The 72089-nt window shown below is 38.2% G+C and overlaps 1 protein-coding gene across 1 annotated transcript; it reads right to left on the reverse strand.

Moving 5' to 3' along the window:
- Positions 1–20737: 20737 nt before the first annotated feature.
- On the reverse strand, positions 20738–52291 carry PLPPR4 (phospholipid phosphatase related 4). Its single transcript, XM_071436188.1, has 7 exons — positions 51688–52291; positions 38442–38627; positions 34032–34161; positions 32150–32345; positions 28947–29004; positions 27472–27645; positions 20738–25511 (listed from the first exon to the last, which is right to left on the reverse strand). The coding sequence occupies exons 1-7, from the start codon at positions 51763–51765 to the stop codon at positions 24174–24176; spliced, it is 2160 nt and encodes a 719-aa protein (XP_071292289.1). The 5' UTR covers positions 51766–52291; the 3' UTR covers positions 20738–24173.
- Positions 52292–72089: the final 19798 nt, after the last annotated feature.

Below are 72089 nucleotides of genomic sequence, written 5' to 3' on the forward strand. Positions count from 1 at the left end.
GACATGAATGGACTTGGTCAGTCCCAAAAGAGAGCATGTTTGCTGTTGAAATCAAATGCAGTCAGTTGCTCTTGGATTCTGTTATTTAAGTCTGTCACTGAAGGCATGGGAGAGAAATTCTAGATAAATTATATAACTGCCTTCATCTCAGGTCTGTAATAGTAATTACATGTGGAGGTACTTGAAGCAGAATGATTAATTTCTTTTTTTATGACTTGAACTTCACTTTGAACTTGTGCTAGGGACTGTTTTCCATGAGCTATCTGCAAATAGATGTCTGATAAATAGTTATTTGGGCTGGGATGGCAAAAGTGACAAGCTGTGATGCTAAATGGAAGCATTCTTTTGGGTGGAGTTGGCTCTATAGGCTGGTGTGTCTTAGTTGTACTGGTATAGTGACCTAGCTAAGATCAGGAGGACTTTTTGCCTTTTGAATTACAGTAGAATATTTCAATTGGAGAGGACCTATAATTAGAATCTTAGCTAATTGCCTGGCCAGCTGAGGCCTGACCAAGGGTCAGAGTTTGTTATTAAGGGCATTGTCCAAATTCTTAGATGTTGACAGGCTTGGTACAGCAACCACCTCTCTAGGGAACCTGAGCCAGTGCAAGACCACCCTCTCAGTAAACCAATGCTCCTTAATGTCCAGTCTAAACCTTCCCTGGCACAGCTTTCAACCATTGCCATGTGTTCTATCACTGAATACCAGGGTGAAGAGATCAGCACATTCCCCTTCACTTCCCCTCCTCAGAAAGCTCTATAGGGCGATGAAGTTACCCCTCAGCCTCCTTTTCTCCTAACTAGACAAACACAAAGTCCTTTGCTGCTCTCATAGAACGTTCCTGCCCTTTCCCCAGCTTTGTTGCCCTCCTCTGAAACATTTGAGCACCTTCACATCCTCCTGAAATGGTGAACCCAGAGCTGCACACAGAACTCCAGGTGAGATTGTACCAAAGCTAAATACAGTTGGAGAATTGTCTCTCTTAACAGACTGAATTGTGTATGGAGAAGAAAACTTTGATCACATCTTTACAACTGCAAAAGAAGGACCTTGCCATTATAGCATCTTATTGCAATGATTAAGTTACAGGCATATCTACTCAAACCTCAAAGCCTGGTTACATATCAGCTCAGACCAAGTTGCTCAGGGCTTTTTTCAGTCTTGAAAACTTCCATGGAGGAGATGGCACAGAATCCCTGGGGTACTTGCTTTATTACCTGATGCTTCACAGAGGGAAAGTTTCTCCTCACAACCAGCCTGAACCTCTCTTGTTTCAGTTTATCCCCACCACCTCACGCTCTCCTGCTATGCACCAGTGTAAAGGTCCTGGCTCTGCCTCCTCCAGGAGCTGCTTGCTGGCCCTGGCAGTTTGCCAGGGAGCTGGAAGATGTTTGTTTATTTCACCTGTGTCTCTCCTGAATGTTACATAATAGGATGTGAAACAGCATTTACATTGAACAAGATGCATGGAAACATCCCCGAATATTTTTTATTCTTAAATCTCAAGCTTTCATAAACTCAGATTTTATGGTAGAAATAAGCATGCAATTTTTTTTTCTTTCAAGCTCCTGAGTGTGTGTGAAAGAAATGAAAAAGAAATAGGGAAAAACCTCAAACCACAACAAACAAACAAAACTGAACAGAACCAAAACAAAATCAAAAGTTAAAAGGTAAATTTTTATTTTTCTTGGGTTTGTAATTCCATTCAAACTAACATTCAATCTGGATGTGAAGTGTGTATGAGAGGATGTCGGTGAAATTATTGTCATAACAGAGATATTGTGTTCACAACCAATGAAGTCTTAATGCTTCTGCTTCACATTGGGTGTACCTGAATATAAGGGTGACTTTAAAATTAGGATTTCAAGAGCAAAGTAAGGATTGTTTTGTAGTTATTTACATTTGAACTCTCTAGATCTGTTTGTTCCTCAGTAAAAAACACACAGTCGAATAAGGAATAACACTAATTCCGGTGTTGAAGTTTTTATATCTTTGTTTATAAAGAGTGGTAGTGAAAGCAGAGTGAGAGAAATTTATTTTGACTGACTTCCTACATCTGTTATTAATTAATTGCAACTGTTTATATCAGCACTGGGTGTGGTATCATGAGGTTTTGAATTTATCTATTAAATTCAGGATTGGTTGCATGAGTTCAGTATATAGCTTAACATTAACTAAACAAAGATATGAAACTGTGGGAAAGTAAAATAGTGACATATGTATACCGTATTCTGATACATTTTAATGTGGATTTGAGTCTTAGATCTTAAGCTTACCCTGCAACAGAATCTGGCAGATTTGCTCAAAGCCTTCCCCCCCACCAAAGTGATATATGCACTGTGACCATGTTTACTCAAGAATGCTGAAGTGTGTGCAATAAGTGCAGTAGTCTTTGAACATTTGTGAGTTCAGTGGAAAAACCTTAAAACTCTAAAGTTCAACATTTAAAAAAGATGAACAAATTGTTTTCACACAAGGGCACAGCAGGTGCCTCGCTGTCCCCATCTAGTAATTCAAATGCTCATGTGTGTTACTGAACACACAGAACAGGCTGGGCTATCTTTGATTATTTGATTTGTCCACAGAAGTTCACTCATTGTAAACACACACCAAAAGACTGGAGCAATGCAAACAGAGAAGGTGTGTGTCAAACAGCTCTCACCCTCTTAATCATTTCAGTGGAAGTAAAAATGGGGGGCTGAAAGATGATCTCACTTCTTAGCAGCTGGGCTTAGACCTGGATGCTGATTGTTTAGATGTCCTTGAATTGAGGTTTTCCTTCCAGTCTTCAGCTGGCTGCAATTATATTTCTATCATCTTTATTTTTAATATATGCTGATTTTTAATTTTTTTAAAATCTTACTAAATATGAAAGCAGAGGCAAGGAAAAACATCTGCTGTAGAAAATATTCTGAATCACAGTTTAGAGAGCTTATGAATACTGTAGGCTTAACACTTGCACAAAACTGTGTGGGTGGCACACTGTCAAGTGCAGACAGTGGTGGGAGACTCCAGTATGGGAATCTTTTTTTAATGGTTGTTAAAAGATCAAAGAAAAATTATTTGGAGGAAAAAGGCTTGATTTGGAGGGAGAAAATATCATGTTGGACACAAATTAAATTACTGTATGGATTTGGACAGATATGACATGATTAAAAATCATGTAGTTAATCCACCAAGTTTTTAATAGAGCTCATTACCATCATGTGGGAAAATTCCTGCTGAGAACTTTGGGCTGGTTAAGTATTAACCTATGGATAGCAGGGATTTGGCTTTTTTTTCCTAAAATCTATATTTCTCATGCTAGTCAATGAACCAGGAAGGATTTTAAAATTCAGCCATGCTTTTTCTTCACTAATGAACCTACATGTTTTTGGATGCTGTTGTCATTTTCAGTTCTTTCATTAGTGTTTCTACCTGGCTTTAACATTGCTATGTCTACCAGCTGGGTCTCTAGCTGGGGCTCAGGATATAATAACAGAAAGTGAGAAATGGATGATTGGGCTGAACAAAATAAATATGAGTCTGACAGAATGTAAAAGATTGTACTTGTTACCAGAACATTCTTCTGATTTCCAATATAAATGCCAGCTAATACGTGTGTTCCATAGACCTGCCTGCCAAATATGTTGGACTTGGAAAAGAAATTTTCCTGCCAGTTACTGTACACTTAGCCTGCCTGTCATTATCTCTCTCAGCTTGTTTTTTTCCCCAGTGATTGTGCATTTTACAGAAGTACAAAAGACAAGCAATTTAAAAGGCTTTTTGTGTATAAGATACTCTACAGGCAACTTACCTGCTGGAAATGAAGTGATTTTGTGCGACAATTTTCTCCCCTGCATATAACATTTATGCCACAAAAGTCATGATTGTGGAGATAGAGTTCTTATCTATTTTATTCACTCTAATTAATTAGAGTGAATAAAAGCATAATTTTGTATATGGTTTAAAGAAAGCCAAGCAATTTTTAATAAAACCTGGTTTTTTTGCAGCAGGGCAGGAAATTGTTTTTTCTATCCCTATAAATATTCACTATTTAAATATCTTCTTTCCCACAATGAAATATGGACCCTTTAAAACATTAATGAATTTATATTGTGGAAAAATGCAGTCAGGGAACTTGAAACATCTAATTGAAATGACTTTGAAATACTAAATTTATTTCTTATCCTCATTTTATATGCTAAGTTTATATGTACAGACATAAAAAAGAAATTCTAACCAAAAATAGTATTTTCTGTGTTTTGAAAAAGTAGCATAAACTATTTGGATACCCATAGATATTTTTCCACTTCACTTAATCAAGAAATCAGTTAGTGTTTCTTTGTCACAAAATGTTGTAGCTCTGAAAATGCCATATTTTTAATTGAAAATATCTAGTCAAACACTTCTCATCTTCCTGCATTACAGACTTCACTCTTATATCTATTTCTGAGCCAATCAATACTAGATTTGTTAACTGCAGTTTATTAAAAAAAAAAGGAGACAATACAGGACCTTTACCATATCTTGAATTATTTCAGGAATCTGAGCAGACCCACTATTTTATTGATCTTTGCAGCAGTTTAGTCACCAAAATATGATTATGAAAACTTCTGTCACAGCTTTCACATTGACACAGTGCTGAACTGTCTTGGACAGATTGTGTCTATGCTGAATACAAAAAACACTTGACATATTCAAAGTAATAGAGGGATGATAGGTAATATTCTCTTCAGCAGACAGCAGGGGTGGCCCTACATGCCATGATTTTGCTCATATGAGTAAATGTCCTCTAAAATAACTACTGAGGCACTTCAGTTGTAATGCCAGAAGTGTCTCCAGGTCAACAATGTCCATGATCAGTGCACCTCATCAGACACACCAGCAAACAGGGGCTGAGCAACAAGGGGATGTCACCTCATGGGATTGCTGGCTGGGCTCTTGGATCTCCACAGATTTCTGGCATTGTTCAAGGGGAGAAGAACAATCTCCCATCTCTCATGTTTTAGGCTCGGGGGCTGAGAATTCCCCACTGTAAAAACGTGCATTTTCCTGTCAGCTGAGGAAGTGTAGGGTGATCTGGTAGAGATAGGACCCCAAAGGTGACACGTAGCTGTATGGATTAGCAAGCATCCTGCAGCAGGAGACCCTGACAGACTGAGAGCCCTGGGGGCCTTGTCAGCAGGTCACAGGAGAGCAGGGCCCTGTGGCAGTCCCATGCACATGAGATACAAGCTGACTGCACTTAGCAGGCAACTTGGGCAGTACAGGAGCAGTTCCTCTAGGCTTTCACTGTAGCTATTTGCTAGATGAGCTACTGCTGTATCTCTTATCTGAGGCACAGACTGGGTCCGGGAGACCTTTGACATGTACTGTGAGGCAACCCTTTTTCTCATGGTACTGCCTGCAGTGTTCTCTTCTGGGTAACTGCTGGAATTGCTAGTTTAGTTTTTAGATCCTTCCTAGTGGAAACAAAAGAGCCGGAATTATAAATGTATTCTTTGTGTGTATTGCATGCTAGATACTGTGGCCTGCAACTCACCTACTTACGGAAGGCCATCCACAAATCAGCTCTAAAGTCTCTGCTAGTTTAATTCATGAAGTTCATCAGCTGTCATAATTTTTTCATAACTTGTTTCCAAATTATGGTACTTCTAAGAAAAGTGAAGCTTCCAACTCTTGCTTAAGCATTGACTTGAGCACGTAAACATTTTATAGGGGATTGGTTGTGTGAAGTAGGACAAGAAAGCGACAAATATACCAAATGTGTTCTGCTTCAGAAATTTTTTATGTTTCTGAGGTTCAGTGCTCAGTTTATGTGGCAATGCTGAGTTCTGGCAGTCTCCTCCAGACTCATTTCTCACAGCTCCCTTGGGCACTATGCCATGCTAATGCTGCATTGGTTATGACAAGGAGATGATTTCTTCAAGAAGTGCTTTTTTGTCTTTGTGGAATAACAGAAGGTATTCTAGATCAGCAATTCATCAGGCTCCATTGGCTGTATTTTCAATAGGGTATCTTCAAAATAGACTAAACTAGTATAAGACCTTAAAGGATCCCAGACAGACTGATGTCAAATTTTCTGCCAAAGAATGCTATTTAATGAAAGTTTTGCTGTTTCACAACATAACATGGTTAATGTTTTGTAGGTGTGATGAATCCTGATCTCCAAGTGGATTAAATTTGTGTCATGGACACCATGGATCAGAAATTGTTCCTCCTGGCTTAGAATTAGAACATTAAGGAGAGGATTTCATGTAAATCCTCACTTAAGGGTGTTAAAGATTAAAGTGAGATTTTATTAGCATAAATCTCTCAGTCCCAGTTCCCTGGACCCTCACAGCTGCCCCATAGGTACCTTCTTCTAAGAAACAGCACAGAGAGATTTTCTTAATTCATCAGAACTTGTTGGGACAGCCGACTGTGAAAAGCAAATCTGCCATGACTTTAGGCTATGTGGCTCCTTGAGCAGGGAATTAGAATCATTATGCATTTGCTAAGCGCTAGGAAGGTGCTGTAATACTTAAATCTTGTAAAATAATTCTAATCTTTCTTTGTTTGATCTTTCCCAACTCATACAATCTTTTTTTTGTTGTTCTTAGCTGATGTTCTTTATTATTGAAATTAATGCAAATTCAGGTATCTAAAAAATAACTAAGTATTATTCAATGCTTTCATAAAATTCAATAGAAGATGTAAGCAACCAGTGCTCTTGAAAATTAAATTATGCTTCATGAGAATTGGTAGCTAAAATGTAATACCTTTAGTTGCACCATGAATCCAAGCTGGATATTTAAATAGAGGCTGGGTGTCTGCGTGGCATTTGTGCTTTACAATTTTGGCCTCACAGCCAAAAACCTGGGTCTGAAAATGTGGAGAGTGTTCTTTGCTGGGAAACTAGACTCAGCTTAGAAGCCCACTTCCAGATATTTAACTATGTTATCAGAGCTTTGGTACAAAGTTGTATCAGTATTTAAACAGCATTAATGATACTGAAATGTAAAAGAATATTATCATTCTACCACACAGAGAAGTGTAGTATAGTCATGGCCATTTAATGGCAAGGTAGTACACTGAAATAGGAGTGTCATTGCTACAATCCCATTTATGGTTAGTTTAAATGTGCATTTATTCCTGACTTAAGGCACCGAGGGTAATATACACCCACACCCACACCCACACCCACACCCACAGAGCATTTGCTAGTATTTGCAGAAGCCTCAAATTTTATTTTTAATTATAGACGAAAAGATAGTAATGGTTTTTCTTTTATTCTGATCAAAATCAGCATCTCCATATTAGCTTATGTATCCTAGTATGTATTAGGTGCGTCTGTTAATGAAAAATAAGGCTTCAGGACTTTTAGCTGGCCTAAATGTTGTGGAATTTCATCTTTCTGATATATCTAAATTGCCCTCTCCACTTTTTACTTATATTACATATAACATTCTTTACATATATAGCTGGTGAAACTGTGTTGAAAGATAGCAGTGGCAATTGAAATCATTGATAGATTGGTGACTTTTTAGGGCAGTATTTTTTTCCTAGAGAACTGAGATTAAAACCTTGGCTTTTAAGTGCCCAAGTACTCTCCTCTTCAACCTTGCTCCTAAGACTGGGCTTATCTTATTCATTCTGTTAATTCTCCTACTTCTTCTAAAAAGAAATGTTATTAAAATCACAATCAGAATTTTTATTCCCTTCACAGAGAGAATTTTGGAGTTGCTCCATCCATTGTGTTAAAGAGAGTGTTTTACATCCCAAACACAATTATATTTTAGGATCAGATACTTTGTCTGTGACAACTAGACTGAAGACAGCACATCTTCTTAGTTTAGAAATTTTTTTTATGTTATTAGGATGATCCTGTGCCCTTTGGCTCCTGCTGGAGGCCTCCTGTTAGTTCTTTTATGGGCAAAGAATCAGAGCAAAACCACTGTAGCTTAATACTGATGTTGAATAGCTTGGCTGTTAATTACATGTACCTTTTCACAGTGACTTTGATGGAAATAATCAAGGTTCTTTAGACAGGCCAACCTCATAAAATATTACTTTAGGTCTGATCACTCCTGTGGTTATGGAGAAGGAAAAACACATTTCAGGCTCACAAAAGCAGAAGAGAAAATGTCTGTTTTCTTGCAGATCTTGCTTTTCAAATGAATTTGAGAAAAGTTGTGTACTGTAAAGAATTCTGTTTTAATTGACTCTAAACATTAACAGTTTCTTAAAATTATGTTTCCTTCTCTGTAAGACATTTTAACAACAGCAAATGATTTTAAAAAATAATAATTTTAGGCTCTGTCATTATAGATGGGTGGATGGATGACTATCTGTCATTGCCTATGACAGGCACCTACTCTTACCGAGCTGTCAGCCTTGTGCTTTTAGATTATTGTTTGCAGGAAAGACTGCAGTTGTAAGTGAGCTCCTACTGTGGAAGGCTGAAGAGAAGGTATTAAAGATCTCTATCAGCAAAGCTCAGGTTTCATATGACTGGGTGCTAAATAACTGCATGCACAAAGTACTGGACACAATTTTGAATGCTAATTTTTGGAGAGGAAATCAAAGTACTGAAAGTTTTGATGTTCCCACAGACTTTGTATCTGGTTTTCTAACATAATTTTTGCAGTCATTTGTGAAAATTTTATACAAAATCTGTGTTAGTGACATTTGGTGGCTTTTGTGAAAGCCACAAAAGCCAGTGAAAGGACTTGTACAAAGTGTAGGAAAAAGGAGAAACACTTTCATAGCTGTTTAGTATCTGTGTATTGTAATTATTATTACTTCCTCATTTTGGCAATACATGGAACATTGGTGGCATAGAAAAAGTTATCATTGGATTTTTTAAATATGTAAATCACCTTCCAGCTGAATATTGGTTATCAGCACCTCCATCTTGGGCACTATGGTTTCTTGTCAACTGTGTAAATTCTTAATTTTAGGTGACATGCTGTAGCTTAATGACCACATGTGATTAACTCTCATGCTCTGATAAAGGAGAGTGGACAACAGACTACAGCAGTTCAAAATGCTCAAATCAGACCTGCACTTTCATTTTACAAGGCAAAAATCAGCAGGGAGATGTGTCTAAATGATGTGCAAAACTCTTCTGGTCCTGATTTTCCAGACATGCTGCTTTAACTGAAGCTACTCAGAGTTTTACTACTGATGGAAGAAAATTCTATCTATGAATCATTTTCTGGTTTATGCCTGACTACCTTTGTATATCATTTCACAGTATCCTGTTTATACCTGTATGTGGGCCCTAGCCTGTCCTTCATGGTTGAGAATTCCATATTATGGAAACTATGTGAGCTTCTGGAAGTGCTTAAACAGCTTTATAAATTGCATTTCATGCATAAATTAGCCTTCTGGTCTGCCAAAGAAATATCTCACCTTACTGCATGTTTTATTTAGAACTAAACAGAATACGTGTTATTCTAACTGTAAAGGAAGAACACAAGAAATTACCCCCAGAAAATGATAAAAAAATTCTTCAGTGAACCTCCCCATCTCTTCCCCACCTGCAATATATTAAAATTGTTGTCTTGGGAGTTTTTTGTAATACATAATGTAGGTGACCAGCATGAGTTAAAATTTATTAAATTTTTTGCAAAAAAGAGAAGTGTTTAGAATAGTATTTTCTGAAGTTTTGAGTGAATTGAGTGTGACATTAACTGTTGGAAAGCAAGAAGAAATGTAATATACTGAAGAGAAAGAGACAGAATTCTTTATTCTCACATTATGGTGTGGGAATATTTTGCTAGGAAGTGGGAACTCTAAATCATGACTGGTTCCTTGTCTTGAATGACAACCAATCTGAAAACAGTGTTCTGGAAATTATGGTTCTGACTCTTGTAATTAGCATGACCAGCATAAGCAAGGTGTTAGGATGAACCTAGTGGCCATGAAGATGGAATAGATGGACAGACAAGTAAAAGTCCAGGACAGAAACCTTTTCAGCAGTTGTAAGAGACTGATGTCTTACTTTGGTTTTTCTGCTATGTAGAGGACAAAGCAAATGTGATTTCAATCAATCCATTGTGAAAACACATCAAGTATTTTTATTGTTATCTAATTACAGTTAGAAACCATTTAATCATAAGTAAGATCAGTTAAAAGATGATAAATGTTGAGTTTTATAGTTATAACAGCAGAAATTAGTCCTATGACAGATGTGACTTCAAGGTACAAACCTATGATGAAAATTCTAAGAGTCTCATTAAATTGTTGCCATGTGCCATCAATTCTGAAACATCTTCAAAAAAATTAAAAGGAAGAAAGAGGGCATAAATAACATTGGTGCAGGACATGTTATCCCACATTAAATCAGTATTCTGCACTGACAATAGCTAATAGTGATTATGTCAGCTAGAGCAAGGTAGAAGGTTACTGGAAGGTTACTTCTGTAAGAGCATTAAATCAGCATATCTTTGTATGTTCTCTTTGTAACCCTTTTTTTTGTTTGTTTTGTACCTTCCATCCAATTTTAAGGATCTGTGGGTAACCCCAAAACTCCCATTTTCCTTTTCTGTCCCCTCCCCTTATTTCTAGGTTTACTTCATTAGGGATGTCAGAAAGGTTAAAGCTGAATCTTAGGTTGTCCTACATTGTGGTTGGGATAAGGCCTGTGGTGGGCATGCACACATCCTCCTGATGGTGAATTCACATGCATTCCCCCACAGTGCAGTCTGTGTTATTCTCTGTTATTAAGTGTAATTTTGTTGACACATTGTCATGAACAATGAAGTTATTAGTTGGTTTATTTTAGAAGGATGTTTGGAACAAGTGACATGTGCTATAAATTTGTGATTAGGATAGTTTCTCTTTGAGATTTTCAGGCACATTAATGTTTTCCTAATAGAACTGAATGGATTCCTGTCAAATCTGTCTCATTTGGAAAAAAAATCCCTAATAGGGAAATACTAGACAAGATTTAGAAAGATTTGTTTTGATTTTGTAGCAAAATTTGCTCTGTTTCTTCAATATGTATAAGTTTTATATGTTAGCAATTATAGAAATTGACAGATTATATTTGCTTTTAATCTAGTTTATGCTTTGATCAGTCTTTGCCTTTTAAACAGTAACTGGTTGTAGTAATTTTCTTGTAAATCTTTAATTTTTCAGGCACTCAGCTGCTTTTAATATTGTGTTGCTGCTTCAAATGAGTCATAAAGTCAGTCTTTCAGTGTTTTGTGCTTCCCAACTTGCCTTTTAGAGGCTTTCTGCAGGAGAATCTGTAAACAAGGTCTCATCTGGAAATATAAACGGGAAGTTAACATTAATATTTTGATGCAAACCTAAAGAAGTCTGCATTTCTAGCCATTAGGAAACAAGCAGAAATAAAATGTCTGCTTTGCTACTTTTTCTAGTTTCTCTCTTTTGGGTGCCTTGCAATTGCACTTTGAAGTGGAAGTTATTGCAAGAGTAACAAGATTCATCAGATTTATCACAAAATGTCTGTATGAATTTGTGAATCTGGAACTGACTTGGATGTAAAGAACAAAACCAGAAATATGGCTTTATGCCATACTTGTCTATGGAGAGGTGTGATGAGACATTTAAGGACAGATGTTTTATGAAGACTTAATGTATTCCTAGTGGCAGCTGCAGTTTTCTTAGAAGAGAATAGCAAAAATGGATGAGCAGCAGAGCTGTATGCTTTGAAGAAGAAAGGTTTTATCCATGACCAAATTGTAGATGATAATAAATTGCATAAAAAATGTAAGAAAATTGCAGAGTTAATGTTTTTGTGAGTTCAAATCAGACACTTGTTAAAGATGGCTCTGGTTTAGAAGTCACAGTCCTTTAACATGGCTGCACTAAACCCAGTTTGCAACAGGCCACAAAGGTGTTTGAGAATGCTCTGAACCATGAACTGTCAAGCAGTTGAGATTTTTCTTACATCATTGTGTTGATATTTCTGCTTGGTCTTCCATATCCTGAGATATTTTTTTCCATCAAGCCATTCTAGTACTGATTCTTGTAGCACTTTTTATTTTCCCTTTGAATCTCCAGTCAGTCCCAATTATAAGATACACAAGCACACAGGATTATTTAAACTAAATTATTATCAAAGAACTTGAGGGATGTCAGGAAATCTGAATATGATACATTAGATGTGTGTGGAGTGCAGCAGCCATAGCTGATGGCAAAGAAAAGAGTTTCATAGGCTTTGTTTTACTGAGTTACAAAATTGAGAATGCTGAGGAGTGGTGAGTCCTGGATTTACAGGAATGCTGTCATGCCTGTCTCTGGTAATAGCCAGCTGGTAATCACAATCACTGGGGGTGCTTTATTGCTAGGCTTACATTTCAATCAAAGCATCCAGAAAACATGTTGGTACAATTGTAGGAGGGTACATTTTATTTGCTGTTTTTGTATTGTGCTGTTGTTTGTAACTCAGAAATCCTTGGTGATATAATTATTTCAGTCTGCAGGTGGATGTGCAGCCATCTGTCTGTCCTGCCACCAGCCATGTTGCTGCTACAGTGCTACCTAGAAAGCATTTTTCAGTGAGAAACCAATGCCTTTCTCAAACTGTCCAGTTTGATTTAGAAATCAGCTCTTTTTCCTCAGATTTTGTGAACATACAAGAGATACTTTCATCATCAGGTGGGCTTGTTGGCAGAGGCAAAGCTACTCCAACTCTGACTGTACTTTTGCTTTGATCTCAGCCAGAAATCTGCTTTTATCAGGTTCAGTAAGCCTTCTTTTGCCACTATACTGCACTGTAGGATTTAAAAAAAACATTTGGAGAATAAAACCTGGGTATCATGGGATTTTCTCCTTTTTTCTCATAAGCCACCTTTCCAGAGTGGAATCTGGACAGCTGCTGCCATTTGGCTTCGTTGACATATTCAGCAGCTGCACTTGCATTTAGGGTAGTAAAAGTCTGCAAGATGCTTGAACATCATTTAAACTGAGCTCAGGTTTGAAATAATGGAGATTTTATATATAAAATAATACCTAAAAATAATAATAAATGAGTAACAAGAAAGGTAGCAAACATGTGAACTCTAAACTACAACTGGGAATGTATGCATTTTGAATCAATTCTTCTTCTCTGACCACTGCTTTTCTAAGAAGTTTTTACTAGAGAAATTAACTCAGTTCATACTGAAGCAACAAATGAGCTGTTAATGGAATCCTTCGAGCCAGAGGTTTGCTATTTTAGTCCTGATGCCATTCCAAGTGAACTTTTTAAGGTAAATGTTGCTATTCTCTGCTCTACAGCATGATAGTAGACCGCCTACTTCAACAAAATGCTTCAGAATAACTCTCAAGATTAATTCTGTTTATGTCTCATAAATAAAACATAGAAGTGTCACTGCTATACTCATTTACATGTCAAAAACCATCAAATCCAAAGGTGTGCATTTTCTTTTTTAATATGCCTTGAAGTGAAGATGGCATATTAACTTTCCTTGTGACAATGGCAGACTTTGGTGTCTGCTATCAAGGCCACTCTTTCCTTGGCTTCAGCATATAACTTAAAGGATAGAAGCCACTTGAAAGAAAGGTAGTGTGGTGGACCTATGTTGTTCAGCTGAAATCTGAACCAAGAACCAAAAATGAGTAAAATGAATAGCCATTAAAAATCACTGATTATCACCTCTATTGTGAGAATGTCCCATTTCAGAAAAAAACCCCATTAATAATATTTTAGATAAAATAATGCTCAGCTGCCAGGTAGTTGCTTTGGTGAGAATTAATCTTTTGCTCTTTTGAAGGAGGACATAATGATTAAGATTTTTTTAGTTGAGGAGCAATAGTACAAACAGGGAGCCTTCCTGCCATCACTGGGTAAGAATGGATATTGTGGCAGAGACATATTATACCAATACCACTGTGAAGTTGTGGGTGAAGTGAGGAAATAAGCTCGAGTTTGATGATAAAATTAACAAATGTAGGATGGAGATGTCAAGTCTGGAGTCATTGTACTTCTCAGTAAACAATTTAGTCCTGAAGTAATATCTTCTGTCTGAAAATAGCTATTTGGCCATTTTATAGCAGTAGACTAACATTTTCAGAAATAGAGAAGTTTGGAGTGGTAGGTGACTCCATGTTCCTTACAAATGCGTATGTCTGCTGAAATTAGAGTATCTAAACTCTTAATGAAATGTATCTTTAATAATTTTCCACCTTTTAACTTTCTCTTGTAAGAGTTTAAAAACATAAGGTGGAAGAGTTGCTGACATGTGATAGAACAAATGAAGTTTTAGTTACGTAAAGCTGACTCAAGTTATGAGCTCTTATGCTGAGGAAGAAACCAATGCAGTGCAGGCTGCAGACCCCTTCTAGGCTACTGGTGCTCAGTTGTTGTTTTGCACACACACACACACACACACACACACACAGAGCCTTGCATGAGGACAATCAGACCATTGAAAAAACCATTCTAGGAGTCTTATATTGGTTTTGGTTTAACCAGAGATAATATCAGAGTAAAGCTTTTGCTGTTGAAGAACTGCTTTACTTTTGATTTATTTTCTTCAGTGTAATTTGATCCTGTTCTCATTTTATTTCAGTGGCTTTAGATCAGGCCGTATCACTAATTTCAGTTCCATTCAGTTTCCCTGGTAACATTTTATTTTTAGCATCATTATGCTTCAGAGATCTGTCATGGAGGGTTCATTTTAATTTTATTTTATATGTTTCATTTCATGGCAAAATGGTAAAGCCCCTAAACCCTAGACTGTTCCAAAAAATGTCCATAAATATAAAAATAAATGTGACCATCTTATATGGTTAAAATTTTTATTACTTTGCAGCTACCTCTCCCCACGGATTCCGTGGAAGATTTTGAGGATGCAGGTTGTTAGACATTCATGCATTTTTAAATATTTTGAAAATCATTACCCCTTTCTGCACTAGAGATATGTTATTCTGATTTTTCAGATCTTCAACCACAGCAGGCCCCAAACTCTCAGTAGCACAGTGATTATAAAATAATTGGTCTGGCTGAAAAGGAGGAATACCTCTCTCATTCCTCTTCAGCACTTGTCACTTCCTCTCTCTGCAAATTGTCTGGAGAGAAGTAAAGAAGCTGTGGAGGTTGTATCTGTTTCCACTTCTAGGTTCTGTTTAATGGCATGTACTCATATAGTCACCTGAGTGCCTTGCCTAGGAATTTCTTCAGTCTCTGTTAGGAATGTGACTGGCTGACATTCTTGATTTGGAGTCTCCAGCAATGATTGTATAATGGTATTATAGTTGGAGGTTTCAGGGTTCTTTTTTCGTTTTTCCTTCAATATTACTTGCTTGTCCTTTTGACACAAAATGACTCTGACTTAAAGAACAAATGTAGCAGTTGGTAAGAAATTCTGTATACTCATTTAAGTAACTAATGTTTATTCCTTTTAACCCTGAGACACTGGCCAACCACCTTGACAAAAAGTATTGTTTGAGAACTTAGGCTGAATTTAGGGGAAATGAAAATAACTCTGCTAAACATTAATTGAGTGAAAAATTATTAAAACCACACAAACAAACTACAACACTCTCAGTGCAATATCAATATGATGCATAGAGTTCAGTAATACTACTTCACTGGAAAAGAAAAAAAAAGTAAAATAGTATTTTAAAACTGTCAGTGTTTTTCACAGTAGTTTGGATTTAGAATGCTATTAGCCCATTAACAGATCAAGGACTTTCTGATTATGTCTTTTACTCAAGCTGCATAGGAAAGATGATCTGTGAGAATCTATCAGCAGATAAATAATTATGTATCCTCTTGTAGAGGCTCCCATTTATAGTATTTGTCAAGCAAGTTCTCTCCTAGGGATGGATTATAATATGAGCACTCCATGGAGTGATGAAAGCCTTCCCATACTTCAGGCTTTGTCATTTCCTTTTAGCTGAAATAATTTCCATAATAAGACATAGGGTCTAAGAAGCTTTAACTGAATTCCCGTGCAATTCAGAAGATGCCTTGGCTACAAGCAGATGCCTCTAATTTCTGGCAATCCTGAAATCAGGGCTCTTCTAGAAATGAAAAAGAACCCAAAATTTTCACGGTTGCTAGGGAAAAGGGGAGAGAGAAATAATCCTTCTCTTCCTTAAAGGAATGACCAATTCATGTCATAAAGTGTGTCATTCTCAGTATTTTTAGCTCTGTATCTTCATCTGTCCAAACAATCTTGACAATCTGATCTAAAATAGTCTGACAGGACTTAGATGTTAATTGGGCCAATAAGATCTCATCACTATCTCTTGAGAGATGAGGTAAAACAATAACAAAGTTGCCAGTTATGGCCTTTGGCTCATCCCAGCTGCCATACCTAAGGGTAGTGCTAATAGTTGATGGATTCCTTTCTGCCAAATTTACTTGTTTTCTTCACACAGACACATTTTTTCACCTCTTGCAGTGAGCAGGAGTGAAAGGCTTTTTAAAGAAGGAATTACTGGAGCTTACATAGTCCAAAGGCTCATAAAAATTGCCTGTCAGTCAATTGAATTTGATAGGCAGGAAAGACAGATTGGTGAGAAATAGGGTTAGGACATTTGTGAGGTTCCAGCTAGAACATTTCTCATTTCACAGTTTTGAATTTTTACACTAAGGGGAGAGCTGAAATGCTGCTGCTTTTGTTTGTTGGCGTGGGTTAATAATTAGCATCAAATGCTTGGTTTGATGGCTTTGTTATTGCTGATTATTTGATCTGTTTTGGAAGACATTCCTGTTTTGAAAGCTAAGTGTGATGGGGTGGGAATTGGAAGCATACACAGTACCATAACTCATTGTCTTCCCCTCTTGTTCATATTCTGTCCATTTTCTTGTCCATGCTGGTGAATCACTGACCCTGCTGCTACTGCTCCTCCAGCTTTATCATTTCCCAGCCTCTTACTGCTAAAAATTTTCAAAACCCAAAGCCTCACACAGCCTACTTATGCTGGACCAAGGACAGGCAGGGCTGCACTCAGCCAATTTGAATCCACATTCTACAATATGAATTCTACACAATCATAATACGGATATTGCAATAGGTTTATTATTGGCAGTTATAAAGTAATTCTGGCAATTTCAAGGGAATATTTCTTTCTATTTTTAAAAATTGTTTAGAATTAATTTAATCTGCCTATCAATGTGTCCATGTGTAAGCCATATTCTGACATTATGATTGCTTATCTGGGCAGAGCTGTAAATTGTAGCAACAGCTAGAAGATTTCCTGCTAGTCTTCAAACATACAAGGTTATTTAATCTTGACAGTTTACATTTCCTCAAGATTGATTTGGTTCCAGTGGACTTCAGATGCTGAAAAGACTGAGTGATTATGGTAGCTAATACAGAGAGTTCCAGAAATTTTTATCATTCACTATGACAGCTAAAGCGTGGAGGGATAGAATTAAGAAAATAAAGATAGTGCATAAGGGAATCTCACACCTGAGGAGTTGCAGCTGTACTAATCACCAAAGCTTAGGAACAGGCCTGCCCTTAACAGGCCACAGCTGTGTCCAATAAGAAGACAAGTGCTACATAAGAGTGGGTTAGGTTGTTGAAAGTAGAGTTGGAGTTTGCTGGCTGTGCTGAGAAGAAGGAGTCAGTGCTGTGAGGCGCTGCACATGAGAAATCACTGAGAAGATATGGAACATTTGCAATAAGATGGCAACACTAAAGGCTCTTGTTTATTGTAACTGACTCTTGACTATCCCAAGAGCCACTAGGTTTTAATTTTTTTAAGGTGATGTACATCCCAGTTTGAAAAGAAACAATATGCAAATCTTCTGTCCTTTTGTCTCATCTTCTTAGTAAGCACTCATTACTCTGATATATATACTAAGCACTCTCAAGGAGTTAAAACAAGGCCAACCTGAATGAAAGTGTTTTTTTCTTAAGACTCCTTTTAGGCACTTGGTAGCAGAGGACATAGATTTGAACTTTGTGTTTAGTAGGGACAACGTAATCAACTAGATGCTCAGTGAAACTTCTAAAAATACATATTTGGAAAGTATATGCTAAAAAGACATAAAGCACTTTCAGCATGTTATTGCTTGAGAGATCTGTGATGTTCATATCCAGAACATTCTGCTTTCATAGGTTCCTCTGTGGTATTGGCACCAGAGACATATAAGTATTGCAAATATCTGAATTTCTGGATTCATAGCGCCTCAATTCAATTGAATTTCCTCTTCTGGAAAAAGGAAGGATCTTTTCATTAATGCAGGAGACAATTACTGCAGTTTGCATAAGGTCAATTCATACTTTTTAGTAGAAAGCACCATTACTGTGCAAGCTGCTGCCACAGAGTACCATTATGCAGTGAAAACCATGTAGGAGTGCATTTAAATGGAGCACTTTATTTTTGTCTCACGGAAGAGAGAAAAATCTGAATAAATTTCCAACATACAATTTTTTTTTCCTCTTTTGATGATAACATCAGAATTCAAACAGGAACTGGTAGCACTCAGTAAAGATTAATACAGTTGCAGGAGATTATGGCATCTACCAAATGTCATCCTTGTGCCCTAAATGTAATATACATAACAGATATTATATCTCTGCCTGTAATTTATTATACGACAACTTTGTTTTATGCAGTCCCATCTTTTAAGAAGTGAGAATCAGGTGGACTCAGAATTCAATTTATCAGCTGTATATCAGTGCTAAACTCTCTTTGGATAATCCAAAGCTCCATGTTGCTATAATTTAAAAGCAGAAATGCATTTGCACTTTTCAAGAGAATTATGAATCATGAGATACTGACTACAGAGAAACACATTTCAGCTGGTGCCATTATACTTTTTTCTAAATGTAAACTTTAAAATCGTGTTTCTGCAGTGATTTAGACAGCAGCTTATTTTTATTTGTTAAAAATGTTCACTGATTCCACATAAAGCAGTTGCACTGTAGGCGAAACAGGCTGGTTAAGTCTCTACAAGGCTGCACCAAGACAGGGTGTAATAGAAGATGGAATGGGCACTCTTGTAGTGGATGGTTCTGGCAGTTGGATTCCTTATGAAAAAGAAAGTATCAACTGGAATAGGAGAGATGGATTAGGAATATGGACTTTCAGCTTCATTTGTTAGCAAATAGGAACAAACACTGCAAAAGTAAAGCACTCTTTAACTGCTGTAGGAGCAATGTCTGCATAAGAAATGAACGATCAGGCACAATAGCTTTTTTCATTTTTCTGAGAATGCAAAGCACTATGAACATCACATTAAAGCTTTTGAATTATATTTATTCCTTAATTTTTTTAGTTTTTCATCTCCAGTTTTCCACTAGTTATTAAGTCCTGATAGAAACCATGCTAAGCCTGTGCAGCTACATTATGTTATAAAAAATAATTGATCATCATTTATCTGTTTCAGGTTTTATATTCTGATTGAACAAAGCAAGTTAGATGCAGTCTGTGGTATACTGCTGATCCATGGCTTTTCCTCAGTGTAGCAATGATGCAGCACATCTAGCAGCTACTTCTGTTTCTATGGCAGCAGATCTCTTGCTGTGTCTCTCCACACGTTTTCCTTTATAACAACAGACTGTTTATGCAGTCTAACATGGCTTTATGGCATACAACTGATACTGTCCAACTCACCAGCCTTGCTGCAACTCCACTCAGCGAGCTTCACTGGTAATATGCTCCTTCAGAGGTTCTGAAGTATTTTGGTTGTGTTAGCTGCATGTCCAGTGCTAGATTAGCAACTTTTGTTGTAATCTTCAAAAATTTTGATCTTGAATATCATAAAGTATACATGTAGTTTCTGTTTCACTTCACAGGTTAAGATATACTCTCACCAGTTCCTTTGGTCCCTCACTCTTCTCAATGACAAGAGCTCAGGACTTTGTAAACTGAGCACATTTTGTATCTTAATATGCAGGAAATTGTGTTGCAGTGTCCCAGTCTTCATTTATTTGATGAATAACTGAAGAGGAATTAAGAAAGCACTGATTTTACTAATTAGCTGCCTACACTGCTTGATAAAAATCACATGCGAATTTAAAAATTATGATTTTATTCTTTCAGTGCTGCTCACTCTTCCCTTTTGCATCTTCAAACTTGCACAAAGGCCCAGGCACACTTGGGAAAGCCTCTCAGAGTCAGTTTGCTGCGCTGCCATGCATTGCATGCTACTCCCTGTGGTCCTTAATTAGGCCATTGGCAATGTCAGTGCATGTCTCAGCTACAGCTGTGTCTTCCACCCCAGGCACCTGGGCCCTGCTGTTGCTGTTTCAGGGTGTCTCAAGACAGGCTTGGAGACAGTCTTTGCTGTTTGCTTACCACACTACCTTGCGTGCCTTCTAGGTAACACTGCTTGTCAGAGTGCGCTGGGACATCTAAGGTCTTTCATTGTTGCCAGCAAAGGGTGTATGACACCTGCTGACTCCTGCATCCTAACTTCTTCCACTGAGGAGAGCCTGTCCTCTCAGGTTTGCCTCTGACATCTGCCCTGTCCTCATTCACAAATCCAAGGCTGGCCTCACCATGTCTGGCAGCTCTACCCAAAACTAGCAAGGTGGCTTAGGGGCATTAGGGGCTTAGCAATGCAACAAGTGCTGCAGAATGATTGAGCAGACACATCCTCACATGGCTTGAAGATCCCAATTCACTTGGAGGTTTTTTTTGTAAAATGTTTTTAGGTTAGAGAAAAGTTTGTTTGGACACTGTTTCTTATAAATTCTTACCACTCTGCAAGGTCTCAAGGTTTCTCACTAATGACCACTTTTACACGTCATGAGATACCTAATGAAAAGTAAATTAATTAATTTGGGGGAGTGAGACTCTGCTTCACCACAGAGATAAACAAGCATCAATGAGGAATTTTATCTTTATTTCATGATGTTAGCACAATAAACTCACACAGTAGCATTGATCTGTACTTATTTAACAAAATACATTTATAGCAATTTACAAATTATTTTCCATTTGAAAACATGGCATAACATTTTATTAAACACAATACTTTATATAGAGAATTCTCATTTAAAAACATATTTTATTTTTAAGTATTTTCTTTTCTCAGTAAAGCACAGCCTAACAAAGAAAATCGTGCCTGTTAGCAAGTAAGAAAATCAGAACACTAAGAAGATGTCACCTGTCGATTTATTTGATTAATTTTAAATTAAGGTACCAGTGGAATGTAAACAAAGAGTAATTTTACAAAAGGCTCCTTATCAAATATACATGCAGAGGTCTGAGTTCCAATGTATATATTATTACATTTCTGCTCTCTAACGTAATAGAATTTGATAAGCCATTATTAAAAACAGTAGCCTTTGGCACTTTGAGTAAAAAAGAATATATCAATATTTATGTATAGAACATAATTTCAATGATTACACAAGAGCTTTAAAATCTTTTCTTAAGAAATAGGAAACTTTAGGAAAAATATCACACTGCACTTGAAATAGTGCAGCAAGTTTTAGAGTAATAAAAGCAACATATATGCCAATATATATCTGACTAAAACCAAGGAATAAAGAACAAACACTCCCACCAGGAATCCTGCTGTTTCCAAAACAGCTAAATTGCCAGAGGGACCGTTTTCTAATCTTTGCTTTATTGCCATTATTCTCCATTTCAATTTTCCTTTATTTCCAGTTTCATCTACTTACGTTCTTTTCCCCTGCATTTACAAACTAACAAATGATTGCATCTTATTTCCCTGCACTGATAGGCCAACAGTGTTTGTGTCTCACCCTTTCCTTTAAAGCTAATCCTACCTCCTTTACCCTGTACCTAGACTAAACTAAAGCCAAAGGATTTTGTCCATGACAGTCCAAGTGTTTTTAATTCCTAGGAATCTTGTACAAAATTTCATATTAAATACCAAGGACTAAAGATACATCCTCTTGAAAAGAAAAAAACAAATCCTGACTTGTAAATACTAGCATCTGAGAACCTATTTCTAAAAAAATTACTTTTTTTTCTTTTTCTCCTGGTATCTATGATTATTTTTCCCAGCTGATGTGCCTTAAAGTGTGTCTTCAACATACAGTGCCTTTAACATACACAATATGCTGCAACCCTACTGGGTAGCTTCTTACATGCAACCTGCAGAATAATTTCTCCCAATCATCCTAAGTGTGATGGGGTCATCTTGTATCAATAACAGAAAGAGTGTGGTCCTTAAGGACTGACACTCTTCCACAGCACTGGGTGATGGGCAGGTGAGGGAAGCATAGCTTGGCACAGTTGGCTTGACAGCAAGCATTCAGCTAAGCCTGGAGCACCTCTAAACTGGGAAGTACACATAAAGCTTTCCATTGACTCACAAACACCATCCTCATACTTGTGAAATTACTGAGGTTTGGGGTTGGGTTTGGGATTTTGTTTTGGTTTGGAGGTCTTTTTTTTGGGTTTTTGTTTTGTTGTTTGGTTTTATGTTGTTGTTGGGGATTTTTTTGGTTTTTTTTGGTCTATGTTTGTGTTGTGCTGTTTATCTTCTTGAACAGGATGATTCTTCCTTCTACCTCCCACTTGCCTGGGGTTGGGTGGGCTTTTCCTTAGAGTTCTGTGGGGTAGGGTCTGTAGACAGGTTCTGACTATAGATAATGTATCTGGTTCTCTGATGCCCTAAATGAGAAGAGGACATAGACCAAAACACTTCTCTCAAGAAGCAAGAGAACAGACCTGATCTTCTTCAGTGAGAGGACTGCTAAGCCATTCCCTTCCCCTGCTTGCAGGGGAGCTGCCAGGTGTCTGAGAGTAGCTCTCTTTAAGGTAGAATTAAGAGAGAATGAAGAGCTGCAGTGGGTGAGCACTGCCCCTGGCTTCCTTCAAGGTTTAAGTCAGAGCCAAATGAAATGAGGCATTTCTTCTAGCAGGCCCATTCTGGGACATGCTATGCTTATTCCCTTCAGAGCTTATCCTTTCAACAATTTTTGGCAATGGAGATTTTTAGCAGGCAAGTTTTTTCATTATATCCAAAGCTCAGTTTACTAAAACAATTCATGTTTTCTCAGGTGAAGAGAGCTTTTATATTCTTAAGTGGCAGTGGTGGGAAAAATATTATGCTTAAGAAGGCTCTGGAGGGTGTCTCAAGGGAGGTGAACTGTAGTAGTGGCACAATGTGACACTTGTTCAGTGATTCTGCAATACCAAGGCATTCCATTCTTTAAAGCGAAGCACAAACCCCTGTGTGATGGTGATTGGGGTGAAACTTGTGATTGTTCTTGTGGCATACTAAGCAAGTGAGGTGGATGACTGCTTCTAAGTGTGAGCTATGATAAAAATTCCTGTCTCCTTGGAAGCTGGTCAGGAAAAGTTGCCATCTATTTTTATTTACTCATGGCTTGCCTTTCACATTTGCACACCTTGCAGTTATTGGTGTCCTGCATTATTTGTTTAAAAACTAATAGAAAAATGGAAGGGTTGCTGAAGGACAGAATAAGAAGTCTAAAAATGTAACATCTGAATCACTTGTAGTACTTGATAAGACCCCTTAAAAATGTAATTTAAAACAATTCTACAAGTTAGCCCACTAAGAAGCAGCCTCTTCATTAGTAGCACCTGTTCTTAAACAAAAGTTGAGCAGTAGCAGCAAAACTATTCAAAATAGATAGTAATTCCATTCTAATGGAAAGTCACCCACACATTTTTGTTGCAGTAGACATCTTAAAGAACTACACAAAACCTTTGCAATCTTTGAATGTGACAGATCCACTATAACAAAGCTGTAAATATTTCCTACGCTAAATGAATGCAGCCAGCATCATCATAGTATTAGCAATATTACTTGTAAAGTAACTGCACATCAATATGTCATGTTTGCAGAGTCTAATAATTATGCAATTTTTCAAAACATGTAAAGTTATCATCAGCACCATCCTGTATTAAAGATTTGGTGCAAATTCTGCAAAGGTGAATATATACCACTGATACAGCCTTTGCTGTGAAAAAGTCAGTCAATTTTGGACACAAATATAAAATAAAAAGTTGGCACATTCAGGAAATACAGTGTCTGTGTTCAAGACCATTCTTTTAATTGACATCATCACCCTCAGATAAATGTTTTGAATCTGAAGAAACAAGTTGCATGAAAATGTTTCACATTAGTTCTGGCATTGTGCTTTTCCCCTCACCACATGCTTTTCACAGGCTCATGCCCATTGCACATCAGCAATGCAGGGCTGCTGGTCAATAATTTGGCACATAAAGGTAAATGTCAGCTCAAAATAAAGGGAGCAGAACCTGTGTCAAGACATGTTTACTTTGTGGTGGCATGGACCAGCTGATATGTCTCCTGTCAGTCCTTGTACGCTCGTGTGGGGGATGTGCCTTTATAGAAGATGTTTCTGGTGTTCTCTGGACTGCTCCCTCTCTCAGGGATTAAAATGATGTTACCTTTTCTTCGAAGTGTTGAGTCCCGGCTAGAAGAAATGGACAGAGTCTCTGAGCCAATCTCACTTCCCTCCACTGGTGTGACTCTTATTGTAGTGATTCCATGATGGTGATGCTCAGTGTTATCTATGTTGCTTCTTTTCCTGTCACCTGACCCATAACTGTCTTTTAAGGAGTCACAGCTCTCAGAGTCTCTGTTAAGATCATTTAGCTCATATGTTTGACGAAGAGTGACTTTTTCAGGACCTTTCCATTTCCAGGACCCGCTTCCTTCACCTTCTGATGGCATCTGAATTACAGGTCTGTTATTTTCTGGATGGGCCTCAACTCTAACAATGCTACTTGGCTCATGGTCTGTCAAGGTTTTGTATCTGATGGCTCCTGTACAGGTCACTGTGCTTCCCTCTGAACTCTTTGGACTGCCCTGAAGCACTCCTTGCTGCTTAGACATGGCTATTACTTGCATGATTCTTGGCTGGCTATTGCTCCTGCATGCAACACTCTTCTCAGCAGCTTTCAGCCATTTAGCTCTAGCTGAACTAGTTTTGGGTGATGTGTTCACATTCTCCTGAGTCTCTTCAGGAATGTGTACTAGCTGGGATGAGCCAGGACGGGACTGAATAGAGACCCTTGGCCCACCAGTAAGACCTGAGTTGTTACAACCTGGAACATTGCCAGGTTGGATTTTCAGGTATTGGCTAGGTGGGCCATGATGATCACCATTTACACCCACTCTGGAGGGTTCTGAGCTTGACCGCATTTCGATAGCCCTTGGTGGTGACTGGCCAGATTCAGTCTCTATCACTTGCAGGGACAATTTTCGACTTTCATTCTTGTTCTTCCACTGGGACAGCAGCTGTTTGGAACGGGCAGAATCCATTGATGCATGTATTGTTGCGTTGCGTCTTGCTGGATCTTCTAAGGATGGTGTGTTGACTCTTGGCAAAGTGTTGCTGAAAGTAACCATGTTTTCCTTTCCCATTGGGCTTCGTGGTGTTATTATTTCTACATCAGCATTTGCTCTCTTGAGATTGGTCAGAGAGCCTGAATCTCTGTGGTTTCTATTCAGAATACTTTCTGTACGGTGAGAGACAATGCCATCGCTGCTGCTGCCATTTTTACCTGGCAGGATTCTGTTGGCATCTTGACTGAGGTCTGTCAATGACCTTAGAGGTTCTCTGTGAAAATTTGGGTGAAACACATTCTCGTCACTTGGTAAGAAGTTCCCCACAGCATAGATGCCCTGATATTTGGACAGAAGCATCAACAGTCGGTTAAGAAAGTTAAAAAGAACACGTTTTAAGGTACTGTAATTGCATTCTTTTGCTTTTCAATAGAATTCAGTGACATAATTACTCCAGCTAAACTGACAGGTAATGCAAGTAAGCATACTAGTTTATTTCCTCACTAGTATAGCCTTAGCCCAGACTCTGTCCTCAATCTGGTACCTCTAGGTACATGTGAAGTAGTCTCACTAGGGCACATTATTCATGGCAATAAATAGTTGAGGTAAGGATTTAGCCTTCGCAAGCTTTTTTCTTTTTATCAAGCAACAGATACAGATACAGAAATAACGTTTTGCTAGAAAAATAGTAAAATAGATGTTTGTAGTCTCTTAGGCAAAGCTATTTTACAACTATACTACCATTCACCCTAATTTACTGAATCTTGTTATAGCTTGAGTTGTTCTCTGCCGTCTGCAGATTCTTTTTACTGCACAATAACCATGTAATACAATATCTACGTCATAGAAAAGTTTATCAAATTTAAATCAATTGCTTTCCAAGCTGTGCAGAACTTTAATAAGATTTACTTCTAAAACATTTTCCTAATCAGTAGACTCACTGTAAAGTGCTGTCATTTTAATCCACTGAGGGTATTCTGTGAGAGGGTCAAATATCTGATTCAATCACTTGAGTTACCCATTCTTTATACTCCTTTCAGAATTATTTGTAGTTTCACATTATTTTTCCTCCCCATCCTCCTATTGGTGTGTAGTTTTGAGGGCAGATTTACTGAGCTCTGGATATACAGGAAAACATACTCTCTGCTGTGTGATCTCACACAACAAAGTATACTTGTTTGTATATTTCAAACCTGGGGACAGCAGCTCCATTTAGGTAGATCTACAACAGAGAATCATTTGAAATAATATTCTCAACAGAGTGCCTTTCTGCTCACAGTGCAATCATGGAGGCTGACTTTAGTAGCTCATGGGGTTTCTGTTATTATACTGACTGCTGTTTCTTCTGCCACTGTGAAAGCCATTTTTCCCGGGTCACCTTTGCAGACCATCTGCAGGTAGGTCAGCTTATGTTATCACAGGAAAAAGGGGGTCAGGAAATGAACTTATTTTAGTATTATAGTAAAATTTATCATTGACTTCTTGGGGGTAAAACCATCCCACTGCCTGTTAAGCCTCTTCTGTTCACCTGCCTACACTCAAGCAGTGGTGTCAGCAGAAGCTCTGATTGCTCCCAGGCACCTGTGTTGCTCTCTGAGCAGCCAGGGCAGCAAATTCCTGCTGGAGACATACTGAGAGCAGCAAGCAAAAGCAAATGCTTGGTGAGCTTCCTACTGACAGGTATGACCTACATGCCTCCTTACAGGACCCTTCCAAGGTGCTCCATCTCTTTTGACACAGTAGATAGGAAAAGCATAGGAATAACCTGATTTGACCATCCTTTTTCCCCTGCACGGTTTCCCTGAGAACTCCAAAGAATGACAAGTGTATAATATTGCCTCTAATTCCCTGCAGATTCAGCAATTCACTCAGATGAGTTGCTCATATTAATTCAATAATTTTTTGAGATCATAAAGCAGACACTGTCAATATCAACTCAGGTAAGCAACAAATACCAATTAATCAAATATTTTTCTTGTGTTATGCTTTTAAGTGTGGATTAGAAGAGATGAGTATTTTTAAGTATTTAATAAAGTTAGAACCATTTCTGTATACAATGCCGGATGATTATATTCTGCTTTATGCACTGTTATGGAACTTTACATTGAAATACTTGTTTGCTTTTTCCTTTTTGCTTTTAAAGTCATTATCCCTAATTCATCATTTTCAACACATATTGACGTTATTTATACTTATGGCATATGAGCATGATGGTAAGTTTTCATAAAAATAACCAGTACTCTTATTCCAGCCTTATAAGTTTAATTTTTTTAAACTTAACCATGACTATTATATTTACCAAATAGAGAGCAATTCCTCCTCCTATGAGAAAGCCACAGTAAACATCAACTGGATGATTCTTATACTGGGTGATACGAGTCAGACCACATATAATTCCACAGATGATAAAGGCAAAGACCAAGAGTGGTTTAAGAAGTTTTGAGGAGTCTGTTAATGTCGAATTGAAGTACATCTTGAAAAAGAAAGAAATAAAGAAGCAGTTGAAGAAACTTAAATATACCTAAGAGGATTCTAATGTTCAATGTTTCTTTTATATATAGATCACTAGTACACAGTAATATTACAAGTAATCCATTTAGTTTTACTTTACAGCCCTGTTAAAATTTGCTCACTTTCTGCAGAAAGATCTGAAATCACAAGGAATGGATTTTCAGAAACATAAGCAGTGTTGCTAATTGACATCAATTAGGATAAGTATTTTATGCCTCAGTACTGTTCCCAATCAGCACCTAAATGTTCTATAAATGTGACTAAGGAGCCACCACTTGTGAAATACAGAAGCCAGATGTCATGCCAGATGAACGCAGTAACCTGTTCCAACAAAAGCTGCCACCAGATGCTTTAGAGAGCCATTTCTCAACTGAGAGGCATAATTTCAGGGAGGTTACAAAAATTAAGTGGAGGTGGTTCATCAGCGTTATTCCAAATTCTGGCCTTTCTCTGGGCAGAATAAATACTGACAAGCTCCCAGTACATGCACAATACTATTATCTAATGTCATTAACTGGTTGTTACTGTTGTTTGCCTCTGACTTTTACAGCACAAGTGATGGAATTACTTTTTAAACTTCAAGTAAATTGTCTATAGTGCAGACATTGTGGCATACTGAAGAAATGTTACTGCTCAGAAGTGCAAAATCATCTGTGATTGCTGCAGCATGTCCCACAATTCTCTGCTAGTGACTGATGGGTTTTATTCACTTTCTTTGCAGTAACACCTTGAAGGCCTCTGGGAGTGATTGTGCCATTTCATCCACGCTGCAAATCTCTGGAGGTGAAATCAAACTACATCACATCAAGGTATGGCCCTTAGTGCCTCAAGTTTAAAAGCAGCAAATCAAGTGAAGATAGCAACAAAGAAAAGGCAGCATACATAACAGTTAATTTGACTGGTAAGTTAAAGTATCACTCTGTGAGACAGATAAACACTGCATTTTATATGAAGATAATATGAGGCATTAAACATACTTTAACATAATACTTTTGTTTGCTTCTTAAAAAAGAATATGAAGCAGTTGAATCTTTTCCTTATTATTTAATAGCTACAATAAAACCAGCTTTATAGTGGTTTTATTTTGCTTTCAGATTAGTAGGATAAAAACATCCATCCATCCATCCATCCATCCATCCATCCATCCATCCATCCATCCATCCATCCAAGATATCCAGGCAACACATAATTTTACAATATACAGCAAATTACTTTCTGACTTTTGTCTTGTATAAATGAAACTGAACAGAGTTGGTTACTCACCGAAATGTACACTGCTGCAAAGGCTGCCAAGGTGGCATGTTGAGAAGGGAATGACTTTCTGCCAAGGAAGCACACTTAAATTAAACTTCTCAGTTCAAATGCACAGTGCAAGTGCTCATTGAAAAAAACCACTGAGCAGCACAGCCATCTTATACTTCCTAAGCAATATGTGATCTATCGGTAACATTTGTCATTGGGTAACATTTTTCTCAGAGAGAGGCAAACTACATCTTTGTTTGCTATGTCTATAGGTTTATTAAAAAAAACCGAAAACAGTACTTTACATCATGACAGAACTTAATGGAGAACAACAACATAGGGAGGGTATTTTAAGAATTACTGGGCCCCTTCTTGATGGCCAGAGAAAGAGAATAAATGAAAACATGTCCAAACTCTTGAGACAGTAGACAATATTAGGTCTGCTCTTGATATTGCTGAGGGCCTTCTGCTCCCAGTGAAAACCTGGAGATTTGAATGATGTGGACTGGACCATTTCAATTCTCTAAAAACAACTAAAGAAAAGTGATGTGAATGCGAAGGAGATTTTTACATAGTAGAGAGAGAAAAAAGCTGGGTTTGAATTCAGTAATTCCTATTCTGCAGTGGACATCGAGATCACAGAAGCCCTAAAAAAAGTCTGTGACCTCTGAGCTCTAGGAATGAGTCAGATACAGTGAAGATTTTGATGGTATAGATATGCAATGTAACATGCTGCATGTCTTGGTGAAGAAGAGCACGTCTACCTTGTAGTCACAACAGAACTTTCACCCGAGAAAGCTCAGCTTGGGATAAAAACTTCAACTATAATTTGGCTTCACAGTCTTGCCACCCTAACTGGGCTCCAGTACAGTCAATTTCCTAGCAACACCTGAGTGAGCTAGTTTAAAATAGCAGAGACTGAAACACAGTTCTTTAACTTTAGACAAACATTTGTTCTGCAAAGCAGCAGTCTGCTTTCTAAATTTCTTTCCTATGCATTTTGCCTTGTCTGTTCTACATAATTAATTGGCAGTTAAAAATGTGCACGTAGTTCAGTGTAAATGCCACTCTGCTGACCTGAATTTGAGCCTATGGCTCCAGCAGATTCATGACTCTGGCCAAGATGAAATCTGCATGGCTCCTTTTGCATTTCTAAAGACAGACCTAAATTCTTCTTCATCTTATTTTTAACCTCCCTGAACAAATCTTTCACAAATAGTATTCTTTAATGAAATAGAAATCTATTTAGCATCTCTGTGGAGCTAATGTTTATATTTGAGTCTTATGAACTTTTCTAGCACTTAACCTAAATTTGATGGCATTTTAATAGTATATCATGTGTGTCACATGGCACAGTCAATTTTCTTTTTGTTCTCTTTTCTATTCACATGCTTTCAGGGCAAACAGACTAAATGCACTCTCAGTACTCTCTAATGGTGTCATTGCTTTTGTTCCCCTATTTGTTATCTTTTAATCTCAAATTAAATAACTCCAGCTAAAAATATGTAGCCTTTTTGTATGGCTCTGTATTGAAAAGGTGAACAAAGGTCTCAAAGAAAACATGTCCTGAACTTGGATGACAGTGTATCACTCTAAATGCTCATGCATGAGGATGTGTAGTGGGGGAACAACAATGAGAGTCCTACTGAGAGAGAGAGAGAGTCACACTGAGTCAGAACATCAGAGATGACAGAGGACAGAGACCTCACTAGAGAGCTGAACAAAAGTGATTGAAAAGGCTCTGTGAAGATAATAGAGAAAAAGATGGACAAAAGGAACCATTGGATGTTGCAGAAAAATGATTTTATATATGATTTGAATATATTGGATGTTGCAGAAAAATGATTTATATATTGCAGAAAAATATTTAAAAATATTTTGGGATGTTGCAGAAAAATGATTTGATGTAATCAGTTGGATAATTATGTGCTGCTCTCTATGCTTTTCATACAGCAGTCCAGAGGCAAATTTCTGGAGCCAAAGTTTCTGGGAAGTACAAATCAAAAATGAAGGCCATTAGCAAACTCAGAACAAGTTCCTTCCAAACTGAAATTATTGAAGTCAAATTAACTTCCTGTACTGTAGAAGTTATACCATAGTTTCTACATAGGTGACTGAAGGAAATAGCACTTGCTACTGAAGAACCAGTAGCAAGTGCTGCTTGCTCTGGTAAAGTTGAGACTGGCATAAGGAAATAACAAATAAAAAAGAAAAAATGCAATAAAATTGAATTAAGGAGAAATTGTGGGTGGTGCCAGAATATTAGAGATAGCCAAATGTATCCTCTATGATGGGAATAACTTTGAGATATCAATACATGGTTGTTTTTCTAGGGAAACAGAAACACCCAAAACCCGATTGCTTAGTCTTAATATGTTTCAACTAATTTCACTGGTTTTTTAGAAGTGATGGTATTTAAACTTAGGAGTGATTGGTGATTTTGGAATGGCTACAGGCAGTCAATTCAAAGCAGTAGACATCCTATTTGAGATAATGAAATTAATGAGATGTAATTGTGAAAATTTTCCTGCCTGCTCCTATGTAATCATGTCCTGATTTAAAGGTGAATGCAATGTTCCCTGGGACACCATACAGTTGCAAGACACTGCTTGCAAGCATCAGGCTTCACTGGCAATATGCCAGTATCAGCAAATGGTTATGGGGAAAGAGAGAAAAAAACCAGTTAGAAATACCATGCAAGAAAAGATTGGTTTGGGAACACACTGCTTTGTACTATTGTGGTATTTCCTTTAAAAAAGATACTTTTTAATGCCGTTTATATAAAAAAAATAATTAGAGAAACAGAAAACAAACTTATCCAACAACTCCCAAACACCCAAGCTGCAATGTATGTTATACAGAGGTCTCAGACCAAACACTTGGGAGACTTCTTCCCCTGCCTGTTACAGGGAACTTACTCTGTTCCTATACCACTTCCAACAGCAGTAGAAGCTATACATAGTGACAAATTTATAGGAAATTGCCTCCTGTGAGGGAGCAGAACAGCTGCTAATGACTGTGCTTTGGAACCTGACAAGGTCTTCCAAAGCCCACTGCTAGACAAATACCTTTATGGAGAAAATTGAACATCACTAAAAAGACATTTATGCATTCACCTTTAAATCAGAGACTTTAACTAGATGGAAAAAAATCTTGAAACTGGGACAGAAAATAAAAAATTAAATGAATACTTAAAAATGTATACACTGAAGAATAGAACCAACCTTCCAGCGTTGATAATATTGAGATCAGCTCCTGAGCAAATATCTTCCACAACGTAAGAATTCTCTGAGCAAGATACATTTAAGGATGTATAGTTAGGCTTGCAAACAGTCAGGAAATATGGGGCCTGATATCCTGTTGATAGCTGTATAATATCAGTAACAAGAGCAGTTGCACAAAGACCAAATACATGAACACCTAGGAAAGAAATCAACAGAGCTTGTTAATTATATTATATGCATTAATTAGGTTGATTAATAGTGCAAACTACATTCAACAGAGCTCTGATGGTTTTTTTATTGGATTTGAGGGAATTTAAATGCAGAATAAGAGAATTTAAATGCAGAACAAAGGCTTATTGCAAAGTTGAATTCTTTAATATAAAAATTAGAATTGTTTATGCTTGTTTTCTTCCTGTTGATACTTAAAATTTTGTTTTAATGTCCTGATGTCCTCCAACATCTTTTCATCAAAGAGTGCTACACTGGAGCTGCTTCAGTTTGGAAAGAATTTTTCTGAAATAACTAAAGAGTAGCCAACTATTTGAGGAGAGCATATGTGCTTATCCAGTCCATGGAGTTTCCCACTGGAAGACAGGCTTTTAGGAGTATGGACAACTGCCCATTAGATCATTGCTCTGAAGACCTGTTCTCTTTTTGCTACCACAGAATCATCAGCTGGTGATAACTTTGGCTACCTTCACACCTCTGATGTTTCTTGAGTATTGTGTCCTTGTCACTAATCCAAATATTTAAGTCTATTTCAGAAGGGATCAATGCTTCAGACTGATTAATAATTCACAAGAGAATTGAAGTAATGTAATTGCTTTACTGAACATTTTCAACTGCTCTTCTCCTAAAGATTTACCTATAATTCCCTACTTTTATTCATAGAGATAAATTTACTTTTCATCCTAAAATTGAAAGAATGTTAAAGCCATTAAAATATGAAAAAAAACTTCAAAATCAGAGTGGGAATTTGGGATGAAATTCATGTGTCTTTGTTTCCTTGGTGATACCAAACAGGAGAAGTGGATGTGGGGTATGTTTACAGTCCTCCTTGCACATGGTGTAATCCATAAAGCCTCTGCTTTCTTCCTCACTGCTGCTCTTATGAAGCTTTACTGGTCATAGATTGCACAACCTCACTTGCCACTATCTCCCTGTTTACCAGACTACCAAAACCCAGGGAACAGTTGTTCTACCAGGTCTTCAGTCTGCTGTCCTGCTGGTTGTCTTTGCCTAGGCTGCCTTCTCTAATGAAAGATTTCTGAAACAGAGGAAAGCTTTTCTTTAGCCACTCATTGGGAGAGGAAAGTAACTGTAAGAAGGGGATCAAAGTCCAGTTACCTTTCAAAGTGGAGTTTTTTATAAATGACAATTAAAGTAAAATGAAAGAATGTGACATGTTCCTCCATCATTTAAGTTGCCAGATTCTAGCCCTTTTTGAGAGGCAGATAAACACATTCCAGAAAAAGAATGTCAAACCTACTGAGAGTTTCTGACAAGCTTTCACTGTCATGCTGAATACTGTGACAGGTGGGTTGAATCCTTATCATGCACTGAAGACAGGCAGGGGAAGCTATACACTGAGATCATTAAAAAGCAGCCAGCTCAAGGTGGGCAGGGAAGGAAAAAAATTACTCTTTTAGAAATACTGACAATAGTACAGGAGAGGAAAGGGGAAATGGAAAGCGTAGATGCTGCATTACTGAGTATGGGGCTGCTCTGTTGCAGTCTGAGTTTCTTCCCATGTTTTCTAGCAGATCTGTCCTAGTGACAGATCTGCACTGTTCTGAAAGGCTGTTTCAGAGAAGCAAACCTGCATGGTGAAAACTGAATGTATGTGGAAAGTTCTTTTTTGGGAGTAACAATTGAAACCCACCAACAAATCTGACAGCTCTTCTAAGAAAAGAATTGAAGTTGCATCCTCCTGCATTAATATTGGCCTCTGTTCCAATCCCATTTCTTCTTTTGGACAGGCAACAGTAGAGAATTCCTTCTCCTATCATTATCTGCAATGACAAAGGAGCCATTAAATTGAATGCAGCACTTACTCAGAAGATCCTGATTGAATTTAAAGGGCTGTAATATAACTGTAACAAAACCAATGTCATCCACTGACATGCACTCAACCTTAAAAGATTTATATCAATATGTAAACATAAAATAATGCAACTTAGCCTGAATGAGGGCAGACAAGAAGATGGCCCTGAAATTAAATGCAAATGGCATACGGTATATAGTGCTCAGTGGTATCCAGGCCTTGATCTACAGCTGAAACTTGATGCTTCCACAATAAAAAAGCAGTAATTATAAAATATCGCCTCTAAAATAATCCAGAGCCACTGCAATATCTTAGTGCTCCTGAAGTGGTTTAGCATTCAGTCTTGGCCACAGGCCTAGCAATCCTGAGCAGCTTCTAATTATGTGACAGCCTGTTCTTCTGTATTTGTTTAATTTGGCTTGGGTTTTAACCTGATCCACAGCAGCAGAAAAAGTTCTGTCCTTATGGACCCTTGCAACAGACCAAGCAAAACAGATTATGACCAAAACCCTAGACAAGAGTTTCTAAAAGGAAGAATATAAATAAAAAATGGTGTTGCTTGCTGGAAAATCCAGACACATTTATACATCTTCAGCCTCAGATTTTATTGTTTTCCTTCTTCAGTAGTGTGACTATTTTGAATTCTGTCCAGGATTTGTACAGAGTTCAGAGTAAGGGTTGGATTGAAATATTGCAATTAATGAGGCAGTTCTCACCAGCAAAAGCAGAGTCACTTTGCCTATCCACAGCTGCATTGAATATTAATCCATGCAATGCACAAAGCTTATAATGCAATGAGATGCCAAAGCATCTGAATTATGCTGAATCTGCTGTAATTGCTGGTGGTATTTGTCTATAGTAACACTTCCACCCTAGGAAAAGTCAGATAAAGGGGAAAAGCTTAGTCTAATTCTTTATTAGCTAAAGTTTTAATAAATTGAAATTTCTTGACCAGGAAGATCGAAGTAGTGAAGGTTCTCCTATGACATGGAAAAAACAGTGGTAAAGGAATTCTAATTAGCTGAAAACTATGGCCACTATTATCTGTCTATATTTGATCAAGTTTTTGCTGAAGCTTCCCAGAGAAACCAGTAGTATTCCAAACTTAAAACTCAGAAAAACTGTAACAGTTTTTAGCCAAGTTCTAGGGAATGGTCTGGTACAGGGAAAACACCAGACAGATGGATTACCTTGTGTGATAGAGCAAAAAACAACAAGGCCCATGTAAAGAAAAATTCAGAGGCTCGCATTTCCAGAGGAAAAAACTCCCAGAGTAGAATGGGCAGCAGGAGTGAAACTGCCAGCAGTGAATTTCTCTCCTTGAGAATTCATTTCCCAAATCAATGTGATCTGATGTCCTAGTGATCTCTGTTGGAAAGGACATTGTTTCTTCTAAACAGGTTTTTAGTCAGTGGCTGATAAGAGTGTGAACCTTCACTGATACGATTAAATAACTGGTCCTAACATTTCTGAATGGGTAACTAGAGAGAAAATCTATCAGAGAATCAGACTCAGAGTTCTTTGAAGCAAATTGAAATCCAGGTGAAATGCTGCAATCCAGGTGTATCTATGGTCCAGACATAAAATATCTATCTTGATAATTTCTTCAAGTCCAGGTGTTCCACACTGAAGTCTCCTGCAGTTTTTGAATACATACACAAAATTTCATCTCTGTCACAAGCTATAAGACATATGTCAATAATACAGGTAGTTATTTTCTGTAACCCTTCAGGGCTACAGAACAGACCTTTTAAAATGCATTTTCTACTTACTAATAATGAGAAAAAATGCCCAAAGAGAAAAACCAAAATGCAAAGCCCCAAAGCCAAACACAAGCCATGTGTAATAGTGGCTTGGGAAAAGAAGTCATAAAATGTTAGATTTTTGTTTTTTGTATAAAAAATTACTCTAATGTGAGTAGATTTATATATGTTCTCCAGTCTTGGGAAAAGTATTATATGAACAATAAAACCACAGAAAAAAATCCTATTCTAATATTTATATAGGGTTTTAAAGAGGGATTGACACTGGAATTTTCTTGTCTTGCTCCCCCCACACACTTTTTTTTTCCTTTTTGTTCTTATATATATACTGTTTGATAATATTTAAAATGTGGCTTAATGACACCTGTATTTTATTGAGTCTTGCTGAGCTTCTGTCTCATACTGCAGTAAGTTCCTGAAGCGTGGACAGAGGCCAGGATATGCAACATTACTGGAGATCCTCAATTCCTCACACAGCTCATGCTTTCTTTTCTGTCTTTTACAGGTTTTATGAAGTGTGTAATCAATTTAAATATTTATGAAAACTAACTTACAAAATGCTAAACTCTAAAATATGACAATGGCACAATTGTAATCTATTTACACTGAGCTTCACTGGCTTATTTTTCCAAAGAAAAGGGAAGGATTGGACAGAAATGTCTCCTAGTTCCTTAATTCCAAAGTTGTATCAAATAATAAGGAGTCAATGCCTTTGGTGCTACTGAAGGAGGTTGTGTATTTTGCACTGTCACTGCCCAGCCTGTAACCAACACAGGTACCACATTCATGCTCACACCAATACAAATGAACTATATCTTCCAAGGCTTGCAGCTTTTAGCTAGTTGTACTTTGAAGCTTTGGGATTTACTTTCTTTAGCAAACTTTCTTTTTTATAGGCATGCTCAAGTATGGGTTTGAGTTCTTCACGTTATGCTTCTGATTAATTTTCTATACTGCTGGTAGAATGATTCAAGCAAGAATAACATTTTCTATTGCAAAATTCCATGCAATGATGAAAGAATTGAATTATAATCAAAGCCCTTAACAAATAATATATCATTAAAAAGGCATATTTTATCCTGATTTAAGGTGTTTGATATTACCTAGGCTTAGCAGAAACTCTCTCAAGTAAAAGCCAGGTTTTCCCCCCTACTGGGGCCCAAGTAAGCCTAGATACATTTCTTCTATAGGTGTTTCAGAAAAGTCCAGTTTCTTCTCAGCAGAAACACTTAAGAAACCCAGCCAAACCCCAGTCCTAATGTTTTGCTTTTATCGTAGTATTTGGTGCAAAAATCATTTGCACCAGGATCACTTAGAGTCTTAGCTCCCAGTTCCTAAATGTACAATTTTTAGCCTGCTGGCTGTGCAAAATCCTTCAAAAATGGTTTCTAAAGCAACGGAAATCAAATGCAGTAAGAACTGTTCAGTTAAAAAAAAAAAAGACAAATAAAGAAAGAACATTTTGGAAAGCAAAGAGAGAACAGCACTTGATAATTTTTATACAGGCATCACATTTTATAGATTTTGTAGCTGTAAACTGGACAGTATAATTAAAAGAATTAACTGATTGAAGTTAAGGAAATTAAGAGGAGCTAGAAGCAGAGTTATATTTGCAGCTGGCCTTCGAGAAGTGCCTAACTGAGATGCATAGTCATTGCTGTCAGGGGGAAGAAGAGATCCTTTCAAAAGGTCGATCATGTTCTTTAGGTGCAGAGAATCACCCACTCAAGGTGAATTTGTCTCTCCATGTGCCAGACAGGAGTGGTGTGAGAAATAAGGCTCCTATCTGAACTACTAAAATCAGACAAAATGAATATATATATATATATAAAAAGACAATTTCTACTTTTCTTTTATGTAAAATACTGACCCAGCTGCTCATTCTGACAGGATATTTCAGTTCTGTTGAAATCATCTCCTCCCTTTGGGTGAATGATTAAACCAGCCCACTTTTGCCTGCTCTTAATGACTAGCTTATAATTTAGAGGTGTTTCAGTGCTTTTTTGGAAAATGTAATTGAGTTCACTGACAAGATTGATATACCTTCTCTCTGAATAAAGCTAGTTCTAACAAAAGTGGCAAGTTCAGGGCTGTGAAAGGCTTGCATTCAAAAAAAAAAAAAAGTCTTGCATTTTTGATGATTTTTGCTATATCTGAGATTATGGAGATGTCCTGTCTGTAAAAGTTCAAATATTTGTACAGTGTAACAGAATGATTCAAGCTATTCTCATCCAACTGTAGATGCTGTTTCTTAACATTAAAGCCCACCATCAAGACAATGAGAGTAGATGAAGTGCTACAGAGAATGTTATAAGGAGTGCATCTCCTTTTGTTACAGAAGAATGAAACATGTATTTAAAATCCTAAGGAAACTAACCTGCATCACACTCTACAGCCTAACTGAAACCAAAAGAGTTATTTTCTTTATCCCAACTGAAACTCTGTTCAAAATCTTTATTAAGTGACATTAGCACTTCAAACTTACCGTAATTGATGGTCCAGCAAAAACCAGACTAAGCAACATCAAGAAGGGAACAGACTCTTGTGTAGGTTCAATGTATGGCATACTCAGACTCTTGTCATAGCAATTAAATCCAGAGTGAACTGGCTTGAAGACATCAGTAAGTTCAAGAAAATAGAGGCTAACAACAGAAGATGCAAGTATGGGCAACTAGAAGAGAAGAAAGCAACAAATTACTGTTTGGAAATGGAATAGCAATGCTTTTGCAAAGACAACATAGTCTGTTAATAAGTCTCTTTGATGTTTGTTGTTTATAGCTCACTGCTCCTTGTCATGCCTCTTTACTATCTCTAAATAATTAATTCTCTGGAGATATGGTACTGTTCAGTTGATATCAATAACCCTGCTGTCTACCAAGCTAGTCAAAACACCCAGCCCAATCTTTAGCACATATAATTTAGCCTTTTCATCTATGAATCATTAATAGAAAAACTTTAATTTTTTTTTTTTTAGGAAAGTATCAGGACTGCAGTCTCCCATGTGGGGGCCTCAGCACTCTGCTGTTCATCAATCACCCTTTTTGGTCCTTTAGCAACTCCCTGTCATGTATGACAGTCTTTACATCAAAGCCATTTTGCATTAAGTTTCAAAGTAATAGTTAATGAAAACCAGTATCCAGTCCTTCCCTAGAATCTAAATTTGTGATAATGCACATCTATTTCACAATTCTACCAAAAAAGCAATTAACTTTGGCAAGATTCAGTCTGTTTAGAACCTTGATGACTATGGTTCACAATTCTTTTATCTTCTAGCTTTTTAGTTATCTAACCCTTTGCAATTACTTCCACTAATTTATTAAGAGCAAAGTTGGCCCTTCTTGGAGCCCAAATTCACCTCTGCTGACCATGAGCTCCTTAAAGCACAGGATCAACCACTAAATCTCTGTGGAAGGAAGTAATTTAACAGAAAATATAGCAAAAAGGTATTTTAAAGCTGTTGGTTTATAAGTGAACAAAGAGAACAGCCTTGCTGCCCTGGCAGATGGGCGTTGAGGCATTCAGAGGTGACCAGCAGGATGTGATTATTCTCTGCATCCTCCTTAGTAAACACTCAGAAACACTTTTTGTTTATTGTTTTCCAGAGTCCTTCACAAACAAGGCAATATCAAAACAACTTCCTGCTCTGCCACTGAGATGCAAGGAATCCTTCTGTCTGTCCTGCAATGAAGGTACCTATGGTTAACAGCACCTGAGATTAGGAGAAACAACAATTATCCTAAAAGAATTTTGAGCATACTTAAATTATATCATTTTTGCAATCTCCAGTTCAAATTTACAAATACAACTGATTGTTTAAAATCATCGTCATTTATCCCATTCTACAATGCAATATGAAAGCAGAGGTAAAATGGGACCCATGTGCATTTGGGGAAAATTATGAATAAAATCTGCTCTACATGGCAGAGGGACAATGGTTTCTTGTATTAACATGCAATTTTCAGTTTTTTAAGCATTGAGCTTATAAAATTCAGGCTCTTTGTGCATAAAATGTAATTCTGGGTGATTAAAGAAGGAGGGTTCCAGCTAAATTTAATTGAAACATCTTTTAATATGAGAGTTTTTTAAAAAAAGAACAGCTTATCTTTGATTTGCTGATTTGAAAAGGGTGAATTTTGTCTTCAAAGTTTACAAGCAAAATCTGAAGAGGGTGGTGAAGAATGTTGCTTGTCTGGTTAAATCTGTGTTCACCTTGATTGCCTTGTAATATCACATAGTATAGAGGCTGTGATTGTGTACGAAGGGAAGAAATATGGATGGGCATTCTTAAGTGCTGTGAGCATTACAGAAATAAGACCAGGCATCTAGGAAGTTTGCTTCAGTAAATAGTGTGCATATGTATGTATGTGTATATATATATATATATATATTTGCACTCACCCAACCACATGCCTATTTGCACTCACATACTATACCATACATACATATTATGTACAGCATATAACATACAAAATATGTAATACATATTATGTGAATACATAATATATAACTATTGTATAATCTGACAGAAATATGTATATATGTATGGAGTAATTACACACAATGTCACTAAATTAAGTTCTGCTTCTTGCCCATCACAGGAAGAAGTCCAGTTCTTTAGCAGGATGTATTATATTACATATATATATATATATATATATATATATATATATATATATATATATAAAATACATATAGTCCTCACTTTGTGCTGAATGCAGCCTGATTGACCATAATACAAACATTCATGATCTGTCAGCATGGGCTAATCTGCTTCCAGTCATTACACAGATGTGTAGGGTGAAATAGGCCTTCCCTGATATCTTCATACTCTGGGAATAATTTAGATTGTTGTGGAACTGGATGCCCTTTTCTCAACACCTGCCTGCACAGAGATCCTGCTGATTGGCAAAGAGGCTTTTGGACCCAAAGGCTGCCACAGTGTACCCTGTCCTGGTGTGCAGAGAGCTTGCACTAACTCTGTGCTGCTCTTGCTAGGACATTGAAATTCTCCACAGCATTTGAGCTCTCAACTTCCCTTTTGCACTCCATTTAACTCTTGAAACATTTGCAACGTCCTCTATTAATAACTATTTGAAAGTCATACTTAATGAATTAGTCAGGGTCCAGGTCCCATTGGGCAAAGCACCTTACAACAGGACACAAACTTATTTCAGTAGGCTAAGTGGACAAAACAAGCAGATACCTATTGTCCCTTCTTTTGAGAAATTATGCCCTTTTATCAAGATGTCCCCAAAGGTTAATTTCCCAAAACAGAAACACAGAGAAGGCCCACTCATGGAACACCTTACATTCAGAGTTTCATCTTCAATATTTTTCCATTTCTCCAATATCAGGAAGGGAAAGTCTCTCCTTGAACAATACTGTATGCTTTAGCCACAAGGCAAACTCTACTTGGATCACAGTATTTTTAGACAGACAACTGTTTTAAATGGCAGTATTCAACTATCAAAAATAGGCAATATTTGAAGTGGTATTTTATTGTGGAACACTAAAATAAAAGGTAGTGAATAACTTTTTCTTTAAAATACTGTATGTAAGCTGTAACTCTATTATTAATTTAAAAATCAAGAAATTTAAGGAATTGCATTTTACTGTCTTATGACTTCAGTACAGGACTCCTGTATTATTTCTGACTGTAATTATCTGTTCTGCTAAAGAAAATATATACTTCTAAAGGATTATGAACCTCAGACATAGCTACTTACAATACTAACGATTAAGTCTGTAGTCAATTTGCTATATACAGTATGTCATATCCCAAAGAACATTTTTATTCCCATCTTTTTAATAATACAAATATAAAATATGTCTTCTACAAGTCTCACATTTATAAAAAGAAAAAGGCAAATGTTTCTAAAGTCTTCTAAACAGTATAACTGACTATTTAATATATGAATATTTATGGAGAGTTCTGCTTAAGGCAGCAGCATTTCTGTAATTATAGACTTCGGCGCCCAACACCTTGAAAATGTCAAATATAATTAGGTGGTAGAATGTGTATTGTTTTAATTACAAAATGGAATAGGAATTTTCCTGTGCCTAATTAGAATAATAAAACCCCCAACGTCAATTCTTGACTAATCCTGACTAATAAGTCTTTATACTCTTACTTCCTTGGATGGATAAGGGAAAAAGATGCCTGTTTAGCTTTTAATTTAGACCTGTAAATTTAAAGTTTAACCCAAAGGGTCAAACCCTGTTCAGCTTAGAGCCTTAAAGTCACAAGGATAATCAGCATAGCTACTGGAAAAGTTTGATTTGTAGTCTATTTATTTTTTAAAAAGAGGTTTTCCGTCTTTTCCCTCCTTGCAATTTTCTTAAACTTTAAGTTAAAAGCCTTCATTAAACCCCAGAACTTTGCTATTAATAATAATTAACATTATTAATATTTTAAAACCTTTTACTGTATTGAGTGAGGAATAGTCCAAGCATCAGAAAAGATGTTCTCTGTTCCCAAGAGTTCAACAAGGATGCAAATACCCAGAGATGTTGTAAGGAGAAAACTTCCTGTGTTACATAGTGCAGGACAAACCAAAGCAGCATTCAGCAGCACAACAACTTCTCTGAACTGATGGGGCATGTAACAAATCTTCCTTCTGGCCAAGAGCCACAGGACAGCTATCACAGAAATCTGAATGAAGAGTGGACAGTCAAGGCTTAGTAGGGAAGTCCTATTGGAGTGGATAGAACCTGGCAATCCCTGGCTTCTATAAATTCTCTAAAATTGTATGCTGCTAGTTTTATATTTTACTCTCATATTCATCAGCACTTAACAAAGCAAAAAGTCCCTATTTATCTTCAGGAAAATAGCATCTTAAAATTCATGGCTTCGTGAGGATTCAGCTATGGAATGTCATGTACTCAGATGTCTGAATCTGTTTTGTAGGTTGCAGTTATGTGACTTCTGCTTTGCTAAATTGCACTGTCTGGGGGTTCTCTCTTACCATGAACTTATGCCCAGATCCCACGGTGATGTTGCCTGTATAAAAGGTCGGCAGAAAAGAGAAGCAGCATGGATGTAGCTTTCAGAGAGTCAAGACATGATCTGCCAGATGCAAACTAAAGAGGGTATGACTAGACCAGCTGTTGAAAGAAAGGATTATGGAATGCCTGATATGCTGTCTGGATATTTTGTATTTTGTAAATAATTTTTAGACTTGGATGGCCAGGAACTTCTCAGATTCTTAGCTTGTTCTGCAATCCCTCCACAGCAAGCAACAGGCTCCTGAGTATGGGAACTGCCTCCTGATGTTTCTCCTGATGTTTTCTGGGAACTGGGAATCTTTGTAAGCAATCAAGTAAATAAACAGGATTGCCTCAACAAGATGATAAATGAATGCCACTGGTTTCCCAGCATGAAAAAATATCAGCCAAGTCTTTCAGAGAAGGATGGTCTAATTAATAACTATGTTTAGTTCCCATGACAAGGCTGTGCATTGTGGAAGATTCTATTAAATTTATCATAAATGTCGATCCTTGTGCCAAGGAATTCATGGTCTAAATGACAAGACACAACAGATGGATGAGACAAGAAAGAGGGCTGTAGTGGGTTGGAGGAGACAAGGTGTTCCTTAGCCAACTCCTAACAGCAACTGCAGCTTTCAGCCACCCTGGCTGCTGTCCTGCGGTACCTTGCTGCAAGATTCAAATGGACAGGAGAAGAGAATGGAAAGAGGATAGAGGTTTCTCTTATCCTGACAGGGATGAATACTGAGCTCGTTACTGTGATGAACACCTTCCAGAATAGGTCACTATTAAGAAATGGCATCAGCCAAATTCTGCCATTTTCTCATTTTTGAGAACCCATGACTCTCTGAAGAGAGAGCACTAAGCATGGGATGCCTATAGAGCAGGGGACTGGCTTGACAGAAAAGTGAGATTTTTTAAATTTATTTTTATGCTCTAAACTTAATTCTTAAATGTTGCAGGCTTATAAAAGAAGGCATTCTGTCTTTTCAGAAATTTAAGGCTTCCGTCTGTATAAAGGCTTTTTTGCTTTTCTGCCTGAACTTGACTTTCTGCTGCTCCTTGTCCCTTTTCTGGATGCAAGTTTCAGCTGGCCCAAAGCTAGAAGGAATTAGTCTTTTCTCTAAACTACGTGTGCCTCACCACTCTCTAATTTTTGTGGAAATTGTGTACAGATACATGATATAAAGGTCTTTCTTCTCGTAGACAATGCTATTTGATTTAATTTCAACTTAAAGTTGAATTTCAAATCCCAGATGTCTTTGAAATCTATTATAATTACCATTTTGGAAAATTAAGTTATATAGATTTCCAGCATTGGATTTAGAATTTAACTTAATTGTTTTGTGACTGTCAATTACAGTCTAGCTTTGGAAATACAACAGCTATCTTCATGTAATTTCAAATTATCCTTATCTTTTACCAGATCTTGAAAGAAAAGTCTCAGTATGTGTAAGACCTAAAACAGAGCTGATATATCAGTGATACAATTTCTATTTATTTCAGAAATCTCAGTCATGCTGAATGCACAGTAACCCTAAAAGTGCTTTTTTTTTATATTTTTTATAAATATATGTGAAGCAGCAATTATATAGGGAGAAACAAACAAAATAAAAATTGTTCAACAAAAATATTTTTGGGGAGTCTATAAATCTATAAATATTTTACAAAATTTCTACATTATATATTTATATATATTCTATTAAATATATGTGTTTAAAGTAAATTTTCAGGCAGAAATTTAAAACACAAAACTACCAGTAATGCATTTCTTTTCAGTGTGACTTCAAACATAATTGATGACTCCTTATCTTAATTATTATTGTTTGATTATATCAATTATAATTAAATTAATAATTGTTATAATCAATTAATAACTATATACAATGAGATTTAGGATATTACACATACTGTTGATTACAAAATTTATGCTTCTGCTGCAATGTTATGGTAAATCAAGAACAGCAGTACTTCAACAAAAGGCGGTTGTTTTCAGGTCTGTCACCAAATTTCAGCTAGAAGTTTCTTCAAAAACCCCATGTCTAAGGGACAAAGCTGCCAGTCTCTACACAATGCTACAATTTATTGTACTCTCTAAGGCATGTACTCTCTAAAGCATGCTGATTTCCATACATACAAAAAAAATTAATCCTGTAGGTGCCCTTCTCCAGTGGCTTCCTCCCGTGCTGTTTAGCCACTTCTGAACTCCCTACAAACTGAACTCTTAAGTGACAGGACCATCAGACAAGATACCATGTCTGTAATAGCTCAGCTCCTGGGCATGTTAAGGTTCCACAATATGCTGGCTTTTATTAACTTTGGCTTCAGAGTAATAGATTTTGAACAACTATAAAAGAAGATCACAGATGGTAGAATTATAAATTTTTGGAAGAGGTAGTAATTTGGAAAAATGTATCTCCATTAATTTCTAACATATTCAGGCCTTTTTTTACTACTGGAAGTATTAGGTCAAGAGGACATTGCTGAACTGAAAAGGAAGCAAGGCCTTCTTTCACTGAGAAATACTCAAACTCTACACTTGCCAAGTGTAGGAAGATAGAATATAAGAAAATAAAGATAGTGTAGCAAGTAATTTTACCCCTAAGGAGTTGCAGCTGGGCCAATTATCAAAGATTAGGAGCAGGCCTGACTTTAACAGGCCACAGCTGTAACCAATGAGAAGAAGATGCTATAAAAGAGTGGGGTGGCTGGGTGAGAGGGGAACTGGAGTCAGTTGGCTGCTTTGTGAAGAAGAAAGCGTCAGTGCTCTGAGGAGCTGCCCACAAGAAACACCAAGAAGGTGTGAAACTTTTGTGATACGGAGATAACAGCATGGAACCCCTGCAATAAGATGACAGCACCCAAGCATGTAGCAAAAACCAGAAGGGACATCTACCTTGTGGCATTTGCATGTGTTTCCCAAAGACAGCCTTGGCACAGGTGTGACATCTCCCTTTTCATTCCTCTTTTATGGGCATCTTCTGCTAAAACTGGTATTGTTTAGGCTGTACAACTTTTCTACAAGCACAGAAGTGACAGGGAGAATGCAACATTGATGACTTGGCCAATGAATTATATAGCTGCTCTGAATGCATAGCAGCCTCCTCAGGTCTTGGATAGCTCCCTAATATTTTGGGGATATTGGTCTGTAATGCAGCTTTATAAACACATGTGACATCTATCTTCTGAGAGTCAGCCACATGACTAGGTCAGCTCAATGAGCAGAGAACTAAGTGTATTTCTCCTTCTCCTCCTCTCACACATGGTTGACTCTTTTGAAAGAAAAAGACATGTTTGGAAAATACTATGCTTCTTTGACAGTAGCAAAGGGATAATTTCATCTTCTGCCATTTGGGACCTTGTTGGGTGCAACCCCCAGTTAATTTAAGTATAACAGAAAACCAATCTAGAGAGGACTACACTGTGCCTCCAAGGCACAGCATTACAGTTTAATTTTTACATTGGATCCAAACATCCTATTCTTAGGAAGAAAGATTTATTCCTACAGCCTATTCTCTCTGTTATTCCAATCACTGCACTCCACTGATTTTTTTTTTTTTTTTTTGTCTTTTGCAGTCACACCTATACATGACTTGTGGGTCATTGTAATTTAAATATTGTGGGTTGTGCATGGCTGAACAGCTGAAAAGCATTCCAGATGTGACTAAGAAGTGCTACTGAGTTTCAAATGATGTTTCAAGCCCAGCTCTCTCAGCGTATGTTAGAAAAAAAAAGGAAGTAAAGCATCTGTTACTGAGACTTGGCAGCCATTCTCTACATGCACTTATTTCAAGGGGTCTCATGATCTCCTGAGTTCTGCAGCCTGGAGTTCTACAATGATAACAGATCTTTGTGCTTTCTGCTTGTGAGAATTCCAACTCCTTTGGGGAACAAGGCAAATAAGTGGTCTTCTACCACTGGAAGAAGTGTTTCCAAACTGACTAAGGCCTGGCTGAGCTCTGAAAAATGTAGAAAAAGAAGCTGTATCCATATGCATTCATAACACAAAGTCTAGAAGACAACATAAGGAAGAAAATTCAACTGCACAAGGGACAGTGTCTAAAATATCTCCAATTTTAGTCCCTGGAAGTTACACAACCAGCAGATGAAGGCTGTGCTACAGCAAAACAATTTAGCTGGAGAATAAATGCATCAAGTTATGCAGATTGACAACACCTTGGCCTTTTGTATTTCCACATATTAGGCACAGGACGAAGCTGTAATGCCACTGAAGTCAAAGGCAAAATTTATGCAACTTCCATGAGAGCAGAATTTAAACCAGGAGCTTTTGAAATGGGACAGCATGACTAAAGACAGTCTATTTCCTTCACTGAGAGAAATCTATCTGTCCTGACTCCAAAGTGTGACCACTCTGCCAGGATTGGAAACTACGTAACTCTGGAGGTTTTTTCAGATTGATATTAAAATTCAAGACATCCATATTTTTTCTCTAAGTGAATACAATAATGATATTCTCTGAATATGCTGAAAACAAAGTCAGTTAACAAAACCCAAAACTTATTCCAGGAATACTCATTTTCAAGATCTCCCAGAGGTATGTAGACTTTTTACCATGAAAAGTAATTCCCACTAGGCCAGAGGGACTATGAATTTTCAAGGAATTCTTTGTCTTTCTCAGCTATGCAAATGAAATTCAGATAACCCATAGAAGAGTCAGTCTACAGAACCCTAAAATGCTTTTAGCACAATTAGGAATAAAAGACGCCTAACTGCCTGATGGTGATGATTACCATGCCCTTCAGGTAAGTGTGCAAAAGGCAATCTAAAATTATTCAGCTCTCAAGAGTGTGCTAATCAAAGGTTCTTCTAAGCAGAACTATTACCAGCCCTTTAAAATAACCTCTAAAATATTCCTACAAGACATAGGATAAGTCATCAAGTTACTTTATTTTATGAATCATGAAACTTGATAATATGTAACTGAAAACGTGTTGAGATTTACTTCATAATGTTTATTTGCCTCTAATGCGTTTAGAGAATGACCCATACACATTTTTTCGAAGCTGTCTCTTCATTTTCTTTCCATTTCCCTGTCTTTCAAAGCTCTACCCTGATTCTCCTTTTGCCTTTCCTGTGTAAATGAAGAATAGCTCTAATGATCTTAAGAGGAGCATGTTAGTTTTATGTTTTAACTCTTTTGTTGGAAACACCTGCTGGTTTGAATTATCCATCAGTTCAGAGAATATGAGTTGGAAGGGACACACAAGGACCACTCAAGTCCAGCTCCTGGCCCTGCACAGGACCATCCCCGAGAGTCACACCATGTGCTTGACACCATTGTCCAAACACTTCTTGAACTCTGTCAGGCTTGTGCTGTGACCACTGCCCTGAGGGGCTGTTCCAGTGCTCAACCACTCTCAGGGTGAAGAATCTTTGTGTAACATCCAACCTAAACCTCCCTTGACACAATTTCCTGTCATTCTCTTGGGTCCTGTTGCTTGTCACCAGAGAAGAGAGATTGGTACCTGCCCCTCATCTTTTCCCTTGTGAAGAAGCTGTAGACAGCTGTGAGGTCTCACAGTCTCCTTTTCTCCTTTTCTCAGTCTCCTTTTCTCCAGGTCAGCTGGCCTGCCTATATTCTGTGTAATCATATTTTTATCTAAGCCTGATAGTCACTACCACTAACCACATTTGTTTATTGGAGTTAATCTCATTCATAACACATTCTTAAGGATCTTAACAGTTGAAACCCCTTAGTGTCTGAACTGTGTTTGTGTGTTTCTGTTTCTAAGTTCAGCATGCTTGCATTATATTGGTTGTTAAATTTATTACTTCACTCATTTCACTCTTTAAAATATATTTCACTTGTATAACATGAATACATCCCTTTCCTACCATGTTGAAAAAAAATTTAACTTTCAACTCAACATCTTTTTTTTCCCAAGTCTATGCTTTTGTCTAGCATTCAAGAGGAAAAAAACAAGCACATTTTTAGAAACGTATTTTATAAAAAATGTGGTTTTCCCTGGGCCTAGACCTCCTAAATAGGTCTTGCTGGAAAGTGGATGTCAGCGAGCCCTACTTTTCTTGTTTGAAGATGGAAACTTAATGGGCTATGGGTTTTTTATTTGTTGCAATTCAGAGAGGGAAGGCACTGTCTTCTATGAACAGGAGAGGGAAGATAGAAGTGGATGAGTGCCAAAAGAAAAAAAAAACATAAAAGAATTGACAGCATTCAAAGACAAGAGGTTGAAAGCCTGTTTCTTACCATCCATTTATTAAAGTAAAAGCTTTAAAATTCAGAAAGCCTTATTTAAAGTAGGTAAGTTTTGGGTCTAAGTAGTTGGCTGTTGTTGGATCGCATTAGGACCTTACCTCCTGCTTACAAAGGAAATCCTTATTACATGGTAATGTCCATCAACCACACTGGGTGACTCCTCTATCCCTTACACTTGCAAACTTCTCATTGCAATTAAATGACCTCTGAATAAATCCCTCTTTATGGAGTACAACTCAATCTAGTTCTGTTTGAGCCAATCACAACAGGAGATTTTAAGTCATGTCCTTTCCCTGATGCTGCTGTAGTGCTGGCAATTTGCTGTGCTCCAAAGCTTCAGAAAGGCATCCTCGTTAGTCTGATTAAAATTGGTGCGCATGTGTCAAATCCAGTGGGCGTTCACAGGGGACACAGGCTACATGCTCTTTCAAGAATCACATGAATTGGTGTTACCCCTTCACCCAAGTGATTTGAGTCCTCAGCTGAAAAGGGGGAAATGGTTTCAAATCCTCATGCTATGTAATTGGACATGGCTGATAAATCACAAAAAAAGTTTCCTAATCAACGTTTAGGTTCGGATGTATTGCAGTCAGTTTTTTCTCTTGGTGTTGCTTTTACCTTTCAGTTCAAGAAGGGCTCTAAGTCTGCAGTTCAGTAATTAGAAATCACTCCTGGTGGGGAAGGGCTCACACAGGCTCTTGACTGCTCCTGTGACTGAATAACATAGGAGTCTTAAAGGTTCATTAGGAGACCTTTCTGTTAATTGAAGGCTTTGACTCCCTCAGAGCAACTGGGTGTTGAAAAGATCTCTACCTGTTTTTAAATGAAGCTTGGAATGACTTGCTGAGGGACCTAACAGTCTAGACCTGAGTGGAGAACTTGCCTGCCTCATGTGGGAGCTGTAAGCAGAGCTCAGTATAGGTTCTTCGCTGCTCACAGAATCCTTTACCTTATTCCCTGTAACAGCTGCACGGAGCTTCTAGGGAAAGTATATGTTTGCAATCAGTATTACATAAGGCAACTCTCAAGAGCAGCAAGCACACACTTTGTGCTGTTGCTCTGCATTTCATCCCATCTTGCTGCAGGCCAAAGCACAGCACAAGTTCTGTTGTGTCTTGCAGGACCTCTACACCATTTCCAGCATTAGAGTCCTCCTCAGGCTGAGGTACAGCAACCTCCCTCCCTGTCTGGATTCCAAAAGCAGCAAAGAGAGCACAGAGTGAAGAACCCCTTACCTTTTCTTAGGGGCTTCTCCAAGCTTGACCTCTGCCTCCTGTGCAAAGCCAATATAAGATACATGGCACAGCAAGTGCCTTCCATTAAAGGGCTTTTTTTGAGCAGGCCTAATCACATGGATAGGATGAACTTGGTGCATCCATATAACCAGACTCTGTTAAGCTTTCCAGTTGATGCAGCTTAGTGTTAGCTGCTGACCATATCCAGGTGCTTACAGAACAGAAACACACCACTGTTACCTAAAATTCCTTCTGAGCCCAACCCCCTTCTACCTTCTAGAGAACCTCCAAAGCTCTTCAAGAGCATTTGAGAGAAAATACATTTTGTTTTATATTTCACCCTATGTTTATATTTTCATATTTTTATATATTAAGTATGCCAGGTATAGTTAACTTACATCACATTTTACCATTAAGTTCTTCACATTATTTTCACAATCTGTTTCCTCAAAGGTACTTCAAAGTGCCTCAGGCTCTCTTCCCTGTGAGTAGGGTCACATGAAACACTTCGCTCAACCCATAAAACATTTGTACCTTCCTCTTTCTGCTGTGCCGTTAAACAAATCCACATCACAACTGTTTCTTTAAGCTTGAACTGTGTCTACACATGATCTTCCAGAAGTACCTAAGTGACTGTAGTTTCCAGGGAGGCTAAGTGCCTCCAAGTGACACACCAAGCAGCCAGTGTCTCTGCAACTCCACCTGCTACCAGCTGAGCAGCCATAGCAGGTTTTGCCCTAGAAGATGTGCTGAGAACCTTGTTCTGTTATCCAAGCAGACATTTTAAGCTCTGATAGAGGAAACATACACTTCAGGGGTCAGCAAAAATATATCAGTGATTACCAATTTAAGAACATTTCTATTTTTCTAAGCATTTCCTTATGAACGTGATTTTTATTCTATCAAAGCAATGAGAGCGGTGTTTGCCTGGAAGCCAGCCCTTCTTGAAACATGTCTTCCTCCCGAGAGGTTCCTGTGCACATAGTCCGATTTATTTGAGAAACCCTTTCATGTTCTGAGTAATTCTTAGAAATAATTCCTGCTCCAAAAGGCTCGACAGATGAGATTAATTTATCCCTGCTCCTTATGGGGAGCTTCGATGCTGATTCCGGCGACATCACGTAAGGGTTTTGCATCAGACGGTGCGGAGAGAGCACCGAGGCGAGCCCGCTCCCCGCGGGCGCACCGCGTTCCCCGCGGATCGGCTCCGCTCCGCTCCCCGCGCCCGCCGCCAGCCCCCGGCCAGCCCGCTCGGCGTAGCGGCCACTCACCTCCACGAAGTAGAAGCAGGGCAGGAGAGTGACGCTGTCCTTGGTCACTTTGCCCTTCTGCCGCTCCTTCGCGGACATGCTGGCGGGGCTGCGGGCGGCGGCCCCGCGGCCAAGCGCTGCCCCGGCCGCTCGCAGCCGCCCGGCCGCCGCGGCTCTCCTCCTCCGCCGCCGCCGTGCCGAGCGCTGCGCCGTGCGCGGGGCTGACGTCAGGAGCCGGCTCGGCGGGCGGGGGTCCCGGCCAGCTTAACTCCTTCGCGCCGGCCGGGCGGGGACCGGGGAAGGGGAGCCCCGGGCGGAGCGCCCGCACCACGGGGATGCTCTGGCTGCGGCGGGAGATTAGTGCGCACACGTACGGGTTCGAGAGACCTGAACGGGATCCCTGAGGGCATCAGGGTGTTCGGGATGCTCCTTGAGGAGTCTGCGGCGTTTATCTTGTTTCTGGGAAATATTTTTTCTGAAACAGAGCAGTAGAACGTTCCAGGGAATAGCATTCCTATACAACCAATGTTCTTTTCTTGCAGGTGTACTCTTTTTGAAATCAAGACGTTAATGACAGCTCACCTCAGTCTTAGTGCCAGTCAGGGGGAGTAGTGTGACTGGGACTGAGCCAAACTGAGCTCTTCAACCCCATGTGCAATACTGAGGCATGTGATTTCTCTGATCTGTCGAGTATCTGGTGCAGTTCCTGCTACAGCCTTGAAGAGAACAGAATTAACCCGAGCAATTGTTTCCATGGTGAAATGTGCTAAGATCCTATTTATGGATCAAAGTTTGCAGCCTTTTCTCAGGCAAGATCCTGTTGATGTCAGTGAGAGGTACCCTGGATAAGGCCTGCAGGAATGCTCTGTGAAAGATAGCATTTACATTCTTTGTAGCACATTAATAAGGTCTGCAAAAGTTGTCTTGTGCCTATAAGCTCATTCCTGCATTATGATGTTCAGCTTTAATGTACAAGGAGAGAAGTGTGACTCAAGCAGTTGTTGTTTATTTCCCGTCTTTTTCCTTTTGAGGGAAAATGGAAAATTACCTGCTGTTTTTGTTCAGATGGTTGCTAGTATTTTGGCTGCTATGGCAATGGAGGTGAAGATTCTCATTAGCCCCTTTTCTAGCTGTTCTCTTTCCATATATCCAGAGTGGATATGCCAATCCATGCTCTGCACTGACTAGACAAGCTTCATGAGAGGGTAAAATCAAAAATGTACTTCGTGCCTGCAGGCAGGTGTGGAAGGCAAATCTGTAGTCTGACTCCAAATCATTGAAAAAGACTTTTCAGAGCTGCAGTACACATTGCCATACCAACACATATTCTTGTCTTAACCCTGTTAGGAAGGACTTACAGGGTTTCCGCTGGCTCAGGAGTCAGGGCAATTGTTGGTAGCCTTGTAAAAGGCAGGTCAGGGGCCTCTAGGTAGTGGAGGTAGCCGGTGGGGTTACTGGGAACAGAAGATCTGAGAGCAGAGGAGATTTGTTCCTGTCTATCAGCACTGAATTCCAGGAAATTACTGAGTTCTGTGGGGATGCCCAGTAGTGGCTCATACCCATCAGTACAAGTCTAGCCTTTAAATAGAAGTAGTCACCTTTTGTTAACTTTCCTGGTGGTTTATCCCAAGTAAAACAGCAAGAGTTGAGGAGCTGTTGTAAGATTTTGTTCTTGCCAAATATGTTATTATTGAGGAGAGTGGGTAATGAGTGATACCACTTAATAGCATTTACTGTATCAGCCTCGATTGTTGTGAAATCATTCATCTGGCTTGAAAATAATCAGCATACTCTAATAAAAATTATTCAAGAGTACTTTTTCTGCCTGTTTCACACAAAATTGCTTTATTCTGGGAGAATCAGGAGGGTCAGGTTCTTCTCTGGTAAAATGAACGAACAAGCTCACATTACGATATAACTTTAGAAACTGGAAAAATTCCTCCAATAAGTGATATTTTATAATTGGACTGCCTAAAGGCCTGTTAAGAGTGCATTTATGATAGGTACAGTGAAACAAAAGGTAGTAGCCAGCCTCTATTCTACAAACTCACTATAAATATGTGCCTGATTGGAAGGATACCATGCAAGCTGTGTGACTGCTGTAAGGGCAGGAAGAGTTGTGTTAATCCTCTGTGTTTGATTCTGATAGAGCTAGGAGTGGGGTTATATATGAGTTAGCTGAAGTGGTTGCTTTTTGTCAGTGACATATCTTGCCACAGAATCGCAGAACATGTTGAGTTGGAAGGGACCCACAAGGATCATCAAGACCAACTCCTGGCCCTGCAAAGGACCATCTCCAAGAGTCACACCATGTGCCCAAGAGCATCGTCCAAATGCTTCTTGAACTCTGTCAGGTGCTGTGAGCACTTCTCTTGGTCAGTCAAACACAGAGAAGGATGAGCCTCCCTCCTGATATGCAGTGACCCAGTTCCAGCCTTCATCTTTAACAGATCCTTGACTAACATTCCTTTGACTAATTATCCTGTAGGGTTCTGAGTCCACCTGCTTCTCCATTCCACTGGAGGTCCAAGACTCCCAAAAGCCTTGAGACTGTATTGTCTCTGAAAATAATCAGTCTATCTCTTGCTCATTCACTTGAATAGTGAGTAGCCTGTCCACTTCTTCCTATAGCTCCTTCACCTGGTGACACAGCTCCTCACCCACAGCACACCTTCTGCAAAAGATCTGTTTGTCATCCCCAGCCTCACAAAGAGGCATCAGGCACTCCTGGAAACCTGTGACCTGGACAGCTACATCCACTGTCAGCATGCTCTGGCACAGCTGGCTCAGTGACTCTTGCAGCTACATGGGATTCTAGTCAAACAGAGGAAAAGGCTCAGCAGTGCCTGCATCCCAGCATGGGACAGGTCTCTGTCTTGAACTCATCTAAAGGTGACATTGATGGACAACCATGGACATGTCTAGGGGTCCCACCCTTCTCTCTGGACTTTCACTTAGGTCCTCACTTGGGACTCAGCTAGAACAATCACTTTCTCAGGAATAAGTAACCAAGGTACAGCTAAGGTTCCACTTCACCATTTCAGCCTCGGTGTGCTGCCAGCAGCGGATTCCAGATGCCAATAGGGTTGGTAATAAATTTACTAATAAATTGATACAGAATTAAACTCATTTCCCCAAGTCTAGTCTGTTTTGCCCAAGACAGTAACTAGTGAGTGATCTCTCTCTGCTCTTGTCCTGACCCATAAGTCTTTTATCATATTTTCTGTCCTCTCTCAGGGTGAGGAGGGGAGTGATAGGCTTTGGTAGACACCTGGTGTTTGTCCAAGGGCAGTCCACCACAATGAGTGTCTCATCCATATGATCTCCTAAAGGAAAAGTGTTGGTGGTAACTAACTCAGAAACACCTCCGGTCCATTTTGATCATGATAGTCTTACAAGAAAGTGTGGTGATGTGTGACTTATGAATGCATCTATGTGCTGGATAGTCATATTTACAGAGTCTGCACTATTTCTGACAGCTTTTCTACCCACCTTCAAGCAAACTCAGACAAGTGTCATGGACCATTTATCATAAAGCATAAAACTGTTTTTGCTTTGCTTCAGCAAAACCAATCAAGTTCGTGAAAACATTTAAAGGAGTTGGGGAACTAAAAGATGAAATTCATAGATGTGGACTATAGGCCTCTTCTGACTCATCTAGAATGAGCATTTGGGAATGATTTATTTTTCCATCAACAAAAAGAAAACTTGGCAATCAGTAGGTGTCCCTGGTGACTGCAAGCTGATTTTTTAGAGCTCAGTTTGACCCAAGACCTTGGCCCCCTAAAGAAGCATTGTTGGTGAAACTTCTTTAGGTGAGGAAAGCACCTTTCTTTGCACTTCTCAGGCAGACAGTAGCTGCCACAGTTATTAGAAACCTGATTTGAAATTCTTTTCCAGTACAATCCAGTGTGTTGGCAAGGTTGCATTGCATTAAATGTGACTGCAGGTCATTGTCTCTTTGTCCAGGTCCTCTCTTCCCTCTGCAGCAAAGTCTGCCTTTGCTCCCAGGCTTTGGTACGTGCTGGACATGGGCAATGGCTGTGGTTTCACTGCTTCCATGGCAACAGAAAGCACACTGCAGAAGCAGGGACCGCTGTTACATCACTGAATAAACCCACTTGCAAAAGCAGTATGAAATAATAAGACAAAGATTTAGAGGAGCTGGTGAGTCTATGGCCATGAAGATTACCTGGTCAGAGAGTGGCTCTGGGGGTTTGTAGCAAGCAGAAGTTTGGCCAGAGGCTGCAGCAGCAGCTGCAGTTACAGTTACCATTGCTTAGTAGCCTAAGGAAACCTGCTTTCTTCTGGTCACCACACAATTTCCCCACAGAAAGGCCACTTCTGAGGCGGTGTGCATGGATCAGGGTTAAATCATATTACATAGATAGATTTTTTTTTTCCTTTGGTGCACTGAATGCAGAATAGATGATGTGAACTCAGCATATTAAAAGAGTAATCCTCTCTTGAGAAACGGTGGCATATGGGAGCTGGGCTTTGCTGTGTGGAACTGACAGATGTTTTTTGTTCTGCTTCGCTTGACATATCCAAATTCAAAAATGCAGCAGTGTGTGTTTGTACATATATTCTTCTTTCCCTCCCCACACTCCCAGCCCCTCAGGAAAATCTGTTTGGGGAAATTCTTGTGTGTGTTGAATTCACATAGGTGATATTCCATAGGTAAATCTGCCCTGAGCAAGTGAGGGGATATTGCTTGTTTTAGTCATTCATTTAAAAGATTGTTCAGGTCATAGATAAATTTTTATGAATATTTGATGAACAGGCGTTCTAATCATTGGTGCAACTACCTCACTATAGTCTGTTATTTGGAGGAAAAGTACTGCTGGCTCCCAGACAACATGGCAGCATCTTCTCTAGCATCTAAACAAGGTACCTTTCATATGAATCTGATAAATGCTATGAAAGGGAAAAATTACAGGATATAGCAAAATTTAATAGCTGAATGGTATCAAGGGCATGCCCTTAATTATCAACATTTGCATTAGCTTTCTTCAAGTGCAGGATTTTTTTTCCTTGCTTTTTCATGTTAGGGCAAAATCTTCCTCTTTGACCCATCTGTAGATCCCATGTTGGCACACATAGCACTCTTGGATAGATGGCATGTGACAGCACTGGGAGATTCATAGTGGAACAAGTTCAAAACATACAAAAGAGATGGGAGAGTTAAATTCTGCTTTGAAGTTGTAATAGCAACAAGCAATTGTTTCTCTGCTATGCCTAATAATCTCCTGTTGTTTGTAAAGCTCTGTCTTCTAATGTCTTTTCCTTGGCTGCTAGATATAGGTCACAGCTTTAAAGTAGCAGATGACTCTGAATGATTCCTGGCTCTCCTGCTGCCTTTTACACTGTAGTGTTTGGTTTGAAAAATGAATTTTCCATATTTTGCATGAGTCAAGCTAGGATCGTTTTTCTGAATCTGTGGCTTTAAATACTATTTATGAACACATCTACATAGTATTTTGCAGACTTACATGCCTGTGCTTTCTGGCCTTAGGCAAGTTATGGGTTGCAAGGCATGTGGCTGCAGAAGTGTAATGCTGGACTGTGGTTTGTATGAACTGCTTCCCCTTAAGTGAGATTTAGCAACAGGCTGAGTGGTTATGTGGCTTTTTATTGAAGCTGCCTTGTGACTGGCTGATGTCTGTGCTCACTATGGACTGTGGCCAGTGTGTGTTTATTTCTATGCTGATAATAGTAGATTCTTACCTGCACACATCTTATTTAAGATCTTAGTTACAGACATGAAGGCTTGAAAATGTCAGAATGTGAAAATCCCAGCACATTTCTGGAATATCAATGCCTCTTTAAAGCAACTTCGTGTAGATATCAGGAAAAAACAAATCTGGATTATTGTGCAGTGACCTGTCACAAATATTTTGCTTGAATCTGGGCAAGTTATCACCAGCTAATTAGATATCAGCCATTTAGTGCATGAGCTCAGGCAGAGAGAGGTTGAGTAAGAAACTACAGTCATGTAATTAACAGTAGAATCCATTTGTCTAAATGGAAATGCTGGAGTCCCAGTAGAAATTCTCTTTGCCCTGCAGTCTATATGAAATACCATGTCTGAAAAGGACTGGCACACTTGTCTGACATTTTCAGGACTAGAATAACCTGTTGATATTTATTAGTCCATCCCTTTCTAACCACTGCACATATTTGCTTCCCAACATAGTTTTGTCACATCCAAGACTCTGATGTCATGTTTTTTTCAGCTTAAATAAACACCTTCTCAAAATAGTGATTTTTTATGAAAAATGCATGTTTCAAATTCCTTGAGAATGGCAAATTTGAGAATAGCATGCATGACTTTGAGAAGGAAATTTAGCAAGTGAATTGTAACAACACAAGATGGTCTTTTTCATAGGAGGTAGCGGAAAAATATCTACAGTACTAAAAGTTGTATTTTTCAGAGTCCTCTTAGATGCTCCAAAGAGACAAAAATCTTTTATTTTTACAATATTGAAGTCCAGTATTAACTTCCCTATGAGTACATCAATTATTTTGAAAGTCTGTAATCATAGTGCTGTTCGTTGTCAAGGACACAAATGAGGTAGCCTCACAACTGAAGAAAACTCCTGCCCCACACTATTAAATACTAATTTTCACTGTTAGTAAAACCAAGGCATAAAAGCCTACCCTATGTGTACATATGCACATAAATATGGTTTTTTGTATTTACGAAGTCTTAGAGTGAAGTGACAATTGAGCGAAATCACATCGGCTTAAAAGGACTACAATTCCACAATAGCACTCAATATATATCAGGATTAATATTTATACTGTATGGCACCAGAAAACTCTGACTGAACTAACAGAAAGGAGAAAACCATGAAATACTTATTTCATTATTCGTATAACATTTTCCTTGAAAAAAATCAACATCATCAGGCAGCAGAAAACGTCATTGTCAGTCAATGTTGAATAAATGCAGAAACAGCACGGTGCAGGAATCAGTCTATCATTCTTAGAATAAAAGTCTGATTTATGAATAAGCTGAGTAGAAATACCTGGATTATAAAAAATAGTTGAATATTCCCAGCAACAGTGTTGTTTATAAAATTAGCACTTGGGCAAAAATATAATTGGTTATACAATGGTTTTGTGCTTTGGTTCTGTAGTGTGAGAGTGAAGAGCTGTCAGGTGGCTTTCAGCCTCTTTGTGATCATGCTTAGAAGGCTGTTAAAATCAACCATTGCTGAATTAAATGTGGAAAAGTCTGTTAAAAATGGAAATGTAGATGTGAACAGTCAACAAGCGTTCACCATAGAAGTATCTTGCTAAAGTTCAGAGTTTTGATGGCAACTGTAATAATAAGATCTCATGTAAGGGGGTGATTTTCCTGGTGCAGTTCTTCATCTCTCCTGATTGGAATACCTCAAACACCTTCAAGCCATTATGAATTCTCACTGAGTTTTGAAAATTGTAACTATTAGGTGTAACTTGCAGAAAAAAAATTAAGATGTGTGGAAGATACAAGATGATTTTGAAACAGTGCAAGCAGAAGTGGATGCTTGAGCTGTGTTCAAGTCATGGCATAGCGTGGCAGTAAGTTCTTGTTTTGTGTAGATGCTCCAGTAAATACAAACAGTAGGATAAAAAAGAATGGGGAAAAACAGGGAACAAGACATATCTGATGGCTTAATGACTACTTTTAGCACTGGCTTTCCCTGGTTGGTTGCTCCTGAATTTGACACATTTGACACTATAGAAAGAAAATGGTACAAAATCTTGGGAAATTAGGGCTCAAACTGTTATCTAAGATAAACCAAAGTAGCTCAAGTGTACTTTGACTTTGTTGCCTGAACAACAGGCTGTGGAAGCATTCAGGAGCACCAAATATTATAGTAAGCATAACTCCTGCAGGCCTCTACCTTGTGGACTGGCTGGTGGAGAATTCTCCTGCTGGCCTTATATTTCTGCATTGTGTCCTTCAGCCTAGTGAAATGCCTCCAAGAGATCTGACGTCTTTATGGCTTCTGAATTATTAGTATAAGAATCCCCCAAATGAGAAACTAAAGCTTTGCTCTTATAACTTAGAGGAATTAGTTTTTTATCATTAATTTTGTAGATGTACAGAGGAGAGAAGCTGTGTAGCCAAATTCAGTAAAATTCAGCTGCCATTTCCAGGGAGTTCCACCCTGAGGGGATGCTTTATGAAGAAGATGGTCAGATCTACAAAAGGAGAGAAGCTCCTTTTCAATGCTGTGAGAGTAAATGGCTTTTATGGACAGAAAAGCAGCTAGCTTGTCTGCTCAGTTAGGTGAGGGGCAAGGAGCAGGGCATTGCCTGAGGGAACAGATCATTGTAGGCTAAGGGAGCCCTTAGTGATTTGCTTTGGTAAAAACTTTATGGAGCTAAAACAGTAACTTCATCCAAACACTTGCAAGTCCATGAAAAATAAGGCATTCCTTCCTGGAGATATTACTTTAAAAGGCCTACACCATTTTACATACTAGGATTTCAAATTGCAGCTTAATTAGAGACCAGAAATTCATTAAAATCTCTTTTCCTATTGTGGATAAAGGGATGTCACTCTGACCATTTTTCAACAGTACCCCTGAATTGCACTGAAATAGAATTATTGATAGCTTTAATCTAACTCAAATTAAAAAGCAAACTGTTGAATTTTCAAAGACCCAAAACCTTACAAAAATGTTATTAAATCCAAATTAATACAAACACACAACCGTGTAGTTTTAGTCATCTTTCCCAAGAGTTCATTTATGTTCATTGAAGGATTTGATTTATTTGTTTGGAGTTTATATGTCTTTGATAGCAGGATAGCAATGTAAGTACTTATTTGGTAGAATGTAATTTTCATGTGTTTTTCATTACTATTATTTGCCTTCCTGCTCTGGTAGAATGCTTTCCAGATACAAATTCTAGTGATAAATTGGGAATTGTGACCAGTGACAAATTACATGTCTAAACCCAAGGAAAATAAATGAAGGAGGTATTATTTTTGTAACTCCTTAATACTTGATTTTACCATTCTTTGAATAGGCTCATCTGTCTCTCTAATGGCAATAATTTATTTCAACTATTTTTTCTACATTTTTACTGCTTTGGTAACACAAAAGTTTTACATTTTGTTGTAAAATTCTACATTTAATTGATAATAATTAAATAAGAGTGTGGGAATAGTTCCTTTCATTCACATTGGAATTTAGTTCAGGGAGTCTGATCTGCTGTTAAAAGATCCTAATGTTGTAAATTTCACTATAGTAGAAATAGGGCAATTAATCCACAAAACTTTCTTGTTTATGTGCATGCAACTTGATGAATATGCAGATGAACCCTGTCACCATCTTTGTTATGAGAGGAAAATTGTTTATGACTCCTGGATATCATCAGCTAGTTTATTTATAGCACAAAAGCAAAATTAAAAGCAATGAATGCCCCTATCATCTAAATTAAACAGGTTAAAATGCTAAATTTTAAATTGCTCTGATGTCAAGATTGTGATCATTGTTAAGAGGATGGAAAGTATTAACATTTTCCCAGGACTTAAGGTGTATCTATTCATCTGTTAATGGATTGGTGGCTGGAATAATAAGTATTGATTCGTCTTGGGATATAGATGTGAGGTTTGGAGATTTGATGTGATGTTGCAGAAGCAGGTATTACTGCCCATAATATGGATTACATATTTCAGTAATTCAGTTCTTGCCACACAATTTTGCATGTTTGCATTTTATTTTATGCTCTCTAGTTGCTTGTGCATCTCTTGTTCATATCTATTTCACATATTTTCCCCATTTTCCTTGCCATTTCACCATCCCAGTTCTATCAGTCAATTTTCTATAAACCTTTTCTTTTCTTCTACCTCAATATCTTTTTTGCTTCCTCCTCTACAGTTTCTTACTTCTCTTGCCTCCTTCCCATCCTCCCTTCCTTATCGTTTTCTGTCATCCAGCTCTTCCAGTCTTCCATTTTAATGTTTTCACCCTCTTCTGTTTACCTTTGACATATCTGTTTCCAAACTCCCTGTACCTTTCTCCATAGTGCTCCAATTCTTTCTTTTTCCCTATCATCCTGTCTCCTGTGTACTGGCAGCCAACCAGCTCTGCATAGGGCAGAAGTTATTTGAGACAGAAAGCAGAAACCAGGAGACTGAGCCTGGAAGTGAAGAGCAATATGACACCCTTCTCTTTACGTGGGCCATGCCCTGTGCTTACCATACCCCTCAAAATATTACCTGTACCCAGGTCGCTGCTGTCCAGTGGCACTGTCCCCTGTTCACGGGCAGAAGTGATGCTGAGGAGCTGTCCAAGGTATGGCTGGCAGTCCCATCTGTCTTGTTCCATCCTGTTTTGTCCTGTCCTTCTATCTCTTTGTTCTTCAGCATTTTAGCACGGAGCTTTTCAAGAAGGTGACTGAAGATGTAGCCAGGAAGCCTCTCTTTCTCTCATCCTAGTAACTCCACTGTTGTCTGTGGGGCGGTATCTCTCATCTGTGCCCAGCTAATAGAGTCCAGGATAGCAATCTCAGGGTGCTGGAGTCAGTAGGATGTTGCAGCGCAGGCAGCTCAAGCACCACTTTAGCTGGGGAACATAAGGAACACAGGGAAAGCTGTATCTCCTATTGCAAAGTTTGGCAGAAGATACATGCAGTCTATGCATGGAGATGGAATTCCAAACAGATCACCAGTGTCCCACTTCCCTAATCCCTTGCCTAGTTAGATTTCTCAGATATGCAGATATGTTGTTCTACATCAAATTCCTACCATCAGATTTGGTTGTTTTTAAGTGCTGGGAAAATGCATTTGAAATGTGCTTCTGTGCATCGCTATCAGTATTGTGAACTTTTCCAGTCTATTGACCCAACCTTTCATTTAGAATATATGTAATGGATATCTGGTGTATCAAAGATGTGATGAGAGATATTGACAGGTTCAGGGGATCAGCCTTCACCTCTCCTTGTTCAAAACAATTATTTGTTTTCATGGTCATTCTCAATTAAGTGATCTCAATTCCTGCCTGGAATATTTTCATCATCTGTTTGATGAAGTGACTTCTCTACACTAGAGGACTAGGTAAATTTTGCCTGGTTTTCAGTTTGCTTAATTTGTACACTTGAGAATTCCTTGTGTGTATTTAGTTTGTTCCTCAAGAGATTCAGTTTCCCACTCATTTATGTGACTCTTTTCAGGAGTGATATACCCAAAACCTAGAAAAATAGGATTATAAACTCACCTTCTACAAAGAAGAATGGTGGCATTGGCACAGAATATAAAAAGTTGTTGTTTCTGTCATTAACTTTTTTCTACCCTTTTTTTCTTGACTCTCATAAGCTCTCTGTGCTGAAGTTTGTGCCTTTGTAAAATGGAGATAATATCCTTTGCAGTGTTAGGAGATGGTATGAGTGTTATGTAAATTATAATTAATTCAGAACTGTGAGGCCATTAGAAGAAAGTCTGTTGTTACTGTGAGTTACTGTAACTCTAAAGCTACTCAGTTGGGTACAATTTCTACCAACATTGACCAAATCCTCTTCCCCGGGGAGCTAAGGGACTCCTCTACTGTCCCTAGAATTTTTCGGATCTGGTGTGGTAATGTGAGGTTCAGCTCCTCCTCTGTCTTATCTCTTCCAGTCACACTCTCACTGAATGACAACACAGCAATTCTTAGCTCCTGCTGTGTCTCCAGAAGATTTTCCAAATAATAGGTGAAGTTCTTCTAGGAAACAGTGAACCTGAGGTTGTGACTTTCAATGGGTATTTTCCATGGCTAGTGTTTCTTTTAATGCAATGACACATTTTTAATGACACAATGGGATGATTTTTCATGCAGAATTTTCACAAAACAAGAAATAGGAGTTGTTACTGTTCTATGAATTATCTTACAGATTTCCCCTTTAAATGTAGCACATAAGATTATTATATTTATGTAATAATTTGTCATCTTTTACTATACTTAAATTCTCAAGTATTTTTTCCTTAATATATTCTGGATCTCTAAGGAGTCTTTTAAAATGTTAAATAGGAAAGGTAAGAAATAAGGGTTGACAAAGCAGTGGTGAGATTTTTTTATATGGATCAGCTATTTTTCCAATTTTCTCCTGTTATGAAAATAGAGTGAACCAGTAGTGTTAGCAAAGTAGTGATCAAATGTCTTGGATATCAGTTCTGAGTAAGATCAGCTTTTTCATTTTGGAAAACTGTTGAATATGGGAGAAATGGAAGCTGATTCTTAAGTGGTGGTATAAAAATTATTATAGTCACTTGTGATTTATAAAAAACTATTCCTAAAACACCTCTGGCATGTAAGAAGAGAATTTTGCCAGGATAAGTGTAGTATTCCTCGGTGGGTTTTTACTTCAGGAGTTGTGTGGACTCTAGGGATAAGAGAGAGGACAATCCTCACATGGCTCTGTAGATGAAAGTTGCATTGATTTAAAGCTCACCCCTGCTACCACAAGATCTATAGAGAATAGGTTACTTCATAGTAAAAAGAAGAAGAGAGAGCATCTTTCTGAGTTATTTGCTACTGGTTAATCCACCCCAAGAAAGAAGAATTTCAATAAGATACAGAGGTGAAGATTACACCTGATATAATGGGATATGCGTTAATATTGCATTAAATGCAAAAATTAAAAGGAAATATTCATAGCTGTTCCTCACCTTTGACCTTTTCTACCTCCTCAACCTACTCCAAGTCCTGGGAGTGAACTGCTACTTTAAGTGCTATTTTTATCTGGAATGGATTTTTCAGTAATCAGTATGTCAGGACAAGATCATTTCCTTCAAGAGTTTCTCTGTAAAAATTGTTGAAAACCAGCAGCAGTCATTCCCCCTCACTTCCAGACTCGAGTGCTTAACCTCAGATGGAAGAGTCCTTCTGAGGTCTTTGCTCAATGAATCCTCACCTACAATTAAGTGCTGCAGATGGCATTAGTTACTCACTTACACTTGATAACATCAATGGCTTCAAAGGATATGGACCTGCTCCATCCATGTGTGTGCTGTGTTGGTTTGTGAGAGAGCTGTTGATGAGAAGTGGGCCTAAGCAACCTGTTCTGTACGAGTGCAGCCAGGGTGTGTGTGGAGATGTTGGTTATTGCTCAGTTCAGATGGTAGGAGTTTCACTGGAATGCCTAAGGGAAACCTTTGCATCTTCAGTTAGTAATTCTGCTCTCAATCTTTTCAGGCAATTATGCTCTATTTAGTGCCTGGGACACTTATGGTATTTAGTAAAACAGCCACAATCCCTTCAAAATATTGTGCTTAGTAAGGGATGGTGCTGAACAAGAGCAAATCAACAAAAATGTGTGTTTGGTTCCCACATGTTTTCTTAGGAGATGCAAAGTAAAGGAAATAATTTTGTGACTATTGTTAATGGAAAGTGCTCAATATTTCAGTACAGGTAATCCACCATGTAAAACCTGACTATTTTATGATCACTTTTTAGATTAGTACTCTATTACACTTAAAATGAAAAAATCTGGCCCCAGTTGAAGGTGATGACTTCAGTCAAACTGTATTTTAAAGTATTTCATGAGGAACTGCACTACTTTGTCTTCATAAAGAAACAGCTTAATGAAATAAATCCATGGTCCCTTTCTAGGCTGAAAGAAAGAGTAAATGAGAGAAAAAAAGTCAAATCATACATCCATAAAGCTCACATTTATTTGGTATACATACAGGACAGATTTGTGTAGAATTGCTTGAGATTTTTTTAAGATGTCTTGACTCTTCCTTTCTGAAATTTGGATTCAGCTTTCAAAGCATTAAACTTTGCTATAATGATATTGATATTCCCTGCCCCACTGATATTGTTTACATCACTTCAGTACCATATAATGTTGGATCATTACTGTAAAACATATATTTTTAAGCAGAAAGAAAGAAAGAAGGACTCAAGAAGGCATAGCCAGAAGAAAATGATTGTCTGTCTTCTTAAATGAAGGGAAATATTGTCACAGATCAGACTACACATGCATAATGTATGTATTTTTCCTCCTATGTTCTCTCAATCAAGTCTGATTATGAGGGGAAACTAAAAAAATAATGGACAACTGGAAACTGCTAGACTATCTTGGTTTAGAATCCTTTGATTATTATTGAATGAATTAGTTATGCCATCAGGGGTAGCTGCATTCTGAACCAGAAAATAGCCTGATTCTGCCTTCATTTTTATTTTAAGTCAGTGAAAATAGCACATGACTGAAGTCAATGCATCTAATGAATCTTTCAAAATACCTTCCTGGCAGGAACTACTCAAAACATAGCCACCTTGTGTGTGCAAAAACCACTAGAACCAAATATTGCTTCCTGGTGTTTCAGAGCAGCTCCTTTCATTTCCAGCAGGATTTAGGAACACAGCCTAGTGCTTTGTTTTTATGTCTCTCAGACTATACATTACAGAAAGAAAAGGTTACCAGTTCAGCAAATTTGTAGAGCTCCACTGAGTAAAGGAGCTGACTTAGTATGGTTATAATACAGAAGAACATTTGGAACATTTTATAAAAACAAAATACTCATTCCCTTACAATATGTGTTTTAGTATTTACTGTATATTTTAGGTCATATTAATTAAAAAATCTGAAATAGACAAAGGACCCTATAAGGTCATATTTCTCTGAATGTCCTGTATGTTTGCCCCAAACATGAGATCTGGGAAAATTGGGACAGTTGCTCTGAAGATGGAGCATCAAAGGGAATATTTACTTTGAAATATATACAGTTTTCTTCATCTTCCTCTGTCAGGATTTTCCCTCTCCTACTTGAAAAGGCAAGACTATCTTGGCACCTGTAATGCAAAATTCTCAGGGATATGTGTTGTGATGAAAATACCTAAGGTAGCCTGGAGAGTAATGGCATTTTATCATTTATATAAAGCCTAATAATGCTGGAAAGAAAACTGGTCATTATGGAGTGTTTGATGGTCAATTGGTATTTTTTTTAATGCTATCAGCCCAGCAGTGCAGTGATCCATGTTTAATGAAAGTAGCTGTGCAAGGAAAAAAAGGACTCCTGCTAAAGCTGTATAGAACATTTGTCACAGAAGAAAAGAGGGGTCATTTTTCTACCTCCCCAGTGAGATGGGTATTGCAAAGTTCTTGGATGTCTCATGAGCACTGCTCTGTTCTCCCATTCTTTGTCCAACACTACTCTCCCATAGTGCTGTATTCTTCCATTCCATAGGGAAGCCACAGATATCTGGGCCAGATATTTTGGCACAAATTAATTTTGCCCAAGTTTACGTGCTCAGTGCCCAAGTTTTCCACATAGTCAATGGGAGGAGTGGGTGTTTTCTGTGAGACAGAGGGATCTCCAGAGATCAATTCAGGTTTTAGGAGGACCTAGTCTACTCCCTGACTGTCGTTCACAGTTCTGTTGACTTTTGACTTTTCTATCATCAAGTTATAATTGGAAACCCTCAGCTGAGGTATTTCAGTTAAATAACTAAATTTGGACAAACCCAGGCCTTGGTATGTATTTTATCCCCCAGTTTATGCCAGGGAAAATCTGTCTCTTAGAGTGTCAGGATTAATTTGAAAAGAATGCATCCCACATATATAGCACTGAACTAAGATCCACTGAGAGTTGCAGTCTTTAGAATGTATCTTCAATTAATGTCATGTCAAATTATGTTTGTGGTGGAAACACAGGAAATATGAAATCACAAACTTGTATTTCACTGAGTAGAGTCCTCCTTGTTACAGCAGCTTGTGTTGTGTAAAGGTTTATCTGCCCTGCAATTGTGAAAGCACATCAGGCAGCACTGACTTCATGGTTCTTTGCCCCACCATAACTGCTGCATTCAGCTCAGTGCAGAGACCTTCTTCTTCCTTCTTCCAAAATGGACCCTTTTGTTGCCCACAGATTTCAAAGGGATAAAAGATGTGATAAATCTCTGGGGATTAAACTTCTTGTCCTTTCTGGGTAAGAGCTGGTCATTTAAACTGCACTCCCAGGTAAGGACTGCATTGTATGATGCAGTTTCAGTGCAGAGCTACATTTGCTCTGAAATATCTAATAAACTGTTACATTTATTTCTATGTAATAGGATAATGGACCCCTTAAAAATTACTGACTTGGACCTGCTAGTTTTCTACTCCAAAAGGAGAAGAAAAATTTGACTCCCATTACCACAGAAACAAAGCTAACCAAAGAGGAAAATCTGCATGATATGGCACTGTGTGTTTTTAGCACCTCTCATCCTTAGCTCTAAAATGAACTCTAAAATGCTAATTTTCCATTTCAAATTGCTGGTGGTGTAATTAAAATAGACATTTTTATTAGGATTACATACTCCTTCTTTTTACAGTGCTATGATATTTTAATATATTTTAGTCTTAAGTCCTAAATGTACTAATGTACTACCTTGTGAAAAGCTGTTATGGCTATATTCACTCAAAGTCTCATTTGTGCATGCAAATATAAATACAAATACATATAAATATAAAATAAGCATAAATATAAATACAAATACAAATACATGTAGATGTATATGCTCTTCTCATGGCCTACTTCAGATATCTCTATTAACAAAAACCAGTCAGAGAAGAATAGGGCAACACGTTTTAAGAATGGTATGTTTCAAATCTTCCTGCTTTGGTTTAAATAGATTTCTTGAAATAAATTGAACTTTCAGCCAAAGATTCAAGAACCCTTGTTTATAGAAATATGCAAAAATTCCAACATTCCCTTCAATTCACTTTTGCTTCAATGCTGCATTTACTTTGTTCTAAACTTTCAAATTCACCAGGAAAATAAATATACAAATCTCTCCTGTGTGTAGTCCAAAGAGAAGGGATGGTAACCACCCCAGGCATTGCAGGGATATGTTCCATGGATGCTGCCTTGGGAGAGCCTGCTGTTTGTAGCCTGCTCAGAATTGTGTGCCTGCAGTTACAGTCGTGACACTGGGGCATCTTCTGCCTACAAATGGCTCTTCACAGCACCCACAGCACTCTGCACCAGTGGTCTGTCACATTATAGGGGACATTAGAGCAATTCTCTTTCCCTTTGGATTTTTTATCTTCTGAATAAATCATTTGCTACATGTGTCACTGAACATCATGAGGAGTAAAATCTCCCTATTTTGGACAATATCTCTGCTAGAGAAAACCTTCATCTTCAGGGTACGAGTCATAAATTGAGAGTTTCTCAGTGTGATTTCAGCCTTGCTGAATGTGTATTGAAGGTTGGAGGCTTGTTTATGCAATAAATACTGAAGAATAAAAATATTTAGAATATCCACTACCCCATATGCAAAATTGTCTAAATTTGCATAAAGCTGAAAATGTTTCTTTTTCAAGTGGACAATCTCATAGAGAAACAGCATAAAGATCTTAAAGAAAAGCAAAAATATGTGAAATTCAGTGGGAGTATCATTGCTGTTCTAGAGTAAATACTACAAAACTGTACAAAATGTGTTAGTATACACTAAATTCAATGACATTTCCTCATGGGGGATCAATATACCATCAGAGTCCTTGGGGTCTTCTTTACAGTTACAGCTACAGACAGCTTTCAGTTCAGATAAAGTGATGTCAGCCTCTGCAACTGCTGCATCTCAGCTGTGCACACTGCATGTGAAGGTTGCCCACGTATGTACTTCACACTCCTTTGTAACTTTGCCCAATTTCCTGTGTATCAATCCATATTCATATTGATGCACTTGCAATTAGCCTGATTGTTGGAGCCCTGAGAATGAACACGTTACTGTATAAGGGGAAGTGAGGGAAAGGATGTACATTTGTCCTCTATCGTACAATTAGCCTCTACTGTACAATTTAGGACCCGAAAACAATCAATGGGTGTGCCACTAACTGGATAAACAGACAGTACTGAGCACAGAGAAACCTTGCTCTTTTTAAAATATCTGACAATGACTAAAGTAAAAAGAAATAATTATTGTTTGTATTGCCCTCTAGGGAACATATATTGCTAGGCATGATATAAAGTGTGGAGTATAGACTGAATATGCTTGTGAAGAGGTTTTAATTTAGAATTCAGCTGATCTACTTGCAGTGGCACACTTCCGAAGCAACTGTACTGCAATGAAGGGAGTAATCCCAGCACACACTCAAAATCAGGCCAGTCAGATTGCTTCTGTATTTCATGTTAGGCTCAATTAAGTAGCTGTTTCAAATGTTTTTGAGGTGATGTTATCAACAACTGCAAAGATAGTACCTCTCTTCAGTACTAAGGCTCATTTTTGTCTGCATTTGGCTCCTTCATTGTTTTTCTATAACCTAGAAAGCACTCAGTAAAGGAGAAGATGGAAGCAGAGACTGACATCCAGGCATGTTTTTTAAGAGCGTCTTTAATAAGAGAGAGAACAAGTATTTCACTCTGTTCACTCAAGCAGAATGAGTTATGATATGTTGCTAATGCAGAGTGCACGGGCACATGAACCCAAGCATGCTTCCTGCTCTACTGTCTGCTCTTATCTGCATGGTGGATTTCACACAGAAACAAAAAGCACATGAGCCATTTTATTTCAGCCTCTGTAGCTCCTCGTGCAGGAGGATCACAGATCATTTTTTTTCTGCTAGGAAAAAGATTGTGTCCATACAATTGTATGAAGAGAAAGCACGCAGCTTATTTATTCATTCAAGTCCACAAATAGCTTAACTCTGGAGTGCAGCCAGGTTTGTGTTGGCTGTGCCCTCTGCCTGGGCCATGTCCCCAGGCCGTGTGCGGCTGCGGGGCTGGAGCCCTCTGCCCGAGCACCTGTCCTGTCCTGTCCGGCTCTGTTCCCCTCCTCCTCCTCCTCCTCCTCACGCCTTTTCACGGTGCAAGAATGTGCCAGCAGTGTTTTTATCCATCTTCCCCGCTGTTGGTCAGGGGGATCCGTGCGCGAGGCAGGCTGAGGGCGAGGCTGAGCAAAGGGAGCCCGGACAGGGCTGCCCAAGGCCCGGTGGGCCCAGGCTGGGGCTGGGGGCGAGCATGGGTGGGGAGCATTGCCCGGGACACAACAAGAGTGACACCAAGGCCCACGTCCACCTCGAGCCCTGGCAGTCAAACAGGAATTCTGCTATGGGAGGTAGAAGTCTGCAGTCTTTTGAGCATAATTGATTAATAAAAATCAATCACCAGTGATTTGCATTGCTCCTTACTTAGCTGTGAGGGACTGTCAGTCATGTGTGCATAATCCTGTTTCAGTTGGCACCAACAATTCCTGCTGGGATTTTCCACTGCATCGACACAGTGCATTCAGAAGTGACTATACATCAAAATTCTCAGTCAAAAAACAGACTCAAATATTTGGCTTTTTTTTTCCTTTCATTTTCCCAGTAAGTTCATATAATGTAGAAGCAGTTACATGCTATTAGAGCTTTTCATGCTTATCCCATTATTCCTCTTACTCCTAGCAGCAGCTGTGTGTGGGCAGACGGCCACTGAGAGCAGCCTCTCGCCATGCTGCTCATCGTCCTGTCTCTCCCCAGGCCAGTGCTCTGCCATGTTCTGCCTTTACCTTTCATTGCCTTTTTAAAGTACTTTGGGCACCTTATTTTCCTACAACACAAGCATTTAATTTCATTAAAAGTGTGTAAGGTAGTTTGTTTACATGAATGCCTAATGCATATGGATACTTCCTAAAGACTCTTGTTACTTTGTCCTAGGTTCTATTAACGTTGATTTAACAGGCATAACAAGCAACTGATGTTGCTAAGGATGGCAATAATTTTTAATATTTTTAATTACCTAAAATTATCTATCCTCTGGAAGAAATGAACCAGAGATTGAAATATGCAGTGAAACATTTTTAATGCATTGGGGAATTGAATATATTATAAGAACTCACATAGATGAAGTGCTGATTAGTATTTAGGAAGACTAATTATAGCTAAAGATTGCTCTGAAGGGCAGAGGTTGATATGCAGCCTTGCTGTGTCTTCAGAAATCTTAGAGTACAGGACATACAACAAACTACCTTTTTTTAATCTGGTACACGTGTATTTGTACAGCTTAAAAAACCCTTTTTGTATGCAGTGAGTGAGGAATTGGTATGTAAATAAGTAGCCAAAGCATCACACAGCTGTAGCAAAACTGGATACAACTTCTCTGGAAAAATGGAGTCTGGTTTCTAAGGGTGTTCATCTAACAGGATGAAACTGTGCAAAGCTTGCAGGATGTAAACAGGAATGTTTCTGCTGATTTCAAGGGCTTTGTGAGTGGGGAATAAAGTGTACCAGAAGGGAATATATGTGGTGTTTTAAAAAAAACATTCTGTATTTTTATAGTTTTTTAAGTAGGTTTTTCTACTAATATACAGTTCCAAACTCACAAAGGATTTTTGGATTTTGACAGAAGATGCTTTCTGCAGTAGAGCTGTTCAAGTTTATATATGATGCTTTTTCATACTGAACTTTACATATATTTGCATGCACTATAGCACCAAGAATGTCTAAGCCTTGGGGCATAAATAGATCAACTACTCAGA

Source organism: Agelaius tricolor, unplaced genomic scaffold, assembly GCF_023055355.1.
Source record: "Agelaius tricolor isolate 1412-34295 unplaced genomic scaffold, bAgeTri1.0.p SCAF_11, whole genome shotgun sequence".
NCBI classification, from domain to species: Eukaryota; Metazoa; Chordata; class Aves; order Passeriformes; family Icteridae; genus Agelaius; species Agelaius tricolor.

Bases quoted from the DNA above. Each gene is read 5' to 3' on its own strand.
- PLPPR4 (XM_071436188.1), bottom strand. From the start codon at position 51,765: ATGTCCGCGAAGGAGCGGCAGAAGGGCAAAGTGACCAAGGACAGCGTC. The intron at 38,628-51,687 runs GTGAGTGGCCGC...CTTCTCTTCTAG, and splicing joins CCTGCTTCTACTTCGTGGAG to TTGCCCATACTTGCATCTTC. The intron at 25,512-27,471 runs GTAAATATAATA...TCCAAATATCAG, and splicing joins GAGGAATTGCTCTCTATTTG to GGCATCTATGCTGTGGGGAA.